Source organism: Nicotiana tabacum, chromosome 7 (genome assembly GCF_000715075.1).
Source record: "Nicotiana tabacum cultivar K326 chromosome 7, ASM71507v2, whole genome shotgun sequence".
Classification (NCBI taxonomy): domain Eukaryota; kingdom Viridiplantae; phylum Streptophyta; class Magnoliopsida; order Solanales; family Solanaceae; genus Nicotiana; species Nicotiana tabacum.
This window is the reverse complement of record NC_134086.1, coordinates 174907394-174979482: the sequence shown is the minus strand read 5'-3', so window position 1 is coordinate 174979482 and position 72089 is coordinate 174907394. Positions and strand designations below refer to the sequence as shown.

The window sequence follows — 72089 nt, the reverse complement described above, 5'->3', positions numbered from 1 at the left end:
ATTACTGTTAGGAAAGCCTACAACGAACTGACTTTGTGATCCTTTCTTTTAAAGATTTAAGTGGTTGGCTTTTAGTTGTGCATATATAAGAAGTAAGAATTTAATATAAAAATGAGAGATCAAGTTTTAGAAAGCAAATGAGATAAGAAAATAACCCAAAAATCATCAAGTGTCTACTAGCATAAACCTCCGAGACCTGGTGTCACAAGTATATGAGCTACTAGTAGAATATACAAAAGAATACTATACTACTGTCTGAAGTGAAATAGATAGAAAATACAGGCAAAAGAAAGACTTCGGCTGCTGCCGATCAGGCTCAGAAGGCACTTCACCGCAAAGTCTTGTAGTAGTCAAGGATGCGTGCCGGGCTGAGATCCAGATGCACCTACCTCAGATCCTGCACATTTAGTACAAAAGTGTAGCGTGAGTACATAAACAACATGTACCTAGTAAGTATCCAGTCTAACCTCGAAAAAGTAGTGACGAGGGGTCGATTTTGACACTTACTATGGGCGAACAATAAAATGCCAAAATTACAATTAATCATGGATTGCATAAATATAGATGAAACTCACTAACAGGAAATAATAAACAATTCGTTCACTAATAGTAAAACCTAAATTAATTTACATCATTTAACAATTAATCTCTCAAGCCAGTGAAGTAATATCAATTATAATTGGGTTCCAAGAATTTATTACGCACGAATTATGCCGAGGTCATACGGCCCGATCCAACATACAAATATATAAAATTGTATACTGCCGAGGGTCGAACGACACGAATCATATATGTATCTATCAGCTACCGAGGCGTTCAGCCCGCTCCACGAGAAGAGAAAATACTTTATAACAGTCAATTCAAGATTTATTAAGAGGCTAATATTCAAAGGAATACCAATTCTCAATAACAGCCAAGTGACCCGCCCACAACTTCAAGTAAGTGAAATTTGACCTTTTACAATTTCTTTATCAAGTTCCAATATGACTTAAGCAATTAAGGAACAAGTAGGGTGAAAACATCGTAAGTATAATGTGGTATGAGTCCTAGACTACCCGGACAATGGCATAATTAGCAGCTACATACGGACTCTCGTCACCTCGTGCGTACGTAGACCCCACAAATAGGAGCACGTATTAATCAATTCATCTATGTGGTTAATTCCATGCTTCAAGGTTAGAAAAGCGACTTACCTCGTCTAAAAACCTACTTTCCGGTTCAAAGTTGTGCTTTAAACCCTCAACTTGGTGCCAAACGACTCGAAACTAGTCAAATGTTACATAAAATAGTCAATATATGTTCAAAAGTTCACATCCTAACTATCAAAGGGATTTTCCAACCCTATTTGAAGAATCCCTAAAATTCACCCCAGGCCCACATGCCCGGATTCCTGAAATTTTTTAAGAAAGTTGTTGCCCATGACCTCATGAACTCAAATATATAATTTTCACTAAATTCCATAACAAATTTTGTGGTTAAATCTTATTTTTATCAAACCCTAAATTTTTACCTAAACCCATAATTTTCACTAATTTATAAGTTATAATCTACCCATAAACCATATATTTAACTCACATTCGGTAGAAATTACTTACCTCAATTAGTTGATGACAATCCCTCCCTAACCAGCTCCAAAATCGCCCCCAATAAGTGTAAGAAATGAGCAAAAATGCCTAAGTCATATTTTAAAAGGACCACATTGCCTCCTGTGATTCCGCACCTGCCGTCGCAGGGCCGCACCTGCAGCATCGCTTTTGCAGACCGAAGTCTGCTTCTGTGGAAGTGCCTAAGGCTGGCCGACTCCGCTTATGCGGAACGTGGGGCTCACTTTCGGTTCCTGGTCTGCTTCTGCGGGTCCTTGCTCGCTTCTGCGAACTCGCACCTGTGGTTGGCCCTACGCAGGTGCGATTACACCAAAATATGAAAGCTTCAACTGATGCTCCCAAGTCCAAACTTGGTCCGAGCCTCGTCCGATTAACACCCGGGGCCCCCGATGCCCCGCCTAAACGTACCAACAAGTTTAAAATCATAAAACGGACCAACTCGAACTCTCAGAACGCACAAAACAACATCAAAACTAAGAATCACACCCCTTAACCAATTGAATCAAAAAATATGAACATCAAGTTCTTTATTTTACTCCCAACGCACCAAACATACTTAAACTACTCGGAATGATACCAAATTTTGCGTGCAAGTCTTAACTGAAAATGCGAAACTATTCTCAATCTCGAAATCCCAATTGGACCTCGATAACACCAAAACCTACTCCAAACTAAATTTAAAGAACTTTAAAACTTTCAAAGAGTCAACTTTCACTATTAGGCGCCGAAACGCTCCCAGGTTATTCAAAACCCGATCCGAACATAGGCCCATCTCCGAAATCATCATACAAAACTATTGGGACCATCAAATCCCATTTCCTAGGTCGTTTACTCAAAACGTTGACCGAAGTCAAACTTAGCCTTTTAAGGTCAACTTAAGGAACCAAATGTTCTGATTTCAATCTGAACTCTTCCAAATCCCAAACTAATCATTCCCGCAAGTCATAAAATAATAAAAGCACGCACGGGGAGTCTTATGTAAGGGAACGAGGTTCTAGAAAGCAAAATGATTGATCAGGTCGTTACATTCTCCCCCTTTAAACAAACGTTCGTCCTCAAACGGGTCTAGAATCATACATGGGGTTGCTGAATAAGTGTGGATATCTGCTCCACATGTCCTCCTTTGACTCCCAAGCCAACTCCTCAACTAGTTGGCCCCTCCACTGAACCTTTGCCGCGGAAATCCTCTTGGATCTCAACTGGCGAACCTGCCTATCAACAATGGCAACTAACTCCTCATAACTCAGGCTCTTATATAACCGAATCGTGTTGAAGAATAACACATGTGACAAGTCGGCATGATACCTCCATAGCATAGACACGTGGAAAACCGGATGAACTCCCAATAGACAAGGAGGCAAAGCAAGCTCATAAGTAACCTCTCCAACTCGTCACTATCACACCTCATTTTTAACTACACCCCGGAAGGGTATAAGGGAGTTTTTTCCAATTTTAAATGACAATCGAAACGGGATTATTTTATTTAAAATTCAGAGTCGCCACTTGGGATGATTTATGGTGTCCCGAGTCACCGGTTTCAAATCCCAAATCGAGGAAAGATTGACTCTGTATTACAGTCCGCGAACACAAAAATCCGGGTAAGGAATTCTGTTAACCCGGGAGAAGGTGTTAGGCATTCCCGAATTCCGTGGTTCTAGCACGGTCGCTCAACTATTATATTTGGCCTATTATCTGATTTTAATACATGTTTTAGCCTATGGTGCCATTTTAACTTATTAGCCGTTTTAATTATTTCTAAGGAAAATTGCAACGTCGTTTAAAATACGTCTCGAACCATGTCACATAAATGCACCCGCAACTCTCGACATATTTTATCTAACGTTGTTGAGATTTTGATTTGGGTCACATAAATGCGCACCCGATTTTAAGAAGGTAAATTATTAAACAACGCGCTTAAAGCAACTACGCATTTCTCAACTTCGAAGGGCCATGAAAATTCACTAAATGGCGCACCTCGATTTCTAAGGATAAAAATACTAATTAAGCGAGGCCCGTACAATTTTGCAATTTTATTTGGCACGACACACCTCAATTTTATTAAAGGGAAAAACATTTAGCTAAGGATGTTCATATATAAAACTTAATTCGAAATTAAGTATCACAATTACGTCACGGGAACTGTACCCGTAGTCGTGATATTACGTGTCTAAAGCAAACCACGAATGTTCATGACTCGCTTTCCTAAAATTGGGATTTGCAAGGTCCATATATTATCAAAAAAAAAGGCCATAAAACACATCGGTGGAAGTAAATCAATTAAACATGCTAACGAAGCTAGGCCAATAGAACTCAGAAAACATATCTTTTAGCGGCAAGAATTAAAATATAAAATAATCATTAGGACACAAGGCAGAAAAGTGGGAAAGAACATAAGCACTGAACTTCAACAAAACCAAATTATCGCATATACCTCAGTGTCAAAGCCAACAATCCTTTCAAAAATGTTTCTTTTATTGTAGCCAAAATAGAAAATCATTCGGTAGAAACTAAGAAAATGCAGAACATCACATGAGCAGCAGATTCGACAAGGTAACAGTTCCTATATTCCGGCAATTGAAAAGTTCGATTCTATAGGATATGATGACAGAAAAATGGAAGGCCAAAAATATGAATTGTCCATTAAATATTACAATCTGTTATGCACTCCACGAGTCATAGAAAGAGAAAGCAGATTCACATGATTTCATACTGCTTTTGCATAGATAAAAAAAAACTCTACACTCAATCTTTATCTCTATTGTTATCCTACTAGTAGCGGATAGTTATAGTATAATTGCAGAATAAGGATAAAGTGAAGAAACGACTTAAAGGATCCATTAAAGCACCTCGATTTAAAACTAACAAAAAGGTAAAATACTAAAAATATCAAGAGATTGTGCACAAAATAATTAAGCCAAAAGGAGGAACAAAGAGATGGCACAAAAGCAGACCAACATCAAAATGGGTTACAACTCCAGCATTTGGTTATCTTTAAAATATGTTAAAAATTCCCAAACGAAATCTAATATGATGCTACTATAGCAACTACCAAGAGAATGACAGTAAACAACCAACTAAAAAAACATCTATTCTAAATCTAGAACTTAATACATGGATATCTCTATAGTGATTACAATCCAATTTCCTATACTAGAGTATAGATCCCAACCCAAACACAGCAAATACCCTTTTTCTTTCACATGATTCACTCATCTCAGATATTTAGAACCAACTTATTTTTTTAAAAAAACGTTTATAAGACTACACATCAGGTTATTATCACCCAAGAAATGCTTAAGTCGTCACACAAGCTTCATCAAATTTTAGATTGATGACAAGTTAACTAACAAATTTTAGTCGTATAGGTCACAAACAAAACAAAAAAAAAACTTGTTTTATTTCACGACAAAACAAATTTAAACAAAAATAAAAGAGATATGCACCTGAGAGTATAAAACTGCAATCGATTTTAATATTCCAGAAGTGAGGAGTGCGGATACAATAAACAAATGCTCAAAAAATAGCTATGAATTCAGCAACGGAGGCCGAGATCCCGAACCCAAATACAAAACTCCAACTCTAACTTTAATCCAACTCCATTCTTGAGAACCAAGTTAAAAAAAAATACTAGAATTTTTTTTTTCTTTTTGTAATTTTCTGATTTTTTTTTTCTCGAAATGAAGTAAAGCTCAAACAAATCAAACTCAAACTACTATTTTTTTGTCTTGTTTTCTGAAAAATGCAATCTTAAACTTAAAGAGCTTTAAGAAAAGAACTCAAAGAACCCTAAATCTCCTCAAATTTTCTCTCTAAGAATCCTCTCTAATTTCTGAAAAACAAAACAACCCCCCCAAAAAAAGACCCTCTTCAAAGAAATATCCTCACCTTATATAGATCCTCAGATATTCTCGAAGCTTCTGCCCTCCTCTCCAAGAAATCTCCAAATATTTCCTCTGAATCCGAAAAAAACCACGAAAAATCTCACAAAGAACAAAAATCGGACAAATGGAAGGCGTGGATGTGATTTCTCGCATCCAACAACTCCCATTTAACCGAGAATCGTCTCAAGACTTCAAAAGCGCGTGAAAATGGCTAAATGCTGAAAATATCCTAACAGAGACGGTTATGCCACGTTGGAGAGAGAGGCAAAGACCATGTGCAAGGCGTTCAGGGTGGAACTCGTTCTGAAACTTAACCGAGTTGGACGGATTTGGGCGAGTAGAATCGGGGATAGGGGCTGGGCGCCGCTTTGGGGTCTCTAGGTTTAGGGTCTCGTTTGGGAAAAAATGTTATAATAGAGGTTATATGTTTGGGGAATGGGGCGGGTCAGAGATGTGGGCTGGCGGGTTGTGGATTAAATTGGGCTCACAGATTTTGGGGGTTTAAGTGAAAGAGAGGAGGTGTTGGGCTAAGGGCTTTTGGGGTTAGAATTGGGCTTATAAATTGGTTTTGGCCTCATTTCAAGGCTTCTCCCTTCTTGTTATCATTTTTTTAAAACCAATAAATTTAACTAAAAATCCTAGATTAAAATCTAGCTTGTAAAATCATACTAATTAATTATTTAAAACATAAACATAACTAATTAACTTAAAGCTAATGCAAAGAAATTACTAATTTTGAAACTAAGAGCTAAAAAAATGTAATAATAACCAATATTTTGGATTTTTAAAAAAATGCAACGCATGAAATTTGACTCTTTTTAAAGTATTTACCATGATTTTTTTTATATTAAATATGCACTAAAATGTAATTAAACGCAAACACTTACTATAAATTCCTAAAATAATAAACACTCAAAAGAAAGATACATTTGTGACCTTTGTAGGAATATTATTGTTCGGGCAAAAATCACGTAAAAACAGCTGTCCCTCTTTGTTGGAAACACGAAGAGTTTTCGTGCAAAGATAAAGTGAGCGGATACGAGCGATTTTTGCCCATTTGAATACTCCATGGGAAGCATTTTTGAAAGATTAGACTGCACCCTGCTTCCGAGGTTGCCTACATATCCTTGGCTATAAAGGAATCAGGTCAGTGTAGTTCGGGAGGTTTCGGTAGCTGGGACTACCATGAAGCTGTGATTTTACTGTTGTTGTTGTTGTTGCTGCTGCTTACTGAATCCCTTATTACACTATGACAAAACAAAAGAAGCTATACTAAACTATGATCTATGAATTACAAGAAATCCTATCTAATCTTCAAACTTGATCTTGCAGCTCTTGTTGCCATGTTGATTTGTTGCCGGCTTGAATTGTAATCTGAGATGTTTTCCCTTTCTTCAGGTGGACGCCTGATTGATGAACTTGAACTGTATTCCCATGCTCTCCAGGTGGGCTCCTGACTGCTGAACTTGAATTGTATTCTCGTGCTCTCTAGGTGGGCTCCTGACTGCTGAACTTGAATTGTATTCCCGTGCTCTCCAGGTGGGCGCCTGATTACTAAACTTGAATTGTATTCCCGTGCTCTCCAGATGGGCGCCTGACTGCTGAACTGAATTGTATTCCCTTTCTCTCCAGGTGGGCGCCTGACTACTGAACTTGAATTGCATTCTCGTGCTCTCCAGGTGGGCGCCTGACTGCTGAACTCGAACTGTTTCTCCCTGTTCTCCAGGTGGGCGCCTGACTGCTGAACTTGAATTGTATTCCCGTGCTCTCTAGGTGGGCGCCTGACTGCTGAACTTGAATTGTATTCTCGTGCTCTCCAGGTGGGCGCCTGACTGCTGAACTTGAATTGTATTCCTTTGCTCTCTAGGTGGGCGCCTGATTGCTGAACTTGAATTGTATTCCCGTGCTCTCCAAGTGAGCGCCTGACTGCTCAACTTGAATTGTATTCCCGTGCTCTCCAGGTGGGCGCCTGACTGCTGAACTTGAATTGTATTCTCGTGCTCTCCAGGTGGGTGCCTGACTGCTGAGCTCGAACTGCTTCTCCCTGTTCTCCAAGTGGGTGCCTGATTTCAACAAAAATAGACAAAACAAAGAAAATTTTCTGCCCCAGTTTGGTGTTGGGCACATCTGTGAGTGTTAAACTAAATCATGTTACCAAACATTATCAAGAATTTGAAAGCTAGATCTCGTTATCCAGGAGGGTCCTGACAACTCCTATTTAAATGACAATTTTAAAGCTAAATTATGTCTTCTGAAGGTATGTCCTATGCTAAGTCTTGTTATCCAAGCAAATTTTAAAACTGCATCCCATTATCCAGGAGGGTCCTGAAACTCTTAGTTAAATGATGGTTTTAAAATCTAAATTATATCCTCTAAAAATGTGACTTCCGTTAATCTTGTTATCTAAGAAGGTCTTAAAACTACATCCCATTATCCAGGAGGGTCCTGAAAATCTAAAATCAAGTCTTATCTTAAGAGTGACAACTTTTAACGACTGAATTATACTATCCTACAGCAGAACTTACGCTAAATTTTGTTATCCAATGGAAATTTTAAAGCTAGGTCCTATTAGTCAGAAGGGTCCTAACAACTCTTAATGAAATCCTATTTTAAACATGCAAACTTTGAAACCAATTTATATTCCTTGGGGTACACTTATGCTGGATTTTGCTACTTATGATTGTTTCGATTTCTAAGCTAGGTCCCATTTTCCAGGATGGCCCTGAAAATTAAAATCAGACCTGTCTGGTGCTTGCTTTTCCCCTATGGAGGGTTTCCCCGAACAATCAGAAACTTTCTACCCTTGTTTCAATCAAAGAAAAATCTTGTCAGTTTAAAATGTGGTGGTTAGTTTGTGGCATTCTTGCTGAAAGTCTCCACGCTGTCGTGCTTAGTTTTGACTGACTTCCCCTGAACTGGCCAAGAGCCGCTTGACCTCCCGACTGACTTTCAAACCCCATGACCTTAGATGACCCGAGTGTTCTATGCCCAAACCATTGTGTTATATCTCTGACCCATCTGTTTGAACCTCTGTATTTCCCACGAAGTTACCGATCCGTTTCACCGATGGAACTTCCACTGACCTTTTATACCCCATTTCATATCATACTACCTCTAGCAATGCCTTGGCTGCCCTGCACCTTGTGCAACTTTGGAAATTGGTAGTAAGCTTTGAAATTCTTTTTTATTTGCTTAAACAGAACTGACATTGGGAACATCTTAGAAAAATAAACACAAAAGAAATGAAATGCAATGACTTTCAGAGTTAAGGATGAGAAAAATCCAAAACTGGAAGACTATCTGAAGGGGAAAAAGAAAAGGGACTTATCTGAGGGGAGCAACTGACACCAATGATCACGACATGCACTTCGGATTAGTCGGCCCAGCCTGTCCAACCAACCAACTTTCATTTTCCATACTTTGTTGCCCCGGAGTTTCCATAACCTGATTTCTTCACCAAAACCTTGACCTTGTTCGGCATGTGGTGCCCTAAAGGGTTTTCACCAACAAGCCTCTCTCATTTGTTCATCTCTCAACTCACTTTCGCATTACGGTGCCCGTGAGGGTTTTCACCAATAAGACTCTCTCATTTTTTATTTCTCTCAGCTCTCGTCGCCTTATGGTGACCGTGAGGGTTTTCACCAATAAGACTCTCTCATTTTTAACATTTTTCTGCTTGGACCAGAGTGTTGCCCCTGATATGAATTACCTCTCCTTGCTTGACTTGGCATTTCTCAAAGACTGATCGGAAGGTCTTTCTTTGGACCGTAATGTGGGCGTTTGGATAGGGTTAAAAAGAAAGGGTATCAAAGGCTCAAAACAATTCAAGTGGGTTCGAAATTACAACTTTTGAGATCAGATTTCTTGCAACAACCACAACTTCTGCCCCAGATTCTTTGCTTGGGGACTTTTTGGGATTTTATTTTGATGGGACCGAACCGTGAGGCTGCCTACGTATCCTTAAAAGGAATCAGGTCGAACGTAGTTCATGTCATAGGAATTATTTTGTTTGTTGTGATTTTTCTTTTCTTTTCTTCTTTTTGTTTTTCTTTTTGTTGTTTTTTCCTCTATTTTTTCTTTTTTAATTCCTTTCTTTTATTTCTTTCCTTTCTCTCTTCATTCTTTTCTTTCTCTTTTCATTCTTTTCTTTCTTTTTTTCTCTTTGTCCTTTACTTACATTTTGCACTTGCATTCCTGAACTTTACTACTGATTCCAAAAGAGGGGTATCAAAAAGAAATAAATAAGGCTCAAAGGGATAACAAAGGATAAAGTGTTTAGATGGCAGAACAAAATGCCTTCGTCATTCCAATCTTCAAATATGCCAAGTACAAACAACTACAATTTAAACAAAGAAATCATACATATATCTCTTGACCGCATCGGAATTGATTGTCATTTCTACACACTTGCCTTCTATATCTGTTAAATACAAAGCACCATTGGACAACACTCTTGTCACGACGAACTACCCCTGCCAGTTTGGGGAGAACTTGCCTTTTGCTTCAGCCTGATGAGGAAGAATGTGTTTCAATACTAACTGACCTACTTCAAACTTCTGTGGACGCACCTTCTTATTATATGCTTTTGCCATTCTATGTTGATACAACTGGCCATGACACACTGCTACTAAACTTTTCTCATTAATCAAACTCAATTGTTCCAGGCGGGTTTTAAGCCATTCATCATCGTCAATTTCGGCTTCTACGACAATCCTAAAGGACGGGATTTCAACTTCTGCGGGTATCACTACTTCCGTGCCATATACCAACAAATAAGGAGTTGCCCCTACTGACGTACGAACAGTAGTGCAATAACCCAGCAATGCAAATGGCAGCTTTTCATGCCATTGCCTGGACCCTTCCACCATTTTCCGAAGTATCTTCTTTATGTTCTTATTAGCTGCCTCGACTGCTCCATTCGCCTTGGGGCGGTATGGGGTAGAATTGCAATGTGTAATCTTAAACTGTTGACATACCTCTTTCATCAGATAACTATTGAGATTAGCACCGTTATCTGTGATGATCACCTTTGGGATCCCGAACCGACAAACGATATTTGAGTGCACAAAATCGACCACAGCTTTCTTGGTCACACACATGAAAGTTTTAGCTTCAACCCACTTGGTGAAATAATCAATGGCCACCAGAATAAACCTGTACCCATTGGATGTTGCTGGCTCAATTGGTCCAATGACATCCATGCCCCAAGCAACGAAGGGCCATGGTGCAGACATCGTATGTAATTCCGATGGTGGAGAATGAATCAAATCTCCATGAACTTGGCACTGATGACACTTCCGCACGAAACTAATACAATCTCGCTCCATATTGAGCCAATAATAACCTGCTTGGAGAATCTTCTTTGCCAGCACATATCCACTCATATTCGGTCCATAGACTCCAGAATGTACCTCGGTCATGATAGTCGTGGCATGTCTAGCATCTATGTATCTTAACAATCCAAGATCTGGAGTTCTTTTGTACAAAACCTCTCAACTGAAGAAAAATCCGCTCGCCAAACGCCGAATTGTTCTCTTTTGATCACTTGTGGCTTGTACCGGATACATCCCCATCCTGATATATTCCTTGATATCATGAAACCAAGGCTTACCATCAAGCTCTTCTTCTACCACATTACAGTAAGCATGCTGATCATGGACCTGAATATGCAACGGGTTAACATAAGCCTTATCTGGATGGTGTAACATTGACGCCAAGGTAGCTAAAGCATCAGCAACCTCATTATGGATCCTTGGAATATGCCTGAACTCTACTGATCGAAATTGTTAACAAAGATCATGTAAACATTGCCGGTACGGTATGAGTTTTAAATCCCGTGTTTCCTATTCCCCTTGGATCTGGTGTACCGGAAGGTCCGAGTCCCCCAAGACCAAGACCTCCTGGACACCCACGTCTGCAGCCAACCTCAAACCCAGAATGCATGCCTCGTATTCAGCCATGTTGTTAGTATAGTAGAAACGAAGCTGAGCCGTAATAGGGTAGTGATGTCCTATTCCAGAAATCAATACAGCTCTTATCCCAATGCCTTTCATGTTAGCAGTTCCATCAAAGAAAAGTTTCCAACCTGGCTCTCCAACTTGTTCCAACTCATCAAGGTGCATTACCTCTTCATCAGGGAAGTGAGTCTTCAGAGGCTCATATTTTTCATCCACTAGGTTCTCAGCCAAATGGTCGGCCAACGCCTGGGATTTCATCGCGGTCCGGTTCACATAGACGATGTCAAATTTCGTGAGCAAAATCTGCCACTTTGCGAACCTCCCTGTGGGAATAGGCTTCTGAAAGATATACTTTAACGGATCCAAACGACAGATGAGGTAAGTAGTGTAAGAGGACAAATAGTGTTTCAACTTTTGTGCTACCCAAATTAGGGCGCAACATGTCCTCTCAAGGTGAGTGTACTTAACTTCGTAAGATGTGAACTTCTTGCTGAGATAATAGATGGCTTGCTCCTTCCTACCGGTGATGTCATGCTGACCCAATACACAGCCAAAGGAATTGTCCAGGACCGTCAAATACAAAATCAAAGGTCTCCCCGGTTCTGGTGGCACCAACACAGGCGAGTTTGACAAATACCCTTTTATCTTGTCAAATGCTTCTTGACACTCGTCCGTCCACTTGACCGCAACATTTTTCTTCAACAGCTTGAAGATAGGCTCACAGGTTGTCGTAAGCTGAGCAATGAACCTGCTGATGTAGTTCAACCTCCCTAATAGACTCATCACTTCAGTCTTGTTCCTTGGAGGTGGAAATTCTTGGATAGCTTTAATCTTTGACGGGTCCAATTCAATACCTCGGTGACTGAATATGAATCCCAGCAATTTTCCAAACGGCACACCGAATGCACATTTTGCAGGATTGAGCTTAAGATTGTACCTACGAATCCTTTGGAAGAACTTTCTCAAATCTCTGACATGGTTAGACTGCTTTCTAGACTTTATGATCACATATCCACATAGACCTCGATCTCTCTATGTATAATGGCATGGAATATGGTTGTCATTGCCCTCATGTAAGTTGCCCCAGCATTTCTCAAACCAAATGGCATGACCCTATAGCAGTATGTTCCCTATGGCGTGATGAATACCGTCTTCTCTGGATCTTCCTCATCCATTAGGATTTGGTGATAGCCCTCATAGCAATCCACAAAAGATCCAATCTCGTATTTGGCACAATTATCAATCAGAATATGGATATTTGGTAGTGGAAAGTTATCCTTGGGACTCGCCTTATTGAGATCACGGTAATCAACACATACCCTGGTCTTGCCATCCTTCTTTGGCACAGGTACTACATTGGCTAACCAAGTGGGATACCGAGTGACCCAAATAACTTTTGCATCGAACTGTTTAGTAACCTCTTCTTTGATCTTCACACTCATATCAGTTTTAAATTTCCTCAGCTCTGCTTGACAGGAGGGAATGCCGGGTTAGTGGGCAATTTGTGAACCACCAAATCAGTGCTTAAACCTGGCATGTCGCCATATGACCATGCAAAAATATCTTTGTATTCAACCAATGCTTTAATTATCTCCTTCCTGAGTTGAGGTTCAAGATGGACACTTATTTTAGTTTCTCTGATATTGTCTGGGTCCCCTAAATTGATTGCTTCTGTATCACTCAGGTTAGGCTTGGGTTTTTCTTCAAAATGGCTTAGTTCTTTACTAATCTCTTCAAAGGCCTCATCCTCGTCGTATTCTGATTTATTATCACACTCTATTTCTTGAATTACTATTTTCGAATTAGATTGGCTTTTAAGACTGGGCCGAAGATTCCTCATGCATGTCATGTTATTGAAACCAGCATAAAAAGAGTAATACAATGAAGAAAAGAAAACAAAAATAAAACTGTCAGGAATGAGGAAAAGGGAAATTGCATTTCATTGAAATTAAAAGATAATAAGGTTTATACATCCAAACAGACGGAACATAAAATCTGAATTACAACCTCGGAATAATCCAGATAAACTGAAAAAAATCAAAGCAAACTACCAAAACTCCTTCCTGGTGGGGAGAGGAGTAGCTTCCCAATTGTTAATATTTGCACCGGGCCCAACAAATTGCACATCTGCCTTGCTAGAACCCTTTCCAGCTGCCACCATGTCCACCACGTCGAATAATTTCTCAAACCTTTCAAGCAACTCCTTATTAGGACCAACCATAGGACTGGGAACCGTAGTTGCTGGGCGTTTCTTGGCACCGGGCCTCACAAATGATCTGGAGAGACGTGGGATGGGCTTTGGGAGGACCCATGCCCTTTGTTTCAGCTTTCTGGCTCTTTTTATGTCCGCAACTGTGGGCTTGAACCCCAAACCAAATGTATCCAAGTTTTTGGGGAGAGACACCGGATGTACGATACCTTGCAGAGATGCACCCAAACCCTTGCCTGGTACAAAACCATTTTTCAACATTTCAACGGCTACCATGACTATTGCAGCGGCTACCCTCGGTGCTGGAACACACTTCCCTTCTGGAATTTTCTCTACCGATACCGTGTCAAAAACCTGATAAACCCATGGCCCCTTGTTGTCTTCAAACTCTATGAATAGAACAACACTGTGGGCACATAAATTATCCTCGCCGTGCACAACAATTTCATGTCTATCCCATTCAAACTTGACCATTTGATGCATAGTAGACGGGACCGCTTTTGCAGCATGAATCCAGGGCCGACCCAACAGCAGATTGTAAGAAATAGCCACATCGAGTACTTGAAACTCCATGGTAAATTCAACAGGCCCTATTGTAAGCTCGAGCACTATGTCCCCAACTGAATCTTTCCCTCCACCGTCGAATCCCCAAATGCAGATATTGTTCTTGTGAATTTTTTCATCATCTACCTTCAATTTGTTCAAAGTGGAGAGAGGGCAAATGTTCGCACTGGAACCATTGTCGACCAGTACTCGGGTAACCATGGAATTTTCGCATTTTATCATGAGATAGAGGGCTCTATTGTGCTCAGTGCCCTCCATGGGCAACTCATCATTAGAAAAAGTGACTCTGTTTACCTCAAATATCTTGTTATTTATCTTTTCCAGGTGGTTTACTGAGATTTTTTCAGGAACGTGGGTCTCATTCAGGATCTTCATCAAAGCCCGACGGTGCTCGTCTGAATGGATCAATAATGACAATAATGAGATCTGAGCCGGTGTCTTCCTCAACTGCTCCATAATGGAATAGTCCTGCACTTTCATCTTTCTCAAGAATTCCTCTTCTTCTTCTTTGGTCACAGCTTTCTTTACTAGCACTGGGTTGTCTTTAGAGCTTTTAGCTTTTTCTCAATTCTTCGGGGGCAAAGCATCTCCCCGATCGAGTCAAACCATGGGTCTCACAAACTTCTTCTTTAACTTCTTTCCCCTTGTAAGTCACTGTCACTCGTTCATAATTCCACGGGACCGCCCTACTGTTGACTATCAGTAATTGAGTTACCAGCTTGATAATGACAGGGTTTATGCGGTCACCTTCCACAATTATAACAGGCTTGTTCGCCACTCCTGGCACAACCACTTTGGCTACTTCTTGTTTTATTGCCGCATCACTTGGGGTCCCTTTTTTGACTATTACAGATGGTTCACTGTTTGCCTCGCTCAACCGGATCACTGATTTCTCACTTGTTGGCTTTTCAACCGACCTGACTTCACTGGCCCGGATCATCATAATGGTATGTGAAGGCTTCTTGGGTTCCCCTCCCCTATGCACTATCTCAATAATATTTGTCTCTGGATGGGCTGGCAACGGATTCTGGTTGACATTGGGTACCTCCGAAGCTTGGACCTCAATCCGATTAGTATCAATGAGCTCTTGAATAGCTGTTTTCAATTGCCAGCACTTCTCTATATCATGCCCCGAGCGCCAGAACAATATTCGCAACTCACAGAATGATCAAGGTTCCTCGGGGGAGGATTTGGCAGTTTTGGCTCGATCGGACTCAGCATACCCAATTGTCGCAACCTGTGGAACAAACTGGTATAGGATTCTCCCAATATAGTGAAAGTTCTCTTCTTTTGCAACTCTCATTCTTAAACACTTGGTTGGGCCGGAAACCTGATCTAGGAGGGTTCCAGTAGGCTCTTGGGTGTGTATAGGCATTTTGTGGATCTGGGTATATATTTGTGGGACTGGCGCACGCCATTGTGCGTGGGCCGGAGGTTGGCTATATGTTTGGGTATGGTGGACAGAAAAATGGGGGACTGATGGTGGGTAATAGTGTTGTGGTGGGCTATATGGGGTATGAGAGTAGGTTTGGTGGTGGGGTCGAGGTTGGTTATAGTAATGTGATGGACCCCTGGGTCCAAACCAAGCTCCTGAATCAATCGTTGCTACATCCTCTTTCTTCTTCTTTCCAATTACTCCCCAGTTCCGCTTTGAATGGCCTGAGTGGTTGCCTTGATAGCCAAGTAACTCATGATTTTGTTTGTCTTGAGCCCTTCTTCTACCATACTGCCCATCTTTACCACTTCATTGAAAGACTTGCCTACAGCTGATACCAGATGACCGTAATAAGTAGGTTCTAAGGCCTGCAGAAAATAATCCACCATTTTACTTTCTTTCATTGGAGGGTCAACCCTTGCTGCCTGCTCTCTCCACCTAAAACCATATTCCCTGAAACTTTCATTGCGTTTTTTCTCAAGTTTTGTCAAAGACAGACGGTCCGGAATAATCTCGAGATTGTATTGGAAGTGGCAAGTAAATGCCTGGGCTAGATCATCCCATGTGTACCATCTTCTGTGATCCTGCCGAGTATACCATTCTAGCGCTAATACACTCAGACTTTGACTGAAATACGCCATTAGCAGCTCGTCTTTTCCGCAAGCTCCCCTCATTTTGCTACAAAAACCTCTCAAATGCGCCACTGGATCACCGTGCCCATCATACAAATCAAACTTGGGCATCTTAAATCCTGCCGGCAGCTGCACATATGGAAACAGACATAGGTCTTTGTAAGCCACACTTACTTGACCTCCCAACCCTCGCATGTCTCTGAATAATTGTTCCAGGCTTTTAACTTTCCTGAACATTTCCTCCTGCTCGGGATTTTTAGATGGTTTTTCAATTTCCATAGAGAGGTCAAAATGAGGAGTGTAGGAATAGGGTTCGGGAACCTTGAAAGTGGGCTCCGGGGGGTAATACTGGTTATTGTGAGTCTGGAACAGAGGCTCACTGGAGGATCAGTGTAATGCAACAGGTGGAGGTGCCACAAAAATAGGAGTGACTCGTGGAGGAGGGTGCGGGACTTGTTTGGGTGGTGGAGCCTGTGATGTATGGGAAGTGGTGCCATAGCACTGTTGGTAGAGGGGAAAGGCCGAAGATGAGTTCACAGTGGGAGGTTCCTAGGTTTGAGCCAATGGCGGGATAAAAGCAGGGTTGGCGGGGTAAACTGGTGGTGGGTGCCCTTTTTCCCATGCTTGGTACATTTCAGCCATCTGCTGCTTCAGCTTATACAACTCATCTTTCAGATTAACCTCTGATTCTTCCACCTCTTTTGACGGATCGACAATACTTGCCTCAAGTTCCTGGTTGGCCATGTTCAGCTTATTTTTGGACTGGGTGTTGTAGGAGTGAGTTGCCAGAATGCCAATCAAACTAACCACCTGCCTGACTGGAATCTCATCAATAACAAACTTGTTAGCGATTAGGGCTTTAACAGATAGGCAACCACACATTTGAGGAGTGAATGCACCTAAGCAGTTAGCCGTTTCTATTATGCATTTGATCGGTTGCTTGCGTCATTCCGACTTTTCTTTATTTTTATTTGCAACTTCTCTTTTCTCTCTCCTTTTCTCTTCTCTTTTTCTTGTCTCTTTTTTTATCTTTTTCTTTCTTTTCCTTCCTTTGCTCGATTTCCTTTTTACTCTCTCATTTTCCTCTCTTGTTTTGTCATTGTTTCCTTCTCACGGTTTCTTTTTCTCTCTTCCTTTTCTTTTCGCACTTATTTTTTCTCTCCTTTTCTTTTTTTCATCTTTTTACTTATCACTCTTTTCTTTCTTTTGGGTTATGGTCGAATCCTATGTAGATTGCCTACGTATCATGACTCCGCATGAATTAGACCGAGCGTAGTTCTGGAGAAATAAATAACAAAATATTTTGAGATTTTTAATTTTCATAAAAAGCAAATGTTTTGATTACAAAGACTCAAAACTAACAGATTCCAAAAGCGACTAACAGACTCTAATGAAAAGACGCAATACAGACTCCAAAAATAAACTATCATAATCCAACAAAAGAAAATACAGACTCGAAAACAACTGACAGACTCCAACAGAAAGAAAATACAGACTCAAAACAACTGACAGACTCTAGCGAAAAAGGAAATACAAACTCAAATGAAAATCATAAATACATTAATGCTCCTGGTGCTCGCGGGACATCATTCGGTCTCGCCGCGGGCCTATATGCAAGATCCCTTTGAAGTCTATCCAAGTCACTCATTATCTGTTTATCAAATGTCATCACTGTCGCGAAGAAGGTGGTGCGAGTCATATCCTTGCAGGCTTGTCACTTCACAACAATATAATCGGCGATGGTTCTAATTCTCTCTCTTATAACACCTTTTTCTTGCAACAAACGCCCGATCTGCTGGGCCCTGGCTTCCAAAGATTGCTCGGCCACATGATTCTGCTCCTGAAGTTGTTGCAAATATATTTCTAATTGTGCCAATGCTGTATAATAATGTTCTCTTTCAGCCTTGAAATCTTTCGCATGTTTGATCATTTTGTTCTCCGCGGTAATGACCTTCTTTTGTAACCTTGCAACCTCATTGTCGTACTTTTCTTTCAATTGCTTAATCAGGCACGCTCGTTCATCCGCATTCTTAGCCAATTGCTTTCGAGCCCTGGCTAGTTCATTTTCTGCTTTGTTGAGATCAAAACTGTATTCGCCCACTTTCTGCCTCAGGTTATTTATAAGTTTTTCATCTTTGGCACTTCGGGCGGGGTTTTCTGCCGCTATTTTCATTTTCTGAATTTGGGCTCGAAGGGCCTCGTTTTTTTTGGCTAGCTTTTTCTTTTCACCTTCGTCCGCCGCAGCTTGCAAGCTATTCTTGAATAGAAGTTCTTTGACTTGTATTTCCAACTTTCCGATTGTGGCCCTGTACTCATTCTCCTTGGCCAACTAAGCCCACTGTTCTTGCGACGCCTCAACGAATTCCTGAATGTGAGGCTTTTTGGCTGGTCTTTCTGGTTCGGCCCTTGCAGTGTTCTTCTTTCTATACCAGGCAAGATAGGCGGGTGAGACTTTGCCTATAGATAGGTCACACACTCGAGTGTTCACCGTCAAATACTGGCATTCGTTCCAAATAGAACGAGCTGTTTCTTCATGAAATTGGCCGTCAAAACTAACCTCAACCGCATAAACACTAAGATCTTCATCTGGGTGCATCACTTGACACCTTCCCAACTGTCTCATAACCCGGTAAGGAGCGTATGGCTGAATACCTCGCAGACCCATTAGGAGGAAGTAAGGACCAATGGCGGGCATATATACAATTTCTTCAACAGAAAGTCAACCCAGTGTCCATTCTATTTGTCCCGCAGTGATGGAACGAAGGTGGGATACCCAACCTCCAAATCCCTCCGGCAGCTTGAACCCTAAAATCCTTGTGTCAAACTCTTCAATGCAACTTTTCTTTGTGGATCCGTAACTAATATACTGAGGGCGATGACACAAGTGCTCGATCATCCACATCTGTAATAGCAAATTGCATCCATCAAAGAAATATGCCCCAGCTTTACAAGCTGTGAGAGCTCGGTATATCTCTGACACTATCATAGGGACAAGAGTGCTCTTGGCGTTGGTAATCAGGACCTTGATGACTCCAGCCACCCGCAAATCGATATTCCCGTCTTTTCGGGGAAACACCACAAGGCCTAAAACAGCTACCATGAAGGCAAAACGCCTATGCTCATCCCATTTTGTTCGGTTCCCTTTGCTACAAACCCCACTTTCCGGATCGTTGAACCCTCCCACATGCCCGTACCTATGGTATATAAAAAGTAGTGTGGAAAAACCACCCTCCAACTCGGAGTACGGGACTCCCTTGCTTATCTTTAGCAAATCCATGAATTTGTGAGAGTTAACGGCTCTTGGAGCGATCAGATACTTATGCCTCAGCCCTTCAGTACTTTCCATGTAACCTGCTATCTCTTCCAAGGTTGGGGTTAGTTCAAAATCCGAGAAGTGAAATATGTTATGGGCCGGGTTCTAAAACGTAACCAAAGCCTTTATGATATCTCCTCTAGGTCTGATCTTTAACAACCCGGTGAGACCTCCCAAATGTAGACTAACCTTATCTTGCTCCGATTTTCCCAGATCCTCCTACCACATATGCAACTCCAAAGGGATCTTGTTCCTAACTGTTATTGGCAAACTTTGTCTCGTGCTCATTCTACACATTTATTAGGGTGATTAAGTAAAAAATCAAGACTCATTTGATTCAAAGACAAAGTTGACACACTTTTCTTCTTCTTTTTCAAATTAAAAATAAAATCCGGTTTTGCAAATACGGTCTTTCAGCACCTCGAAGATGAAGATTTTAAAGATGTGTTGGCTAACCGATGAAAACCTTGAAAAATGACCACAGGCGGTTGTTCTTGCAAAAGCAGCCTTCCGGCGCCCTTTTAGGGACATTCGACTATTTTGACAAGAATGACGTCACCCTAATTATTTTCAAATAAAGGTAAATTTTTTGTTCTTTTGGACTATTTTTGCGAAAGGGAAGTTGGGCCCGATGAGGGTTGCCTACGTATCCCACACCCTATGAGAATCAAACTGGCGTAGTTCGGGCAATTTTGACAAAAACCAACTTTTTCTTTTTCCTTGAAAACAATAAAAAAAAATCTCTTTTGTTTTTTTTTTTTCAAAATCTCGGCAGAGTTTCAGTATATTTTGGGACATTGGTTTTCAAAATAGGTAATTACCTCCCTTAGCCCTTACACCGCTATTTATTTTCTAAACTCTCTCCTTTTATTCAAAAGTCGGTCAGCATGCAAATCCGAAGCAAATAAATGCACAAGTAGCAAGTAAGATACATCAGGATGATCTTTTTCATTTTTGGTACACCTGTCCTAGACAGACCTAACCTCTGTGTTGAGTCTCCAAAGTCAAAATGCACATGATGCAAACAAACGTCCTACTAGGGATCCAGCATGAGGTATTGTCATACTAGGTTTAAGAAACCTGGGTTTATTTATTCTAGACCTGGCTTACCCAAGCGGACAACTCGAGTCGGGGAGGGCTGCGTACCGGTAACCAAAAGATCATCCGGCTTTGCAGCTTGTCCGAACCTCGTCCTATTTGGGATATGACACTAACAGAAAGAAGTCACGACCAGCATGCACTCCTCAGGAGAGAGAAGGGAGGGGTTTCGTAGCAGTTTATATATACAATTCAGATAATATCTAAGCGGTAAAAAGCAACTTTTAGCACATTAGGCCCAAACATGAAATAAAATCAGATAAAGCCAAATATAACAATTTATCTAAGCTCGAATTCTGAACCCTGAACCAGAGATTCTGGGTTCGATCCCCAGCAGAGTCGCCAGAGTTGTCACACCTCCTTTTTACCTACACCCCTGAAGGGTATAAGGGAGTTTTTTCCAATTTTAAATGACAATCGAAACGAGATTATTTTATTTAAAATTCAGAGTTGCCACTTGGGATGATTTATGGTGTCCCAAGTCACCGGTTTCAAATCCCAAATCGAGGAAATATTGACTATGTATTACAGTCTGCGAACACAGAAATCCGGGTAAGGAATTCTGTTAATCCGGGAGAAGGTGTTAGGCATTTTCGAATTTCGTGGTTCTAGCATGGTCGCTCAACTGTTATATTTGGCATATTATCTGATTTTAATATATGTTTTAGCCTATGGTGCCATTTTAACTTATTAGCCGCTTTAATTATTTCTAAGGAAAATTGCAATGTCGTTTAAAATACGTCTCAAACCACGTCACATAAATGCACCCGCGGCTCTCGACATATTTTATCTAACGTTGTTGAGATTTGGATTTGGGTCACATAAATGCGCACCCGAGTTTAAGAAGGTAAATTATTAAATAACGCGCCTAAAGCAACTACGCATTTCTCAACTTTGGAGGGCCATGGAAATTCACTAAATGGCGCACCTCGATTTCTAAGGATAAAAATACTAATTAAGCGAGGGCCATGCAATTTTGCAATTTTATTTGGAACGACACACCTTAATTTTATTAAAGGGAAAAGCATTTAGCTAAGGATGTTCATATTTAAAACTTAATTCGAAATTAAGTATCACAATTACGTCACGGGAATTGTATCCGTAATCGTGATATTACGTGTCTAAAGCAAACTACGAATGTTCATGACTCGCTTTCCTAAAATTGGAATTTGCAAGGTTCATATATTATCCAAAAAAAGGGCATAAAACACATCGGTGGAAGTAAATCATTTAAACATGCTAACGAAGCTAGGCCAATAGAACTCAGAAAACATATCTTTTAGCGGCAAGAATTAAAATATAAAATAATCATTAAGACACAAGGCAGAAAAGTGGGAAAGAACATAAGCACTGAACTTCAACAAAACCAAATTATCACATATACCTCAGTAGCAAAGCCAACGATCCTTTCAAAAATGTTTCTTTTATTGTAGCCAAAATAGAAAATCATTTGGTGGAAACTAAGAAAATGCAGAACAGCACATGAGCAGCAGATTCGACAAGGTAACAGTCCCTATATTCCGGCAATTAACATGTTCGATTCTATGGGATATGATGACAGAAAAATGGAAGGCCAAAAATATGAATTGTCCATTAAATATTACAATCTGTTATGCACTCCACAAGTCATAGAAAGAGAAAGCATATTCACATGATTTCATACTGCTTTTGCATAGATAAAAAAAAACTCTACACTCAGTCTTTATCTCTATTGTTATCCTACTAGTAGCGGATAGTTATAGTATAATTGCAGAATAAGGATAAAGTAAAGAAACGACTTCAAGGATCCATTAAAGCACATCGATTTAAAACCAACAAAAAGGTGAAATACTGAAAATATCAAGAGATTGTGCACAAAACAATTAAGCCAAAAGGAACAAAGAGATGGCACAAAAGCAGACCAGCATCAAAATGGGTTACAACTCCAGCATTTGGTTATCCTTAAAATATGTTGAAAATTCCCAAACGAAATCTAATATGATGCTACTGTAGCAACTACCAAGAAAATAACAGTAAACAACCAACTAAAAAAAGCATCTATTCTAAATCTAGAACTTAATACATGGATATATCTATAGTGATTATAAACCAATTTCCTATACTAGAGTATAGATCCCAACCCAAACACAGCAAATACCATTTTTCTTTCACATAATTCACTCATCTCGGATATTAAGAACCAACTGATTTTTTTTAAAAAAAACGTTTATAAGCCTACGCATCAGGTTATTATCACCCAAGAATCGCTTAAGACATCACACAAGCTTCATCAAATTTTAGATTGATGACAAGTTAACTAACAGATTTTAGTCGTATAGGTCATAAACAAAACAAAAAAAACTTGTTTTATTTCACGACAAAACAAATTTAAACAAAAATAAAAGAGAGATGCACCTGAGAGTATAGAACTGCAATCGATTTTAATATTCCACAAGTGAGGAGTGCGGATACAATAAAAAAATGCTCAGAAAATAGCTATGAATTCAGCAACGGAGGCCGGGATCCTGAACCCAAATACAAAACTCCAACTCAAACTTTAATCCAACTCCATTCTTGAGAACCAAAGATAAAAAAAAAATACTGGAAATTTTTTTTCCTTTTTTTGTTGTAATTTTCTGATTTTTTTCTTTTCGAAATGAAGTAAAGCTCAAACAAATCAAACTCAGACTACTATTTTTTTGTCTTGTTTTCTGAAAAATGCAATCTTAAACTTGAAGAACTTTAAGAAAAGAACTCAAAGAACCATAAATCTCCTCAAATTTTCTCTCTAAAAATCCTCTCTAATTTCTGGAAAAACAAAACAACCCCCTCCCCCCCCCCAAAAAAAAAGACCCCCCTTCAAAGAAATATCCTCACCTTATATAGATCCTCAGATATTTTCGAAGCTTCTGCCCTCCTCTCCAAGAAATCTCCAAATATTCCCTTTGAATCCGAAAAAAACCATGAAAAATCTCACAAAGAACAAAAACCGGACAAATGGAAGGCGTGGATGTGATTTCTCGCATCCAACAACTCCCATTTAACCGAGATTCGTCCCAAGACTTCAAAAGCGTGTGAAAATGGCTAAATGCTGAAAATATTTTGTCAGAGACGGTTATGCCACGTTCGAGAGAGAGGCGAAGACCATGTGCAAGGTGTTCGGGGTGGAACTCGTTCTGAAACTTAACCGAGTTGGACGGATTTGGGCGAGTAGAATCGGGGATATGGGCTGGGTGCCGCTTTGGGGTCTCTAGGTTTAGGGTTTCGTTTGGGAAAAAATGTTATAATAGAGGTTATATGTTTGGGGAATGGGGCGGGTCAGAGATGTGGGCTGGCGGGTTGTGGATTAAATTGGGCTCACAGATTTTGGGGATTTAAGTGAAAGAGAGGAGGTGTTGGGCTAAGGGCCTTTGGGGCTAGAATTGGGCTTATAAATTGGTTTTGGTCCCATTTCAAGGCTTCTCCCTTCTTGTTATCATTTTTTTTAAACCAATAAATTTAACTAAAAATCCTAGATTAAAATCTAATTTGTAAAATCACACTAATTAATTATTTAAAACATAAACATAACTAATTAACTTAAAGCTAATGCAAAGAAATTACTAATTTTGAAATAAGAGCTAAAAAAATGTAATAATAACCAATATTTTGAATTTTTTTTAAAAATGCAATGCATGAAATTTGACCCTTTTTAAAGTATTTACCATGATTTTTTTAATATTAAATATGAACTAAAATGTAATTAAATGCAAACACTTACTATAAATTCCTAAAATAATAAACACTCAAAAGAAAGATCCATTTGTGACCTTTGTAGGAATATTATTGTTCGGGCAAAAATCACGTGCTCACAGTCTCAACACCTCAAATAGGCCTATAAACCTTAGGTTCAACTTTCTCTTCTTCTCGAATCTCATGATCCCCTTCATCGGCGAGACTTTCAAGAGAACTTTCTCGCCCACCATAAATGACATGTGCGTGCCTTCTGATTCGCGTAACTCGTCTGTTTGGATTGTGCTTTGTGAAGTCGCTTCCGAATCAACTTTACCTTTTTCAAGGCATCGTTCACCAAATTAGTACCATATAACTTAGCCTTGCCGGGCTCAAACCACCCGATAGGAGAACAACATCACCGACCATATAAAGCCTCAAATGGAGCCATCTCGGTGCTGGACTAATAACTTTTGTTGTAAGAAAACTCTCCCAAAGGCAAGAATCGATCCCACTGCCCTCCAAAGTCAATCACACATACTCTGAGCATGTCCTCCAAGATCTGAACTGTCAGCTCTGACTGCCCGTCGGTCTATGGATGAAATGTTGTGTTGAGCTTTATGCGGGTCCCCAACTCACTCTGTACCGCTCTTCAGAAATGCGAAGTGAACTGAGGGACTCTATCTGATATGATGGAAACAGGCACACCATGTAACCGAACTATCTCCTGAATATAAATCTGGGCCAACCTCTCTGAAGTATACGTAGTCACAACCGAAATGAAGTGTGCCGACTTGGTCAACCTGTCGACAATGACCCAAACTGCATCAAACTTTCGCAAGGTCCGCGGCAACCCAACTACGAAGTCCATAGTAATGCACTCCTATTTCTACTCTGGTATAATCATCTGCTGGGTAGTCCACCTGGCCTCTGGTACTCATACTTAACTTGCTGGCAATTCAGGCACGTAACGACATACTCAACTATGTCTTTCTTCATTTGCCGCCACCAATAATGCTGCCTCAGGTCATGATACATCTTCAAAGCACCTGGATAAATGGAATACCGAGAACCATGTGCCTCCTCTAGAATCCTCTCCCTCAAGCCATCGACATTTGGAACACATAGACGACCCTGGAGTCGCAGAATGCGCTCTAATAGTGAAGATTGGGCAACGACGCATGCAAGAACTCGGATAGGCTCTGAAATGTCCAACCTCACTAGTCTGTTAGCCAAGGACTGAATGTCCAAAGTTAGTGGCCTCTCCTATTGAAATGAATTCTCAAGCTACCCATACTCTCTGCCTTTCTGCTCAAAGCATCCGCAACTACATTCGCCTTGCCCGGATGATAAAGAATAGTAATATAATATTTCTTTAGTAACTCAAGCCATCTACGGTGTCACAAATTGAGATCCCTTTATTTGAACAAATGTGGCAAGCTGCAATGATTAGTGTCAACCTCACAAGATACCCCATAAAGATAATACCTCCAGATTTTAAGAGCATGGACAATCGCGGGCAACTCCAAATCATGTACATGGTAATTCTTCTTATGGGGCTTCAACTGACGTGAAGCATATGCAATAATTCGTCCATCTTGCATCAATACACCACCCAAACCAACACGTGAAGCATCGTAATACACAATATACATCCCTGAACCGGAAGACAATACTAGAACTGGTGTCGTAGTCAGAGATGTCTCGAGCTTCTGGAAGCTCGCCTCACAATCATCGGACCAACAGAACGGAGCACCCTTCTGGGTCAATCTAGTCAAATATGCTGCAATAGATGAGAATCCCTTCACAAACTGACGATAATAACCTGGCAACCCCAAGAAGCTCCTGATCTCAGTCGTCGTAGTAAGACGAGGCCAACTCTGAACTACCTTAATCTTCTTGGGATATACCTTAATACCCTCGCCTGATACAACATGGCCAAGAATGCTACAGAATCTAGCCAAAACTCACACTTGGAGAACTTAGCATATAGTTTCTGTTCTCGCAATCTGAAACACCACTCTCAAATGCTGCTCGTGCTCCTCCATGCTACGCAAGTAAATCAAAATGTCATCAATGAAGACAATGACAAACGAATCAATATATGGCTTGAACACCCGATTCATCAAATCCATAAACGACGTTGGGGTGTTAGTCAAGACGAAGGACATCACTAGAAACCCATAATGGCCATATCTAGTCCGAAGAGCAGTCTTCGGAACATCCGAGTCCCGAATCTTCAATTGATGGTACCCCGATCTCAAGTGGATCTTAGATAACACCCCAGCACCCTGTAATTGGTCAAACAAATAATCAATGCACGGCAATAGGTACTTGTTCTTAATGGTAACTTTGTTCAACTGACGGTAATCACTGCACATCCACATAGTCCCATCTTTCTTCTTCACAAATAACACTGGTGCACTCCAAGGTGACTCACTTGGTCTGATGAACCCCTTTGCTAACATCTCCTCAAGATGTTCCTTCAATTCCTTTAGATCTTTTGGAGCCATACAGTATCGTGGGATAGATATAGGATGGGTACCTAGATCCAAGCCAATACAGAAATTAATATCACGATCTGGTGGCATGCCTAGAAGATCAGAACGAAACACATCAGAGAGCTTCCAGACTACGGGTACTGAATCAATCGCTGGGGTCTCTGCGGTAGTATCCCAAACATAAGCTAGATAAGCCAAACAACCCTTCTTGACCATATGTCGAGCCTTCAGAAAAGAGATAACCTGACTAGATGCATTGACATGCGAACTCTTCCACTCCAATCTAGGCAACTCTAGCATCGCCAAGGTAATAATCTTGGCATGGCATGATTTGGAGATAACCAGTCCATGCCCAGGATAACCTCAAAATCGATCATATCAAGCAACAGAAGATCCGCTTTAGTCTAGTAACCGCAGAATGTGACAACACATGACTGATAGATTCGATCCACAATAACAGAATCGCCTACAAGAATGGACACATAAACATGAGTACTCAAAACCTCTTGAGGAACATCTAGGAAATGAGAAAACAGAGATGACGCATATGAATAGGCAGACCCTGGATCAAATAATACCGAAGTATCCCTACCGTAGACATAAATAATACTTGTGATCACGACATCTGAGGTCATTGCATCTGGTCTGGCCGGGAAAGCATAGAATCTAGATGGAGCGCCACCTTCTTGGCCTTCACCTTTAGGACAACCCCTCCGCTTTTGGGCGGCCGAACAGCTGGTGCGGCTACTGGTGCTGTAATCATGGGTTGCTTACCATGCTACACTGTCTTGCCCCGAAGCATGGGACAAACCTCCATACATGACTAAGATCCGCGCACTCGAAACAACCCATTGGTACGGTAATCTACTGACCTAAAGCCTGACCCTGATGGCCTGAATACCTAGTGGAAGAACCCTGGATAGCTGGTGGGCGGTAAGAACTCTCTGGCATGGTTCTGAAATAGGGTCGAACTGGATCACCCCGAGGAGGCGATGTTGTTGGATATATGGGCCTGCTAGGATGACCTCTCTCAAACTGACCTCTACCCCCAGCCGGGGCACCTCTAAACTTTCCAAAATAATGGACCCACTTGTCCCGCTGCATCTGCTCTCTACCTCTTTGATAGTAACCCTCAATCCTCTGAGCTATCTCCACTACTAGCTGATAAGAAGTCCCGATCTCAACCTCCCGGGCCATAGTGGCCTGAATAACTGAGTGCAACCCCGCAACAAACCTCCTTACTCTTTTCGCGTTAGTAAGAAGTATCATAAGTGCATGGCGAGACAACTCAAAGATTCTCGCCTCATAACCGGTCACTGACATCTAACCCTGCTGGAGCTGTTCAAACTGAAACCGCAACTCTTCCCACTGGAGGGTGGAATATACTTATCCAAGAAAAGGCGTGTAAAATTATCCCAAGTCATGGGAGAAGAACTTACTGGTCTGGCGAGAAAATGTGACTTCCACCATCTACGAGCCCTGCCCTCTAGCTGAAAAGTAGTGAAATCCACCCCGTAGACTCCAATATCCTCATGTTGTGCAGTTTGTCCCTACACCGATCAATGAAGTCCTGGGGATCCTCATGTAGCTCACCCCCTTAGACAGAAAGGGGGTAGCCTAGTCCATCTATCCAATAGGTTCTGCGGCTCGCCAGCCGCAACTGGTCTAGGCTCAGGTACTGTTGTTGCTACTGGCTGGGCCCTACCCACGGGTAGTGCACTCGAGGTTTGATATACAACAGTTGCATGCCCAGGAGCCTGAGTAGTAGGGGTTTGTGCTTCCCCTACCGCCTGAGATGTGGCTGGGTCTGGTAGAAATAAACCAGTATGGGTCATAGAATCCATGAAACATACAACCCATAACCTCCAGAAAGCCCGATGCTGACATGAAATCTACCGGGGTTGGCTTTGCTACAGGCACCTCGCCCTGCTCCTCAATAATGAGACCCTCTACTAGATCCGCTGGTGTTATAGCTGGGGCAACTCTGGGACGTCCTCGTCCCCTACCTCGGGCGGGTGCCCTCTTTCGGCCTCTAGCAACAGGGGGAGCAGCTCATCCCTGGTCTGGAACATCCGTCGTGCGCGTTCTCACCATCTATGAGAGAATAAGATAAAGACACTTAGTATAACATCAATTGCACGATAAGAGATGAAGAAAGAGTAGTTTCCTAACATCCTATAGCCTCTCGAAGATAAGTACGAACGTCTCTGTACCGATCTGCAAGACTCTATTACACATGCTCATAACTTGTGAGACCTACGTAAACCTAGTACTTTGATACCATGTTGTCACAGTCCAGTTTCTCCTATAGGTCGTGATGGCGCCGAACGTTACCGCTAGGCAAGCCTACAGGAACTAACTCTGTGATCCTTTATTGTAAAAATTTAAATGGTTGATTTTTAGTTGTGCATAAATAAGAAGTAAGAATTTAACAAAAAAAAAATGAGAGATCAAATTTTGGAAAGCAAATGAGATAAGAAAATAACCCAAAAACCATCAAGTGTCTGCTAGCACAAACCTCCAAGACCCGGTGTCACAAATATATGAGCTACTAGTAGAATATACAAAAGAATACTACACTACTGTCTGAAGTGAAATAGATACAAAATACAGGCAAAAGAAAGACTTTGACTGTTGTATAATGGGCTCAGAAGGCAGCTCACTGCAAAGTCTCGTAGTAGTCAAGGATGTGTGCCGGACTGAGATCCAGATGCACCTGCCTCAGATCCTGCACATTTAGTGCAGAAGTGTAGCATGAGTACATAAACAACATGTACCCAGTAAGTATCCAGTCTAACCTCGAAGAAGTAGTGACGAGAAGTCGATTTTGACACTTACTATGGGCGAACAATAAAATGCCAAAATTACAATTAAGCATGGATTGCATAAATATAGCTGAAACTCATTAACAGGAAATAATAAACAATTCGTTCACTAATAGTAAAACCCAAATTAATTTCCATCATTTAACAATTAATCTCTCGGGCCAGTGAAGTAATATCAATTATATTTGGGTTCCAAGAATTTATTACGCACGAATTATGCCGAGGTTGTACGGTCCGATCCAACATACAAATATATAAACTGTGTACTGCCGAGGGTCGAACAACACGAATCATATATGCATCTATCAGCTACCGAGGCATTCAGCCCGCACCGCGAGAAGAGAAAATACTTTATAACAATCAATTCAAAATTTATTAAGAGGCTAATATTCAAAGGAATACCAATTCTCAATAACAACCAAGTGACCCGTCCACAACTTCAAGTAAGTGAAATTTGACCTTTTACAATTCCTTTATCAAGTTCCAATATGACTTAAGCAATTAAGGTAACAAGTAGGGTGCAAACATGGTAAGTATAGCGTGGTATGAGTCCTAGACTACCCAGATAATGGCATAATTAGTAGCTACGTACGGACTCTCGTCACCTCGTGCATACGTAGCCCCCACAAATAGGAGCACGCATTAATCAATTCATCTATGTGTTAATTCCATGCTTCAAGGTTAGAAAAGAGACTTACCTCGTCTAAAAGCCTACTTTCCGGTTCAAAGTTGTGCTTTAAACCCTCAACTTGGTGCCAAACGACTCGAAACTAGTCAAATGTTATATAAAATAGTCAATACATGTTCAAAAGTTCACATCCTAACTATCAAAGGGATTTTCCAACCCTATTTGAAGAATCCCTAAAATTCACCCCGGGCCCACGTGCCCGGATTCCTGAAATTTTCTAAGAAAGTTGTTACCCATAACCTCATGAACTCAAATATATGATTTTCACTAAATTCCATGACAAATTTCGTGGTTAAATCCTATTTTTATCAAACCCTAGGTTTTCACCTAAACCCATAATTTTCACTAATTTATAAGTTATAATCTACCCATAAACCATGTATTTATCTCACATTCGGTATGAATTACTTACCTCAATTAGTTGATGACAATCCCTCCTTAACCAACTCCAAAATCTCCCCCAAGAAGTGTAAGAAATAAGCAAAAATGCCTAAGTCCCATTTTAAAAGGACCACACTGCCTCCGGCGATTCCGCACATGCGGCATCGCTTTTGCAGACCGAAGTCCACTTTCGTGGAAGTTCCTAAGGCTGGCTGGCTCCGCTTCTGCGGACGGGATCCCGCTTCTGCGGAGCATGGGGCGCACCGCGGTTCCTGGGCTGCCCTTCTTGGGCTGCTCTTGCGGGTCCTTGCTCGCTTCTGCGAGCTCGCACCTGCGACTGGCCCTCCACAGGTGCGATTACACCAGAAGCTGAAAGCTTCAGCTGATGCTCCCAAGTCCAAACTTGGTCCGAGCCTCGGCCGATTAACACCCAGCACCCCCGAGGCCCGCCCGAACGTACCAACAAGTTTGAAATTATAAACGGACTCGCTTGAACTCTCGAAACACACAAAATAATATCAAAACTAAGAATCACACCCCAAACCAATTGAATCCAAAAATATGAACTTCAAGTTCTTCAATTTACTTCCAACGCACCGAAACGTACTTAAACTACTCGGAATGATACCAAATTTTGCGTGCAAGTCTTAAATGACATTACGAAACTATTCCCGATCTTGGAATCTCAATTGGACTTCGATAACACCAAAATCTACTCCAAACCAAATTTAAAAAACTTTAAAACTTTCAAAGAGCCAACTTTCACTGTTAGGCGCCGAAACGCTATCGGATTATCCAAAATTCGATCCGAACATACGCGCAAGTCCGAAATCATCATAAGAACCTATTGGAATCGTCAAATCCCGATTCCGAGGTCATTTACTTAAAACTTTAACCGAAGTCAAACTTAGCCTTTTAAGGCGAACTTAAGCAACCAAGTATTTCGATTTCAACCCAAACTCTTCCAAATCCCGAACTAATCATTCCCGCAAGTCATAAGCATGTACGAAGTGTCTTATTTAAGAGAACGAGGTTCTATAAAACAGAACAACTGGTCGAGTTGTTACACTTAAATTTAAGGGACCAATTATTTATTGCGAGTATAAATAAGTTGGGTTGACAGTTATGATTATTTATTAATATTCTTTTATACAAAGTCCATCAAATACAACATGCATGACAAACCTTGTCTAAAGCATCGTGCTTAGGTGCACGTTTGAGCAATATTTGAGTTAGAAATTTTAAAAAGTATATAACGTTAAGTACAAAAAGATGCTTTTACCGACCCTTTTATAACTTCCTTTTCAAATATTCTTTTTTTAATTTAACTCAAAATTTGTTGAAGCACAATTAAATTATGGTCTTAAATGGGTTGTGAGCCAAAAAAGGATTGCAAGAATGCAAGTGTGTGATTACAAAATGTGTCATTTTGTGCACGATTAAAGATTAATTACAAAGGTATTAACTTAATTAGTCGAGTGTGTTGACAAAGTCCTTTGCCATCTGTATGCAGTTCGAAAAGCGCAGTTAGGCCACTTTATCGCTTCAATTGCAAACCCGACCAAGTTCATTCCAATTTAGAATATTATGGGATGACAATATTATTTTTGTTTGTCCATATATATTTATCTTGCCTTTTTATTTTCAGTTGTACAATTTGAAATTCAATCACATTACAAAATGCACTAAAATTATAATCTTAACAATTTGAAATTCAATCACTAATGTATATTACAAAATGCATTAAAATTAGAATCTTAGTGATTGTTGGACGTCTAAATACCGCCAATTGAAAAAATAGAGTTAATTATGTAGTTAGGTTATAACTATACATGATAAGCGAGTTAAGAGTTGCATGATAAAAGAAATATTTTATTGCCTTTTTCATTTCACAAATCAAAATAGAACGAGAGATAAAACTTGTTTCATAAGCGGAAATACATTCATATATCCTAGAGTTATTGGATGAATATTGGAAAAAGAATCAATACTTTCATAATGTAAGACACACCGAAGCCTTGAATTAACCTAAATATTACACTTCATATCATTTATCAACAAAAGCTTTGACATAATTAAAATTAGAACTACACCAATTGAACACATTATACAAGGATAAAACATGTACAAGTAGTTCAAATACATAATTTAAAACTTTTTCTGAAAATGAAAGTAGAACCAAATTCATACCATTAGTTGAGAAAAAAATAAATAAAATTAAAGTACATAGGTTATGCCGAGTGCTATAGGGTTGAGTCAAGCGAGCAGCACGAACCAGAGGTTCATCTACTCCGAAATTAACATCATTTTTTTTTCTTTTGGCGCCCTTTCCTCGAACCCCTCCGCCAAAAGTCTGTCTGTCAAGATTCCTCCTCACTGTTCTCGCTTCCGATTCCTCACAAATACGAACCCCATTCCCCTCTTCTCCCTTTTCTATTTCAAAAGATTTATGTAGTCAACTCATTACACTGTTTTCACAAATCACTTGTATTTCTTTCTATTTTCAATGGCTTCTGAGGAACAGTTGTCTGCAATTAAAGTAAGCGTAAAATTTGAGTTATCGTTGATGTTTTGGTTATTATTTTTTTTCTATTCACTCTGTGGGTCCTGTAAGTTGAGTGCAATATTATGTGTTTTTTGTGTGTTTTAGGGTGCTAAAGTGCTAATGGTTGGTGCTGGTGGTATTGGTTGTGAGCTGCTTAAAACCCTTGCTCTTTCTGGGTTTGAAGACATTCATATTGTAAGTAAGATTTAGCCCCATCTTGGGTTTGCCTTTTTGATATTTACTGTTGTTAAGTAGTTTATGATTAGCTTTTGGGTCTAGAAATATTAGGGCTTTTTTCTAGGGTTTAGTGAGTAAGTTTTGTTGCCTTGTAACTATTAGGATTTTAACACTACGTGATTTCTTTCCTCTGCTTAAGGGTTGGTGGGCAGAGTTACTTGGTACAATAGCAGAGGTGCACGCAAAATGGCCTAGGCACCACCTTCATTAAAACATATTACGATTTTTGCCAGTTATTCAATGGTGGGTTGTGCATAAAAAGTTGATACGAGGAAAAGTGTTGTGTTCTCTCTACATAGCCTACAACTTTGGCCTCCAACCTTATATATATGTATGAGAAATTCATTAGAATTGGTATTTATTAAGAGAACTGGAGCGACTGCTTCAAGAGCCTGCTTCAAGAGAGAAGTTGCAGCATTTGGCATTTTGCTCCTTGAGCTAGTTAGAACTTCAAATCCACTGGGATCCTCCCCATGGTTCTCTAAAGCATATTTTATTGGTTATAATTGTCATGGTTCGAGAGGATGAAGAGATATGCTTTTGAAAGTTTAGTGTCGTCAAAGGCGCGCTTAAAGCACGCTTAAGTCCTGAAGCGAGGCTCAAAACATGTTGAACGTTTCGCCTCGCTTAGCGGACACTTTAGTGTCGTCATCAAGGTTCTAAGGCATACTTTTTCTTGCCCATGATCTTATCCTTAAGAGGCGACACTAAACAATTGTTATTTCACTTTATCGTTTTTCAATTTCTTTGTTCATATATTTGTTATTCATGCTTATAGATGTTAGCCTTGAACTACATGGATAATTTATTTTCCAATTCCGCCTGTCTTCATTAAAGCCCACACTTTATTTGCGTGTTACACGTAAAGCTCCAATGGACCTTAGAGTTTTTTGCCTTTGATGACACACTTTACGGTTTAGCTTTTGTCCAGATAAGCAATTCCGTTGCTACTGTAAATAGAGAGATTTATGTCTCATTTTTGGATTATTGACGAGCTCAGTGTTCATGCTTTATGAGCAAATTGATATGACAAAAGAAGCGGGCAACAATTTGAGTCAGCTCATCGAATGACATAGCTGTTCCTGAGAAGTCCGATGCTATAGAACAGCTAAAACCTTGGTTCTCTGACTCTAAACTCTAAAGGTATTCTTTCACGGTAATATTAGCAAGGAAGGTGATTGACCTTACAAATAGGCAACTGGCAGAGAGAACAGGAATCTACATATCATAGCTTGAATATCTCTGGCCACAGTTTGTGTTGGATTACCGGCTAAGTTGCGCGGACTCTTCGATTTTGGTGCCATCCCCGTGCGGATACGCGGACGGGATACGTCCTGGATGTGCTCAACTGACTTCGGACACCTTGACCGGAGTCCATCGATAAATTTGGGAGAAAAAATGAGATTTTTGATTTCTCAAATAAAAAATAAAACAGATTTAGAACAATGAAAGGATAATGTCCATCTCGGAGAATGAAAGATTGAATTGTACAATATTCATATAAGTTTTTCACAGAATATCTCTCAAAATTTTACAATATTTTTATAGCTTTATTTTTTATTAGCCGAATCCCCGCACCCGAGTCCGAGCAACTTAAATTACCGGAGCTATAATAACTGTTAGATATATGCATGCGATGTGATTTTTCTTTGTTCTGCAAATAGGAAAGAGCTAGTCTTTATGTTTTCTCTACATGTTTTCCATTGATAGATGAGCGCTGGCTCGTGTATTGGAATTTACTAGGATCAGAGCCTACTTGAGTGAGATTCCACTTTGTTGCTCTGTAGGTTGGAAGGCTGATTGCAGGATTTTTTAGCTTTTGTCCAGATAAGCAATTCCGTCGCTACTGTAAATAGGGGCGTGCTTTGTTTTTTAGGGGTGAACTCCATTGATCATCTTTATTTGTTCCATTTGCTCTCAGTCTATTCGGATGTACATATGGAGTTTGCAGAAGGGTGAGGGGGCTTCTGAAATCTGTGAGGGTGGGGTGGGGTGAGGGTTCTGCGTCATGTTATTTGGACTCACTTTTGTTTGCACTGTCTCCATTTAGTTTCTAACCTGGTTTCATGTTTCATTTTGTCTATTTCCAGATTGACATGGATACAATCGAAGTCAGTAACTTAAATAGACAATTCTTGTTTCGACAGAAACATGTTGGACAATCTAAGGCTAAAGTAAGTAAATCACATCAATTTCTTTTTTCTGGATTCCATTTTCAGACAGATTTTGGTTCCTAAGTAATGTACTCAAAATTTTCTCCAGGTTGCTAGAGAGGCTGTCCTAAAATTTAGGCCTCATATTAGAATTACACCATACCATGCAAATGTCAAAGATCCAGACTTCAATGTGGATTTTTTCAAGCAATTCAATGTTGTGCTTAATGGCCTTGACAATCTAGATGCTAGGCGACATGTGAACCGCCTTTGTTTGGCATCTGGTGTCCCATTAGTTGAAAGTGGGACTACAGGTTTCCTCGGCCAGGTAAAATCTACTCTTTTTTTCTGTTTTTTATACTAAATTTCATTTTAACTTCTGTCTCTGTCTTATATTTGCTAGTCTGTACATTTTAGATTTCTTAGCAACATTCAAACTTGGATGCAACCAGTGTAATATATTATAATGGAAGTTACGTAATTAAAAAAACAAACATAAAGGGAATAGTCTATCATATTGTCTTGCATGTGGCATTCTCGAGGCGAAAAGTGTTGTGGTTGTTTAGCTACCAATTGAAAACAGCTACTCGCTATTTTATACTTCTATTTCCCTCTTCAAGTGAAAGAAGCTATTATAATTCCACTATTTTACTTGATAACAAAACAATTCCAATATTTTGATGTCAAATGTACCATGTGAGAGTTATGAAGCAGATTGCTAAATTTGAAGGGAAAAAAATTCAGTTCATAGTAAGATATATTAAGAAAAGGTTCTTAACTATTTTACTGAAATTTATGAAGTATACATGTTCCCCACTTGTGGGATTATACTGGGCCGTTGTTGTTGTTGTTGTTGTTGTTATGAAGTATACATGTTGATCATCGTTACAGCTGTTATATCCAGTAACTTTTTATTCTGTTCAAGACTGCTTGGAAAATTGGAAATAATTGTTAGTTGGGTGGAGTTGGCCAAATTGGATCAGATTATGTCTTGTTCAAAAGAATTCCTGCAATCATTATCATCATCTTTATTGCATGTGATCAATTTCTTATTTACCTCATTCTTTTGAAGGATGGAGCAATAATGATGTTTTTCTGCTTTTCTCTGGAGTTGTTTGATTCAGACTTTCTAGCCAAAAGGTCAATCTGTTTTTTACACCCTCTAAGTCATAGAAGAACTACATAATCCTGTAGCTTTCTATGTGTTGTTGAAGGTCTGAGGTTCCTATGTGGCTGCTCTTGTTTTTGGTTCTGGTCCCAAAGTGTATTACCATGTGGTCTGCTATGTCTATTTATCAACTGACTGAATTTCCTAATCAAAGGTGCTTTCATGGAGTCTCAACTCCAATTCATGCCTTGAAGGCTAGATGTTTATTGAATCTTTTTGCTTGGTGTCACCATTGTAATGTAAATATTGCTCTTTTGTTTTTGGATTTTGTAAGCTCCTTGGGTTTTAGATAGGAGTTGAAAAGCATTATACAGGAGCTATCTGTTTTTTAAACACATTTGCATCCTCTGGATGCTTGTCGAATGAAAATCGACTTTTACCTTATAAAAAGAAAAGACTGAATTTCCTTTGACTCTTACTAGTTCTGAAATTCTTCTGGTCTACTCATTTGTTGTTGGCAGGTCACCGTGCATGTGAAGGGTAAAACAGAATGTTATGAATGTCAGCCTAAACCAGCTCCAAAAACTTACCCTGTCTGTACAATCACAAGCACTCCATCAAAGGTACTGATGAGTGCTTAATCTTTTTGTTAATATAAATTTGAGCTGAGCCATGTAAATCTGTATATCTGTATTTAGTTAAATGTCATTCCGGTACTGATACATGATGAAAGAGCTATTTTCTCAGCATATTGCACATATTACAGTGAGATTATTGTTAGGTGCTTCTGTTTCTTGCCACTAATGTGGCACTTGGTCTCTATCAGCTACTTTTTCTATGATATTAGAGGCTTATATGGGTATTCATCACAATAATACTTGCAATGACTTGCCTTAAACATTTTGTTTTGACATTGTTTTCTGATTCCAGTTTGTTCACTGCATCGTATGGGCAAAAGACCTGCTATTTACAAAGCTTTTTGGAGACAAGAATCAAGACAATGACCTTAATGTTCGTTCTACTGATGCTTCAAGCTCGTCAGAACATGCGGAAGATGTTTTCGAGCGTAGAGCTGATGAAGATATTGAGCAGTATGGGAGGAGAATATATGATCATGTTTTTGGTTACAACATCGAAGTAGCATTACGTAATGAAGAGACGTGGAAGAACCGTAACAGGCCTAGGCCTCTATACACCAAAGATGTATTGCCACCACAACCAGTTGAACAGAATGGAAACAAGGATAAAGCTTCAAAAACTTGTGACCCCACTTCAGTGTCTGCAATGGCATATCTGGGCCTTAAAAATCCTCAGGATTTGTGGAGCCTAAAGGAAAATTCTGAAGTATTTCTCGAGGCATTAAAACTCTTTTTCTTGAAAAGAGAGAAGGTTTTGATACCATCCCCACCTTCTGATTCTGTTCTCTTTTACATAGTTTAGATTTCTATTTCATTTAATCTATGTTCTAATTATTTCTGTCTTTACCACTGTCGCAGGAAATTGGCCAGTTGGGTTTTGATAAGGATGACCAGTTGGCTGTAGAGTTTGTGACTTCTGCTGCAAATATTCGTGCCGCTTCTTTTGGGATTCCATTACATAGCCTTTTTGAAGCTAAAGGTATTGCTGGCAATATCGTGCATGCCGTTGCAACGACAAATGCCATCATTGCAGGGTTGATTGTGCTTGAAGCAATGAAGGTGTTGCAAAATGATGTAAAAAGCTACAGGTAGGACTGATTCCACTATTTACTGCGCTTTTCTTCACTTGGAAGCAGATAATTATTATTTTGGAGATCAACTAGAATGGCCAAGATATCAGATACTCCTGCCGGCTGTGACTGATCTCTACAGGCTTCTTTGAAGCGATTTACACATGCTTCCAGTTCTCCTCTTTCCCACTTCCCGCTGCATTTTTTTTTTTGAAAATGAATTTTGGTCAAAATTGTTGAAGTGCGGATTTCATCATCTGATATGGATCAAGTGAAAAACAACTGTAATCAGCTAGCGATTAATCATTTGGGGAAGCAACAAATTCAGTAGTTATTATAAGTAGTAATTACGATTGTTGAAGAGAGTGACCACCTCATCTAAAAGTTTAAACTGCTAAGAGGGGATATTTTATTATCTAATTTAGGTCTGCAGCGTGGCTGCTCATGTGAGGGCCTGATGTTTCTGCTCGGTTTGGAAATATTTTTGTTGATGGGTGGAGAGACTTGAACTTAGGACTTCTGCCTGTTCTTACCACATGAAAGTGTGTTGCCTAATTCAAAAGTTTTAAGCTGTTAAAAGAGGATCATTGTAAAAGTATCTCTGAAGGTCTGAAACCATAATTTTTACTATGTCAAAAATCATTGCTAAATTTAATTCTGATTAACAAATTTATTATTCTTATCGGAATCATATGTTTTGGTCTCTTTGATGCAGAATTGATAGAAAAGTAAACAAATAAGGTAACTGATCTACGAAATAGTTGTGGAGTTTTGTTTCTAAATTTAAAGGGTTTTCCGAGAACACTGCATAAAGTACTAGAAATTATCAATTTAAGTACATGAATGCAATTTGTTGGGTGAAATGTTATTGATTATCACCAGTGCCAGTGTAGGGATGATTGTGGATGAGAGAATCTATAGTTTTAGAAAACCCCTAATTTGAATTATTGAAGACAAATTATATAGTATTGGAATGCATTAGCCAAATAGAGCAAAGTGGATATAGAGGATTCATATAGTGGAACCCTACTAATTAGGGATTGAGGATTAGTTAATTGATTGCATACTGATTATTCACTATAGAAAATAAAGAATATTTTAGCAGCTTTTAGCAAATAGTAGAAAATCAAAATAAGGCATCCTACCTCTTGAAGCATTGTGCAATGCATGTCATCCTGTTGTTCCGTGTAAAAAGTAAAAAGAATAAGAAAGCTGCCATGGCCTTGTAAAATCCAAGAAGGAAAACAATCAAAAGACTTGAGGAAAAAGTTTCAGGAGGCTTTTATCTACCCTTTCTTTTATTTTTTGTTATTAGCTAACAATATAAGGACAAACTCCTATTTGACCAAATCTATCAAGAACTCGGTGACGAGAACTTATGCTGCATAGAAGTACGACGAATAGAACAATGACCATGTCTTTTTGCTAGGTACTGTTTATAATAGCATGTGCACTCCCTTGCAGGATGACTTATTGCCTTGAGCATTCCTCAAGAAAGATGCTTCTCATGCCAGTGGAGCCCTTTGAGCCAAACAAGTCTTGTTATGTTTGTTCTGAGGTATGATCTACTGTAAAGTATAATAGATTGTCTTTCCGCCTGCCCTGCTTTACGAAATTTTGTTTCAGCTACTAATTTCTCATTTGATGCAAATATATGAGCAGACACCTTTAACACTTGAGATCAATACTCATCGTTCGAAGTTGAGGGATTTTGTTGAGAAGGTCGTTAAAGCAAAACTTGGCATGAGCCTCCCATTGATCATGCATGGGGTGGCACTTCTTTATGAGGTGGGTGATGATCTTGAGGAAGATGAGGTTGCCAATTATGCAGCAAACCTTGACAAGGTACGGTATTGTCATGTCTGTGTATGTATATGACGAAGCTCTATAGTTATCGGCTGATAAGTTACTTGTCTCGGTGATTATAACACCCTTAGGTGCTGTCTGAGCTTCCCTCTCCGGTTACTGGTGGCACAATTCTCACAGTTGAGGATCTTCAGCAAGAGCTGAAATGTAGCATCAATATTAAGCACAGGTCCTCCTTGTTCTCACTATCGTTGGATTTACCTTTACATGGAATTTTACTTTTACGTAATGTTATTTGGTATTTAGCAATAGAGAGTTAGCTGATGATATTTCAGAAGTTAAGTTGTTGGTGGAACTTGACATGATAGTTCATTCAAGTTTAATGATTCTTCATTCTTTTTCCTTTTGATTCATTCATATCTTACATCGCAACCTTAATTGCATGCTCCCTTGAATCTGTTTTAGTGCTTATTCGTTGTACTGCTTGACTTGTAATTTTCTAATTCTGCCGGATTAAGATTATGGTTTGGATTGATGCATAGAAAGAAAGAAATAAAGAAGAAGAGCAAGTTGGTGTTGTTAAATGAATCATGCTTATTAAACCTGGCCTGGACTAGCCTTTGGAATATGATACAGTTAATGGGCGAACTTGATGCAAAGTCTTTATTCGATCTTTTAATTGTTAAAGAGCTGCTCCTGGCTTGTGGGGGACTGATTACTTTTTGGTCCAAGTGCGTAGCAAGAGAACTTTCAAAATCTCAGAGTGTTCTCCTGAAAATTTTCTAATCTTATATCTGTAAGGTGTTTGTCTATTACTTTTGTTCTCTCGCTATAGCTGGGAGTCAAGGTAACCACTCCCTTCTCACAAATTAACCGCCTCGCTTCCTTTTCGAGTTGTTTCAGTTTGTACCTAAAACTGTGTTTGCACTTTTATGTTCTGGGGCCCACTTTTGTATTGACAAAGGTTCTTCGAAGAATATGATTGACCCAAATTTTCAAATAGGATGTTGATACTGTAAGTCTCTTTTAGTAGACTTGTAAATGGGCATCACCAATATTTTGTTAACGAATCCTCTTATCTAATTGAATAAAATTAAGGCAGTATGTTTAATTGTCCAATTAAACTATGAATTACAATGGGAAAGAAGTTAGATGTTCTATTGAGATACTCTCAAATGACCTCTCCAGGATCCCCAGGGTCAGGTTGACCATTCTGTAATGGACCTTGGACACTTAAAATTCATTTTCTTAAAATGAAATACGTGCACGTGCCACTAACCACTAGATTATGATCGACTCCTCCACTATGAGCTTCGCATATTAGAAAGGAAGCTGGAATCTCCATCTTGGCTTGATTAATTTGATTGATATGTTTGTAGCTGATTTAAAGAGTTGTTTGTGTTCTTGGTTTTCCCTGTCTAGGGATTTCCCGTTATTGCCATGAAGAATATAATTCTTCCTGACATAAGGAAATGAAAATTCAGACAACCGGAATCTATCGGCAATGAGTTCTTCAATTAGATATTCTCATGCTGCATAATGTGGTAGTCTCTGCTGGGCTTGGTTCGAGACATTATATGTACACGTAGACTAGATGTTTCTTCACCAACTTGTGCTATGGCTATTGTTCCAAGTCGTGTGGTTGTCTGTTGCTTTGATGTAATTGTTATATTTTCTTCTTTGATGTTTTTCCCTTCCTTTTGCTTTTGAAGCTCATCCTATCCATAGTATGAGACTTGAAGCATTAAATTTTTTTGTGTGCCTGGTGGTTTGATCCCTTTCCTTTTTGTATTCCTTTTGGAGGACTTGTCTTAGTGTATTTGGGAGTACATTGCTATTTTGAGGGCATTCTGTATATAAGTACTTGCTTATGCTGTTTATTTTGTCCATTGGCCTCAATCCTGAAGATTATTTACTTTTTCTTCTCTTCTTGCTCTGCAGTCTCAAACTAATTTGAACTGTTATATGATTTTATATTTGCAGAGAAGAGTTTGATGAGGAGAAAGAACCCGATGAAATGGTTCTTTCAGGATGGACACCAGCTCTTGCAGCAGAAAAGAAAACCAAAACATCTGACAATGGCCCCAGCTCATCCAATGCATCTCAGGCAGTTCAGCCGGAGCCGGAGGATGATGATGAGTTAGAAATTATTCTCAAAGACCCTGAAATTCTTTCTGCTGGGAATAAAAGAAAGTTGTCTGACATTTCAAACACTGCCGATTCAGAGGTATCCCGTGTCACTGGTGAAATGCAGGCTAAAAGCCATGTAGAAGCGGATGATACTCACACTGATACTGCCATGCTTGATGGAAATTCAGACATCAGCAAGAAAAAGAGGGTGCAACAATAATTTCCATGATCTTAATTCTAGCTGTGCTTCTAACTTTGTACGATATAGGGAAACAGTGATTCTTTTTGCCACATCCTAACTTATGAGTTGTTGATCTTTAGGTGCAAACTTCATGAAGTTTTGATACTGGCATGATGCCCCCAGTAACTCCATTTCTAATGTTGTCATTTGGAGCAGTCTTGATTCTGACTTTAACAGATATGACCGTCTAAGAATGTAATTCTCACTATTTTACCAGGCACTTTCAAATCGGGTCATTTACTATTGTGTCTCCTGTGTTTAGTTGTTATAACGACTGCATTTTCTTTTTCTCTTTTTGGTTCATGTATCCATCGGTTTGTACATACTATTTTTAAGTCGTCATAAAAAGGAAGGATAGTAAACCCCATTTGATGGCCTCAAGACAGTTACAGATCATCAGAGGCTTGACATGGATTAATACCAAATTTTGTTCATATTGTATGCAATCTGCAACATACCCTTAAGCCCAGAAGGTACTGGTTAGTCTGGTTTGACCTTGAATAGCAAACTGAAAATAGTATGAGAATTTTTCAAGCGACGGAAAAAATTGTATTTGAAATGATGAACTAGCAAAATGTGACTCAAATTACTCAAGAACCAGTCAGCGTATATAGTTACATTCAATGAGCATTAACCCCATCTAGAATGCAAAAAAGCACAACAGTAAAGGATGTAAGAGAAACTATGAAGTAAATAATACTATACAATAGTACATTATTATTCAATTCACAAACTTTTTTCCATCTACACCCAGCATTTCATGTTTGGAATGCAAAACAATCAAAAACATGTCCGCCAGCTATTGTGACTCATTCAGAGAAGTCGCAGTAAAAGAGCTGGCTCCAACTATATATACATATATATTTCAGCTGAGATACACCAATTGAGATTTTTCTATTATAATCTCTGTCAAAGTGATTGTGGCATTCATCGGCCATTAAGTTCAGCAAATTGAGCAAACATTGCAGTTCCTGAATGATCGTCAATTGTTTGAAGTTCAGCAGGATTTCTTGTCTGCTCGGGTGAAGAAATTGGTCGGTTATCAGGAGTGGAAGGTGCAGAGGCCGGGGCAGGAGTAGGGGCAACTATAGCAGGAGAGGCCGGAGAAGCAGATGCTTTATTTTCTTCCTCAGTTTTTCCTTGTAATGAGGCTTCTTGCAGCTGCAAAGCATATTCCAAGTTCCACAGCACATCACCCATACTTGGCCTATCAGCACCACATTCAGCCAAACACTTTTCTGCTGCTTCAGCAAATTTCTTCATTGACTCTGGATTAATTTGTCCCACAAGATTAGGATCAACAATCTTGTCCAACAATCCTTTTCTCTTCCATTGCAATGCCCATTCAGCCAAATTCACTTGCTCTCTTGGAAGTGCTGGATTAATTGCAGGACGAGCGCATAAGGCTTCTAGAAGTACTACCCCGAACGAGTATACATCTGACTTGTCCGTTAGTTGCTGCTTGCGGAAGTACTCAGGATCAAGGTACCCGAAACTTCCCTTCACAGCTGTGCTAACGTGACTCTCCGTGGAAAGGCAATCCTTCGATAGTCCAAAATCAGCCATCTTCGCGACTAAGTTCTCATCGAGAAGAATGTTAGTGGTTTTGACATCTCTGTGAATTATCGCTGTAGATGCACCCGTGTGGAGGTAATGAAGCCCACGAGCGGAGCCAATGCAAATTTCTAGCCTTTGCTTCCAGGACAAAGAAGGTAAGTTCTTTCCATATAAATGATCTCTGAATGGACCATTTTGCATGAACTCATAAACCAATATCATCTCCGTGTTTTCATCACAATAACCAATCAACGACACCAGATGGCGATGTCTGAGCTTGGACAACATCTGAATCTCGGTCTGAAACTCATTGATGCCTTGTTCAGATTGTGGATTGCCTCTCTTAACAGCAACTTTGGTACCATCGTCAATTTCTCCATAATACACATTTCCAAAACCACCAACGCCAATTATGGCATTCGAATCCCAATTATTTGTGGCGTCTGATAATTCAGCAAAAGAGAAATACCGTCCTAATCCCATTGTTGAAGAGAAAAATTGGCTCTTGCGCGACAATGAAGCCTTGCTTGCCATAAAACTTGTATCTCCGGCGTGTAGTGGAAGCAACCAAGAGGAGAAACTGTTCCTCTTTTGCCAATCTTGAGGCCTTTTTTGCCACTTGAAAACAATAGCACCTAATCCTACAAAGGCTCCAAACATCATTGCAAAACCAACATAAGCCACTGTTTTGCTTGGCCCACTACTCTTCTTACCATTAACACCATATTCTCCATCAAAACTACCCAAAGAATTATTCATCCTAAAAACCTCAAGACCATTCAAGATCGCGTTCCTGAATCCTTGGACATCGTTCACTGGAGAAACCTTTACACTGAGCGGATTGGATGATGAAGAGGAATCTACTACAAAATCTTTGTAAAAAGCTGTAGACAAATGATTATTAGTCAAAGATGACAAGTCTAGCCCGGAAATTGCCATCTTATCATTAATGTACACATTGAAATACAGCTCATTGAGCGCTTTGCTAATGATATCGCAGAAATGAAGGCGAATGAGGTATGAATACGCGGTATCAATATCCATCATCCATGATATGTTGAAATTGGGAATAGTAGTTTCTGAATCTGCCATTTTTACTGCAGTACTGTAAACTGTAGGAGGAGCAATCAAAGGCGAACCTCCCGGTGTAGGATATTGAATAGCAGATGGTTGAACAGAAACAACTTGTCCTGTGGCATTATTACGGAACGGTGAATCAGGTAACCAATTTCTCCCTAAAGTATCCTTTGTAGCATCAAGAAATGAACCACCCATATTAAGCCTATAGGTAGTTTCAAAATTACTGTTGGAGAGATCAAATTTTTGCGAAACGGGGAAAAGTAAAGGGACAGAGTAGTCAAGTACTTGGCTTGGAGCAGTAACAAACTCAATTGCATTGATAAATGCAATGGACCCTTCAGAAGGCGAAAATTTAATAGCGTAACGTTCTGTTGTGACATTTACAAGAAACTCTTTCATAATTGCTTCGTTTTTTTCCATTTGAAAGTCGCGGAGAAGGACTAATTTATCTGTTGAAACAGAGAATTTAGCAGTTTGGAGATTAAATTCGTTATTTTGTAAAGGAAAAAAATGAAGACGGATCCAATGCAATCCTGGATTTGTCACATGAAATGTGTACGTAGCTTCATTATTGAAAATCTTCGCGTTGAGATATATAGGTGAAGGTACATTATTATTGTTCTCTGGTGCAGAAGCCTGAATGTCACGTCCACTATAGGCTAAATATTTAGCTGTATTTTGATCTGGTTGAAACGCGCGATTTCCTGGAAGAGTAGTAGGAGAAGTCGATCCACAATCAACAAGGTAATTATCTGATGGTGTAAATGCTGGAAAAGATTTTGCAGATGCAGTATCTGATTGTGCTGAAACGGGCATTATACTCGAGGGGCTAAGAATAATGAGGCAAATAAACGCCACGAGGATATTGGCCATGATTGACGACGATAAGAATGAGATAAAATGTGGTGGAGGTGGTGATCCTCTAGGCATTTTTTTCATCTCCAGCCCCTCTTGATGAGGATTTGGGGATGAAATTTGAGAAAATTTGTTTAATTCTATGAATTGAAGGATATGAAAGAGAAAAAGGGAAAGAGAGGAAATGGTGGAAATGAAGAATGAGAGATTTGAATTCAGTCTATTTTTGCCAATATTATCGCCATTGTTGTAGGGTGTGGGAGATTTTTGGTTTGGTTTTTCGAATTTCTGTTAGCGTTGGCGCCCTTAGTTTCTCTAGCTTTACAATGTTTTAGTGGTTGAAATGATTAATCTACCGGTATTTTCTCCCTGCTCTTCGTTAGCGTATAAAGAAGTTACAACTCTCTGTTCACAAATTCTTATGACCATTTTCAATATCATTGGCTTAAGTTCTCTTTAGTCTTTTGTTATTACGAAATAAAGAGAAGAAAAAAAAGGGACAAGTAACGGTTATCAAAAGTATTCGAAACTTAACTACTTCTTAGAGATAAATCTGAATTAAAACAACGACAACAACAACAACAACAAACCGAATATGATCCCAATAGGTGGAGTCTGGGGAGGATAGTCTATACGCAGACCTTATCCCTGCCTAATGCAGGTAGAGAGGCTGTTCCAATAAACCCTCGGCTCAGGAAAGGTAGGAAGAAGAGAAAAGCAAGGAAGGAAGAAAGAAGGAAGAGAAAAGAAAAAAAAGAGAGATAAAGGATAAAGTTGTACCAAATAATAGGAACATGGAATATAATACCTAAGATGAACAAAACCACATAACATAATAAAAATCTAAGAATATGAAGGGACATGCATGCTACTAAGACTATCGGTGAACAACTAAAAACTACCCACTAACCTTCTACCTCCACGCCCTCCTATCAAGGGTCACGTCCTCAGTGAACTGAAGCAGCGCCATGTCATGTCTAGTCACCTCTCCCCAGTACTTCTTAGGCCTACTTCGACCTCTTCTCAAACTCTCCATGGCCAACCTCTCACACCTAGTGACAGGAGCATCAATGTTTCTCCTCTTAACATGTCCGAACCATCTTAGCCTCAACTCCCACATCTTGTCCTCTAGGGGGGTTACTCCCATTCTGTCCCGGATAACTTCATTCTTAATCTTATCTCTCATGGTACACCCACACATCCATCTCAACATACTCATCTCTGCTACTTTCATCTTCTGCACGTGGGAGTTCTTGACTGGCCAACACTCAACCCCATATAACATAGCCGGTCGAACCACCATTCCATAAAACTTACCCTTAAGTCTTGACGGCACATTCTTATCACATAAAACACCGGAAGCGAACCTCCACTTCATCCATCCCGCTGCGATGCGATGTGCGACATCTTTGTCATTCTCCCCGTTACCCTGGATACTAGACCCGAGATACTTAAAACTCGCTCTCTTGGGGATAACTTGAGCATCAAGCTTTACATCTACGTCTGCTTCATGGGTCCCGTCACTGAATCTTCACTCCAAGTATTATGTCTTAGTTCTACTTAGTTTGAAACCTTTAGACTCCAAGGTCTGTCTCCAAACCTCCAACTTCACGTTAACTCCGCATTGAGTCTCGTCAATCAATACTATATCATCGAAAAATAGCATGCACCAAGGCACATCCCCTTGGATGTGTCACAACAGTACATCCATCGCCAAGGCAAACAAAAATGGGCTAAGAGCCGATCCCTGGTGCAACCCCATCACCACAGGGAAATGCTCCGAGTTACCACCCACAATCCTCACCCGAGTCTTAGCATCATCATACATATCCTTAATCCCCCTAATGTATGCTACCGAAACGCCGCTAACCTCCAAACACCTCCACAGGACCTCCCTCGGGACTTTATCGTATGCTTTCTCAAGGTCAATAAACACCATATGCAAGTCTTTCTTCCTCTCCCTGTACCGATCCACTAATCTCCTTACCAAATGAATTGCTTCCGTAGTCGAACGCCCCGGCATGAATCCAAACGGATTCTCGGAAATAGACACGCACTTCCTCACCCTGGCCTTCACCACCCTCTCCAAACCTTCATAGTGTGACTCAACAGCTTGATACCCCTATAATTGTTGCAATTTTGGATATCACCCTTGTTCTTGTAAAGCGGAACCATCGTACTCCACCTTCATTCTTCGGGCATCTTCTTCGTCTTAAAAATAATATTAAACATCCCAGTGAGCCACTCCAAACCCGCTCGCCCCGCGCTCTTCCAGAATTCTACTGGGATTTCGTCTGGCCCCGTCGCTCTGCCCTTCACATCTTATGCATCGCCCCTTCGTCTTAAAAATAATATTCCAGCATAATATAACAGAGTTTTAATGCTTTACATGTGAACTTCCAACATAATATACTAGATATCTTGCATAATATACTGGTCCAACATAATATGCTGGAAGTTTATACACATGTGCTCCAATCTCCAATATATTATGCTGGAACTTTCCGTGTGGCGGAGTTCCAACATAATATGGTGGCAGGGGTGGCCCAAGAAGATTGGTGGCCTAAAGCCAATTTTTAATCCGGGGCCTATCAGAAGGAAAAAAAATTCATATTTTTAATGGAAGTCTATTTTTCTATCTCTTTTAAGATGTAAAGTTGTTAATAGTTTCTTTTATAAATAATTTAATCTCTCCTAAGATATTGTTGATCTTAGATAATTAAACCAGATTCAAGAAGTTTATAACTTGATATCAAAATAATTTTTGATGTTCTTATATATTTGTTGAAATGCTTGAAATCTGAGAAAAAAAGAAAGAAAAAAAGAATGCGCAATATAGTTTTATTAAACAATACTCTTCAACTTTTGTTTTTTATAGAAAAAATAAAACTCTTTTTTTTTTCTACAGAGAACAATATAACTTATAGAGAACTTAAGCTTTTTTGTAGAAATCAAGAAGAGAATATAAGAATGTAGTACCTGTTTTCTGATGAGAAAGATAAAAATAAGACTTGGACTATTGAAGATATCAAAAAAATGGATTCTGAAAGTTTATTCCATGTTTTTAGCGAGAAATATAAAAGGATAATAATAATATTGGTACCTCACTAATGATGTCAATCGTCAAATTTAAATAATGAAAAGTTTTATATTCGTGACGACGGTTTAGGGGGAGTGATTCTTTTTCTCTAATTTTTGCTTAAACGGTTACATCAATACTAAATTAAAAGTTATATTTACTTTTTATAAAATATTTTATTTTTTTTAATTTTAACATACCCAATATATTTAGACCTTACCTCTAAAGATTGTTGTGAGATGTATATGATCCAACTTACCTTATATTGGATTCGAGTCATGTGGTTGAATTAAATCTTGTTAAAATGTGTTCTCTCTTTTACTAAGCCTTATGCGATACGAATCTTGATTAGTCGGGGGCTCAATACAAATACGAGTAGAAAACAATAAGAAAATTTGGGGCCTTCAAAATTTGGGGGCCTAAAGTCTTTGCTTTAATGGCCGCCCTGTATGGTGGAAGTTCATACATATGTGCACCAATCTCCAGTATATTATGCTAGAACTTACCGTGTTGCAGCAAAATAGTGGATATTTTTCAATAACTTTGTAAACGTTGGTTATTTTTTAATTATCAATCCGAAAACTAACTAACCCGTGCTATTTTCACTATCTAAATTAACGAAAAACAAAATATGAAAGAGGCCGTCACTTGTTAATTGCAATTTGCAATCAATGACCAAAAAAAAAAAAAACGATAATTTAAACTAAGGATTTTTGGCCAAGCTGCTTTTAAAAATGTGTGCTTTGTGAGAGTAGTAGATTATGTGAAGTAAAATTATTTGAGAAATACTCTTGTTAGTAATTTTTGATCGACTAATATTTTCAAAAAATGTTTTTAAGTGTTTAACTTCATCTTTTTCTTTGTTTTAAGGGATAAAATGGAGTGATCATAGTTCAAATTTGGTGTTATGAACTCCAATCTTAACGATCTATAGGAACGTCATAACAAACATTATTCTCTTAAGCCCTCTTTACTGTTTTATTAATTATATGAAACATAATTTATTGCTATCGAAATAATTGTGTTTGAGGTCTAACTAGATTTTTGGACTTATTTTTTTTTGTTTTGAAAATAATTAACCTCATTAGCTGCACATCCAACTGCTTAAACTAATTTATTTTTTGAAAAATAACTAACCTAAATAGCTGCACATCCAACTGCTTAAACTAAAAATAGCCGTAAATATATAATATATGTATAATCGTGTATAATCAATGCATATTCTACGTATATCAGATAGAAAAGGTGGACAGTGAATTAGGCCGGCTATTTGTGCAAAGATCCCGGTTAAACTGAAGCAGTTAATGTATTTTATTGAGAATACTTGGTGGGTTCTTTTAAGGGAAAACTACATAGTATATCCGCTCTAAAAAATAATAGCCATCAAAAGTATATTTTTGTATATTAAAGTATTATAGCCAAATGTATAATTTGTCCTTCTTTTAACTTTAGTTATTGGGCTCAGATACCTAATTGGGCTTGAATAAAGATGACTTCCCTGAGCACAAGAAGTTGGCGGGTTATTTTAAGAAAAAATTACATAGTATATCCGCTCTAAAAAATAATTGCCAAAAAAGTATATGTTTGTATATTATGTGTATAATTTATATATAGTATATACTCCCTCCGTTTCAATTTATGTGAATCTATTTCCTTTTTAGTCTGTGCTAAAAAAGAATGACCTCTTTCCTTATTTGGAAACAATTTACCTTTACACAATGATTTATAGCCACACAAAATATATGTGCCTCATTTTACACCATAAGATTAAAAGTCTTTTCTCTTTTCTTAAACTCCGTGACGAGTCAAATGGGTTCACATAAATTGAAACGGAGGGAGTATAATTTATTATTGCCCTTCTTTTGATTTTAGTTATTGGGCTCAGATACTTAATTGGGCTTGAATAAAGATGACTTCCCTGAGCCCAACAAGTTGGCTCTGTACATCTTCCCCTACAATACGTCGGAATAATAATTAATTGCAGATTATATATTTTCAAGCAACGGTGTGCTCAAAGTATTGTACTTTCTGAACAAGGGATCTATAGATTGCTTGTTCCTCAAGTTGAGAGATTGTTCACTACCGATATCAGAAAGCAGTTTGCACAGATCTTAGAGCAAATTCCGATATGTCGACCGAAGAAGAAGCCGTCAGACGCCGTACGGCACTCGCCGACTATCGGAAGAAGCTCCTTCAGCACAAGGAGCTTGATGCTCGTGTTCGGACAGGTCACATTCTCAATCTTAAACCCTAGTGCTCTAATAATTGATGTTCAATATCATCAATTAATACTATTATTTACTCCTAAATGAGGTGGATTAGTTAATAATTCTTCAGTTCGATGCATATAACTTTTGTTCTTCTATGCGATTAGATACTGTATGTTCTATGCTGAAAGACGAAGCAGCAATTGTTAATGTGAGGGTTTAAATTCTTATATGTTTGAACCTGCCTGATACTTGTGTGAGATGCATGCCAATTTGCATTAAAATGTGATAGCTTTATGTTGAAATTAAGCATTACGCGGAAAGAAGAAGAAGATTAGAGAACTCATCGGGTGTCCTTGGATGATATAAGGATTTATAGGGTTCTGTGTTGCACTTCCAACAATTCAAATGTGTATATGTCAGCCAACACTTATGCTTTTCACTTGCTTAGGTGATTAGACAGATGATTAGCATAGGAGTGATTGAGTTTGTATTTTAATTTTAGGAAGAACTTTTAAAGATTAAAAGGTTGAAACATCAAATAGGAAAGTCAATGCAAGTGAACAAGTCCATTAAACTACGTGTAAAAGTCACTTTCTTTTTACAGTTTCTGACCTCTGAAATTCTAAATCATTTCTCATCATTCCTTACCTATAAGTGCTTGATGTATTATTGTATCTTGACTTAAAATTTTCAGTCCTTTTTTGCACATGTGGACACACACACATATATGATTTTGGAATGTAAAAAATTCATGTATGTAATTATAATGATTTTGGAATGTAAAACATTTGTATGAATTTTCAAGGTTTGGGGTAAAACATAGTGGCTTATAATATAATGTAACCTAGTGGAGAATGTTTCTTATAGATTCAATCTTACAGATGTTATTGCTACATATCTTGTCTAACTTATCAACAATTCTTGCTCGTTCGACAATTGCTTCCTGTTCTCATAATAAGCAGGATTTTTTTTGCGTGAAACTGTTTCCTAGATCCTGTGGGATTTTACTGGGTTGTTGTTGTTTGCTAGATCATGCCATTTCTTTTGGTCTTTTCATTTGTTAGATTTGTTCATTCACTAAAATGATTCTCTATCACCACAAAGTACAAGTGCTAGTACTTTATTGAGAAAAAAGGACAAGTTCTTACTTGCTGAATATCCAATCTTAGGTTGGAAATCTTTTGGACAGTTTCTTACTATAGAATAAAGATGAGAGGCTGATACAACATATAACATCCAGTCTTTTCCATAGGGCATATTAACAAATAATTCTTAATAGAGGTTTGCCAATTAAATCCAACTCTCTATCCCAAGCTAGTTGGTTCAACTGTATGAATCCTCTGTATCTAATCCGTTATGTTGAGACATATTGTTATAGTACGTGTTATATAATTGTATCATATTTCTGTGAGATGTTTGCATACTGATGTTCTTAAAAATCACACTTATCTCTACCCTAACATATAAGTCTAATTATGCTAAAAGAATCTTGGGAAATACTGTGTCAAATAATTGTAACATCTAAGCTTTAATCCCATCTAGTTGGTATCTCCTGTATGAATCCTTTGCTTCCATGTTATTCTTTTCTCAGTTAAGTTCGCATTGGTTTTGAGAGAGTGAGAGTGAAAAATTTAGAGCATATTTTTTTATAAGTGATCATGAGGCAATATATTTTTTTCTGTACTTTCATGATTATTCCTTGATATTTGTTCCGTCTATTAACTTGCCTTTTTTATAAGCTGATACAACAACAACAACATACCCAGTATAATCCCACAAGTGGGGCCTTGGGAGGGTAGTGTGTACGCAGACCTTACCCTACCTCATAGTATTCAGAATGTTTTGATCTTCTGTTATTGTATTACTTCTACTAATTGTAAAGTTGCTCTCTTCAGTGAGAGAAAACTTGCGGGCTACCAAAAAGGAATATGCTAAAACAGAAGATGATTTAAAGTCTCTTCAGAGTGTTGGGCAGATCATTGGAGAAGTGCTCCGACCTCTAGATAATGAGCGTTGTAAGTGCCTTTATCTTGACTAATATTACTTTACTCCTAGGAATGCACTATTGACCACAAAGTTGTGGTATCTTTCCTTTTCTTTTGACATGAAAGAAGTTGCTAAGGAACTGGAAGAAATTTATGGGGCTAACCAGTACTTTCCATTACTGTCTCAGTGATAGTTAAAGCTAGCAGTGGCCCCCGGTATGTGGTTGGCTGTCGCAGTAAAGTGGACAAGGAAAAATTGACTTCGGGCACAAGAGTGGTTCTCGATATGACGACACTTACAATTATGCGAGCACTCCCCCGTGAAGTCAGTAGTTATTGTTTGCTTGCAAGCACTAAGTGTTTGGGTTTATGTTTAAAATTATTACATTTGTCCATCCCCAATTTCCTCATGGTGAGAAATTTATGGCAGGTTGATCCTGTAGTACACAACATGCTTCATGAAGATCCTGGTAACATAAGTTACTCTGCTGTGGGTGGACTGTCAGATCAGATCAGGGAGCTGAGAGAATCCATAGAGTTACCTCTAATGAACCCCGAGCTTTTCCTTCGTGTTGGGATTAAGCCTCCAAAGGTAAATTGTTCAATGTAATCTTGTGTTACACATTCTTCTAAGTTTGTCGGCATGACAAAGATTGATCTTGCTTTTAATATGTCTCAGGGTGTTCTTCTCTATGGGCCGCCTGGAACGGGCAAGACATTGTTAGCCAGGGCAATTGCTAGCAACATAGATGCCAATTTCTTAAAGGTTGGATTACTAGAGTTTTAGATATATCCTCCTGTCTAATAGCATCTGATAGTGTGGACTTTTATAAATGGTGATTCCTGCAGGTTGTGTCAAGTGCCATTATTGATAAGTACATAGGTGAGAGTGCAAGATTGATCCGGGAAATGTTTAATTATGCTCGTGATCACCAAGTAAGTTTTCAATTGCATTCACTGCATAAAATTTCTGAAAATCATAAAATTGGTGATTCCTGGAGGTGGCATAAAATCTGAAAATCATTGTCTTTATTGTAGCCCTGCATCATTTTCATGGATGAGATTGATGCAATTGGTGGACGTCGTTTTAGCGAGGGGACAAGTGCAGACCGTGAAATTCAAAGAACGCTCATGGAATTGCTTAATCAGTTGGATGGATTCGACCAGCTTGGAAAGGTAGAGGTTGATCTTAGATGTTTGCTTCTATATATGTTGGAATTTGTTCCATAGTCCACGATCTATGATTTGCATCCTTCATACATAGTCTCTTTGAATTCTTCAAGTTTGATTAAATATGCTGATAAAGGAAGGAATGTTAAAGTTGCTTATCATAGTCTATTCTTAGAATCTGTGCATAAATTGCTTCACCGTTTAAATAACCTATCCATAGGTCTTCCTCCTTAATAGGAGGAAAAGTGACATCCAAGTTCAGATTTTGTTTACTTTGATTAGTCTAATCTCTTTGAATTTGTAATTTTAAACTTGGAATTCAATAGTTATTTTGAGCATGTTCGTAGAGGAGCAGAATGCATAAAAGGGGCTGGGATATTGTTTGTTTGCCTGAGTCGTTTTAATCTTTATTCGGTTTTCAGGTAAAAATGATTATGGCAACGAATAGACCTGATGTTTTGGACCCAGCTCTTCTTCGCCCTGGTCGGTTAGATAGAAAGATAGAAATACCCTTGCCTAATGAACAATCAAGAATGGAAGTCCTCAAGATCCATGCTGCTGGGATAGCCAAACATGGTGAAATTGATTATGAGGCTGTTGTCAAGCTTGCTGAGGTGGGCTAATGATGTTAACAAGAAACATCATTATATCGCTTCTGTCACATCAAAATTCTGACAGCATTGTTTTTATCCTCAGGGTTTTAATGGGGCTGATCTGCGGAATGTTTGCACTGAAGCCGGTATGTCTGCGATTCGTGCAGAGCGTGATTATGTCATCCATGAGGATTTCATGAAGGTATTTGTCTTCTTTTCCAAAATTTCTCTTAGTAAACTGGTAATTTTTAATTTCACTGTCTGACTATTCTGAGTTCACCATATAGAGTTCTTCATGCCACCGAAGTGTTGGTGGTTTTTTTTTCTCTTTTGGTAAGAGTGTTGCTGGTTGTTAAAAGAGTAATGTAGTGACTCATGGTAAATCTGCATGCGTCTTATCATGTGAAGCACCTCTGGTTTTAGATTTTGTACAACTACTCTAGATAGCATTGCTTAATTCTTATTGTTAATGAAGGCATGCCTAGAATCCTTTCACTCAGGGACATAGGTTTGTTTTGGAAGAGATGACCTCGTGTTTCTGCTTCGTTAGTAGTATCTGTATTCTTAAATTCTTTCTCCCTATTTTTCATCGTTGAAACTTTGTTCCAGAAGAGATGCGGCATTGCTTCTACTTTATTAGTTTTTCTCTTTTGTTGTTCCGAAATTCTTTTTTCCTATTCTATCTTCATTTTCCTGTAGGCGGTAAGGAAACTGAATGAAGCAAAGAAACTTGAATCAAGTGCTCACTACAGTGCTGATTTTGGTAAGGAATAAGCATGGTTGCAAGGGCCTCGGACCAATGACACAACCGAACGCGATCTGCGCTTTACTGTGCTTGTGCCATTTGAGATTTGTTTATTCTGTATTTTAGATTATGTGAAGCAGCCACCTCTTTCCCTAAAAGCAGCCTGCCTTTACTGATTTTATTTCTGTCACATCTGTTGAAGGATGGCAGAATAGAAGATACACGATAGATGTTTATTTGCTGTATTGCGTTTCTATGTGCTGAATTATGATTTGCCTTGGACCCAAAAAGAAAAACAAACGTTTAGTTGATCCTCAGGTGGTATAAAGGTTGTGGTACTCAATACAGCAGAGGGATCCAATCGAATTCTTTTCTCAGCTGAGTGTAGTTTTATGTTCTCTTGTAATTTCTTCAATTCAAATCGATCTCGAAATTGTCAAGATTTCTTGCCATCAAATAACGTGACAGAGAACAGTAAAAGCCAAGCAGTCAATTAGCCAGATGAACCAATTAACGGCGTGAGGTTACAACAGTGGACTACCATAATACAGTTTTAACAATTTAAATTATCCTAGAGTCTAGGTCGAAAATATTTAATAGCATTCATGTACGCCCAAGGGAGTAAAGCCTATGCAATGAGATCCCTTTGGCCTTGTTCTTAATCTCCTCCATGAACAACTTCAACTTCAACTACATATAAATTGAAATATAGCTGCGTCTACTGCCACTGCAATGCATCCACAGCTTGCTGGTGAACTTGTTTATCACCTGCTGCCACTACATTGAAACCTGCCAATTGGACACCAAATTTAATTCACATATCGACTTGGGACATATTTTCAGACATCCAAGGTTAGGTTGTGTATATGAAATGACATTTTTTAATGAGAACAGTGAAAAGAATTACTTGGGGCTGGTGAACCAGCAGAAGCTTCCCAAGTAAGTTGTTGTCCTTTCCAGTCGGTTATAATTCCTCCGGCACCTTCTATTACTGGTATAAGTGATAGGATGTCGTATGGCTGAAATTTTTTGTTTTTAAATCAGCATAGAGATTGTGAAAACCAAAAAACCAATTTAATGTCACTGGCTGAGGGAAGTAAAACAGCGAAATTTTCACCCCTGCACCAATATTATCAGGCAGGGTATATACCGAAGTTTCAATCAGTTAGTAATATTGGAGATAACCAAAGAGACGCTAGCTGTCCTCTATAAGGAGGGAAAAACCTCAATATGCACGTTTGGTGAAGTAAAAATCGTATCTTTGTTAGTCTAGGTAATAGAGCAAGGAGTGAGTAGCGGACCTTAAGACAAGACTCTATTACAAGATCCACAAATCCAGACGCCAATAGGGCATAAGCATAGCAATCACATCCGTAGAGTGGAACTTTCACCTGTAACAAATATAGAGGGAAGAGATAAGAATTCATAGTGGAGGAAAGAGAGTGAAACTTATTCATTCTCTCTTCCTCTTCAGTTTCCTCCCTACTCAGATCTTCTCATTGCACTCATTCCCTAGTTTTTGCTATCTTGATTGCACATTAGCTAGAACTCTATCCAATGATTTTTTGGCCATAGAATTACATACCTTGCTTCTAACACGAGCAAAGGCAAGCTCAGCGTCGCCTTCGAACAAATGTGGGCTAGTAGTGTACCTGAACTTGAAGAAAGAATGAAAATGAGAACTAGATGTAGCACAATTTTGATAACCCTGAGAAATTGAACAGATACACAGAATACAAGTACTTGAAGGTGAATAACAATGTTCTATCTTTTATAGAGAAAACTGAAAAGGTTCCAAGGAGCAACGTACAGGTAGGCCTTTGAAAGACTTGAACAACTGCGAGTGGAGATTTCTTGCCCATTCATGCTAGTGCGCCGCCCACTTAAACCAGTCCACCTCTCTTTCAGTACAGGCTGGTCAATAATACCAAGAATCTGGAAAGGCATGAATGAAGAGATCACATAGACAAACTTTTGAAAACATAGTTTATCTGCATATGTGTCTAACAGTCTACGGGAGCATAATATAAGGAGATTAAAGATAGTATCCTAGGCTGGAACTTTCATTACAACATGAGAAAGTTAAATGAGGTGGTTCCAGAGTCGAACACAATATTACTAACACAAGTGATCCCATATGGCACTAAGGAAAGAAAGCATAGATATAATATTATGTTCACAGCTATTAAGAAATCAAAAAGGCAAAAGCACCTACGTTATATTGCTAATTTCTTAAACAGACATCAATATTCCAACTCAGGCATCAGACCTTTCGCCCTTCAAGAAGAGGGAAAACATATACAGGTATAGAACCAAATGAGTAATGCATACAGGAACCATGCATGAACCAAGTGATCTAGGACTTCACTGTTGTGAGAGAAATGAAATAAAGAGGCGATTAAGCATGTTCTCAATATGGATATTCAATTGTATTTGGTACAGAAAATCTCTTGTAGACATTTAGGCAGAGTCTACATGAGAACCTCAAATTTCCCTTTTTGCTGTTATTTTTGGTTTATAAGTTCATGAGTATCTATCTCCGTTTCCTTTTTAATAAGTTATACCCGATGTCTTCTGCCAAGAGAAAATTTTCTTAGCTACAGTTAGAAAATCAAAAGTATGCCAACAGACACTGTTTTAGTGTAAAATAACCCTTGGATTTCCAACTAGCAAACACTGTCTCGACAAGAATGAAGTTTTGGAGAAAAATTGATAGTTGACAGGACTAATAAGCAAGCTTTCATTGATCTAATAGCAAACAAGGCTTATTAATGATAAAAATAAAATCAACTGGCTGGCGATTCATACCGGTTTACCTTTGTACAACAGAGCAATAAGAGTGCCAAACAAGGGTTTCCCTGGTGAGCAAAAAGTATACTGATTCATGAATATTTGAACTACAAGTTAAACAGAGTTGATATGGGAAAGACAAGCAGGTACCTGTAATGAAACTCTTCGTCCCATCTATTGGATCTAAAACCCAAACATACTCTGCAATTTCGTCCTTACACCTCCATCCCTTCTCCTCTCCATAACTATCACCAAGCAGTTCAAACACAGATTTTCAGCAAGCGTACACAGATTGTGTAATACATGAAACAGAGACAAAAGGTCTCCAATATAGATATCAGGAAAAGCATCATTGTAACTCTTGATCAATGTTTAAGGCTTCAATGGCATTGAAAGACAGCCTTCCATTTTTATTCCAACACACTGGTGATGACACAATACAGAATATCAAGAACAAAAAATATAATAATTGCATTGACTTGTGCCCATCGAATTAAAAGTGTGAATGGTATTCAGCTACCACGAGGACGATCCTACACAAGCAGATAGACTGGGCTACCAGTTAAAATTTGTGGAAAATTCACTTGTATTCTATTACTGTCTTATCAAAGTTCAAAGCACGGGAGCTTTTCAGCAAATAAGATCCATTTTAACTGTACTGCCTGCGGTTTTTTCTAGAAGATTTATCTTTCGGCTCTCGATAGAATGAGATATGGCATGTCACAAAATAAGTTTTCCAGCGAGTACATAACCACAACGAGATAGTGCCTTTCTTTCCCTATGGCGAGTGTGAGGTTATGTTGACAAATATCATATGCTAACCGTCATACTAAGATAAGCCATTCTGAGCTAAAAGCAACAGGAATGCCAAGCTGAAAATGGTCGGTCCATCCATAGGCCATTCAGTTTAAAATTTTAACATGCACACATATTGGAATAGGGAATACTCCTCTCGAATGCTGTCAAAAAATCACATTCTGTGAACCGAAAGGGGAAGCCTACTCATCGATCAATTAGAAGTGAAAAATGGAGAGACTAACTTCTATGCATGGACATCATAGAAAATATCTACACGATTAGGTCACTATTTACATGTAATAATTTTGATAGACATTAATTATTAATCAGATAAAAATAGTAAATGACATGATAAAAATCACTGGTAAGAATTTTTACATTGTTAGTTAGTGTATACAAGGATAGCGATATTAAAGCGAGCAATAAGTAAACTAGTGAGAGCAAAAACTAGTAACTCACATTGCATGGGAAGGGAAATTCTCTTGAATTATCTTCACCATAGATTCCTCTGCCGCTTGATCAGCAATCGTCACCGGACCTTTAACAATAAATTTCCACAAACATTTGAAAAAAATTCTCCGGATAGTTAACATTCGCAAGCAATTTATCCGCGTAAATTAAAATCAACAAAAGACTCACTCGAATCTTCTTTATCGAGAATATCGAAGCTTTTCCGGAAGTATTTGCGGATAACTTCACCAGCAGCATCGGCCATTTTGTTACCTACAGCAGCAAATTTGTCGAGCTCAGAGTCCTCAATTCCTAAATCAGCGATATGTGCGTTATTAGCGAGCACACAATTCCCATACCCAGGGCTAATGCTGCTCGGTGGGCCGGGCCTGAACCGGACCGGACCGGGCCCGCGGTCCTAACGGGCCTGGTGGGCCTGGTGGGCCGGTCCTGGGTGGGCCGGTCTTGGTGGGCCTCTGAGCCCGTCACGGGCTGGTCTCCATGGTTGAGCCCACGAGCCCGGGACCGTTTGGCCCGGGACCGGCAGGCGGGCCTGGGCCGGTCCTGGCGGGCCTGGCGGGCCCAACGGCTATTTTAAAAAAAAAAAAAAAAAAAAAAAAATCAAACGGCCATATTTAAAATCTAGCCGTTTGGGCTGAAAATATGACCGTTTTTTAAGTTAAAAAAATGGCCATTTGGCCCCCAAACTTTATTTTAACCCCAAACTTTATATAATTACACTTTTCCCCATTTCTCAACTATAAATACCCCCTCATTCTTTCATTTTTATTCACCAATTCATCAATATCTCTCAATATCTCTCAATCTCTCTCAATCTCTCTACTACAATTACTTAATTTATTGTTGAAATTTCGTGAAAAATTGTGAAGTTGTTGAATTGAAGTTTTCAAGTGTTCAACGATTTTCAATTTTCAAGAAGTTGTTCGGCAATCCGGTAAACTCGTTTCAACTCTTACGTTTTTATAATATATTTTTGTGTGGTTTAGTTTGCATAATTATAATTAATATGGCATTTACTTTGAAAAAAATGTTTGGTAAAGGAAAAGATAAAACCGGTGAAAGTAGTGGCCAACCAACTACCCTTCCCCGGCTCCCCGACCTAGAAAAGATAAGCAAGTTGAAAGTAGTCGCCAACCTAGACGTCCTCCTCCTTCCGTAATTCTTGATAGTGATCACCCTTGTTTTCAATTTACCGATAGTGAATTTTATCATAATGTTGCACCAGGTGATAGATTAGATGATGAAATTATGAATGCTCTTTATCCTAATGAAACCATCTTAGAAAATAATGAGGAAAATGAGGATGATGATGAAACTCAAGCACCGGATTTAGATGATACACCTACTAGTCCTCTTAATAACCCAAGTGATGCACCGGTCGACCCACCTGTAGAAACTCCTACTTTTAATAGAGAACCTGCTAAACGCTTAGAAACATCATTAGTTTGGAATTTTTTTACTCAAGTAAGAGAAAAAAATAAGGCTAAGTGTAAAACTTGTGGGAAATTAATGTCGCATAAATATGTAGGAGACCGTAGCGGCACAGGTAGTTTGACTAGGCACATAAAAACACACCCTAGAGATAAGGCTAGATTTTTTCAAATGAAAGCGCATCTAGAGGGGACAAGTGTAGATTCTGCGATTAACCCTAGTACAGGTTCAAATCTAGTTCAACCAGGAATTAACACTGTCACTGGAGGTATTTTATATTACGATCCAAATAGAGATCGTGAAGAATTAGCAAAGATGATTACTGTTATGTGCTTACCTTATACTTTTGCTTCTAATCCTAATTGGGTTCATTATATTAGAAGAGTGTTTAATCCTACTTATAAAGGTTGGCCTCGCGCAACAGTTAAGAGTGATATTTATAAATTCAAACATGAATATGAACAATATTTGCGTTATTTATTTACTCATATACCTAATCGGATTTCTATTACTACTGATATTGGTAGAAGTGGTAATGATTGTGATTACCTAACTGTTACAAGTCATTGGATAGATGAAGAATGGATAATGCAAAAACGCATAATTGCATATAGAATAATTAATTCGCGTCACACAGGTAAATTTATAGCTAACACTGTTGCAGATATTTGTAGATATTTTTGCTTTAGCGATAAAATAATGGCAATTTCAATGGATAATGCTTCTAGTAACACCAGTGCTATAGGCATGCTTACAACAACACTAAATCCTGCATTTACTAATATTTTCCATGTTAGATGTATTTGTCATATTTATCATTTAATTGTCGGTGATGGTATGCGAATATTAAACATAGAAATTGAAAAGGTTAGAATGGCTCTTAATTGGCTTTTTTATTCAAACCGTAGAAGTAGACTTAGAGAGTATTTTAAAAAATGTGATGAATATGGCCTTAGAGAAAGAAAGGTTCCTAAACCTTGCCCGACTAGATGGAATTGTATGTACGAAAGTTTAGTAGTAGCATATGAATATAGAAACCCAATTAATGCAACGTTTAATTCTCGGGTAGGTGGTGAAGATGATGATGAAATGCTTACCACTCAAGATTGGACTAATGTTAAAATTCTTTTAGATTTTTTAGAACATTTTCAAATTGCAACAAATGCATTTTCTGGGCAATATTATCCTACTATTTCAAACTGTTTAGTTTATATTGCAGCACTATCTGATTTGTTTGTTGAATTTAGTGAGGGTGGGGATATTTATGAACTTGCTATAAATGAAATGAAACAAAAGTTTAAAAAATATTTTTTTCCTATCCCTCCTATTTATGGTCTTGCTGCAATGCTAAATCCTACAATGAAATTGGGAGGTCCTCATTTTTGGTATTCAAATATTTATAAGGCTTTAGATCTTTCAAATGAGGAAATTGCGACACTTGCAGATGCAAAAGCTTCAATTAAGATTAACGCTCAAACAGTTTATAATGCTTATCAACTTGCCTTAGAGCATGCTAGGCCAACTATTCCAACCCCTACTTCGTCTAGCTCACAATCCTCTAAAAGAGTTGCGGGCTTAAAAGCTCTTAAATCTTGGACGGAGTTCAGGGGGTCTCAAGGTGAAAATTATGATGAAACTTCACATCTAAATGAGCTTCAAGTTTATTTGTCTCAGGGACTTGAAAAGGAGAATCCAGACGGCTCTTTTGATCTTTTGGAATGGTGGAAGGCAAGGGAAAAACATTTTCCTGTTCTTGCAAGGATGGCTCGGGATATTTTATCAATTCAAGCTTCAACTGTTGCATCAGAGAGCGCTTTCAGTCAAGCAAGACTGCAAATAGGTGATCATAGAGCGTCTATGAGGGATAGCTTGGAAAAATCAGTATTGTTTAGAGATTGGATCCGCTCGGAAAGAAGAAACTTTGGAATTGCAGAAGCACAACCGGCGATAGATGAAGCTTATGAAGAAATGATAGCGGAACTTACGGAGGATTCGGCTTCGCCCGGAAGTGGTGATGAACAAGCTTCTTTTCCACCACCACCAACGCAACCTCCTCCGAACCTTGAAGGATTTATGAGATTTGTTAGAGATAATACATAGAATAATATGTAACTTGTATTTTGGCACATCTTCCTTAGTTTTTTTCCTTCTAATGGTGGTATTAGTACCTTGTTGTGCTCATTCCATTGGGGGAAGGATGACTAAGAAAGATATGTCATTTTTTGGTAATAAAATTTATTGCTTCTACCCATGAGCTTCTTTTCGCAATATTTCTTTGTCTATACTTAGAATTATTTATATGCTACAATATATACATAATATACAATATATATACTACAAGAAAATATATTTATAAGATACAATATATACATAAGATACAATATATATACTACAAGAAAATATATAAGAGAATATATATACATAAGATACAATATAATATACTACAAGAAAATATATTATGCTACAATATATACATAATATACAATATATATACTACAAGAAAATATATAAGAGAATATATATACATAAGATACAATATAATATACTACAAGAAAATATATTATGCTACAATATATACATAATATACAATATATATACTACAAGAAAATATATTTATAAGCTACAATATATACATAAGATACAATATATATACTACAAGAAAATATATAAGAGAATATATATACATAAGATACAATATAATATACTACAAGCAAATATATAAGAGAATATATATACATAAGATACAATATAATATACTACAAGCAAATATATTATGCTACAATATATACATAATATACAATATATATACTACAAGAAAATATATTTATAAGCTACAATATATACATAATATACAATATATATACTACAAGAAAATATATAAGAGAATATATATACATAAGATACAATATATATACTACAAGAAAATATATTATGCTACAATATATACATAATATACAATATATATACTACAAGAAAATATATAAGAGAATATATATACATAAGATACAATATAATATACTACAAGAAAATATATTATGCTACAATATATACATAATATACAATATATATACTACAAGAAAATATATTTATAAGCTACAATATATACATAAGATACAATATATATACTAAAAGAAAATATATAAGAGAATATATATACATAAGATACAATATAATATCAAGAAGTGATATTTATGCATGACAATTTAGTGTTTTACTATTGTTTTGTTATTTTCTTTTTCGTCAAGCACTTTAATAATTAGATATACATATATACTACATATTAATATAGCCATGATACTACAAGAAATTGTCTTTAAAAAAAAAAAAAAAAACCCGCTAGGCCCGCGAAGCCCACGAGCCCGGCCCGTTAAGCACAGGACCATGTGGGCTTAGGCCCGTCACGGGCCGGTTCCACCCATTAGGCCCACGAAGACCGGGACCGCCAGGCCCGGGACCGCCAGAGCCCGGGACCACGAAGCCCGGGACCGCGAGGCCCGGCCCGTTAGGCCCACTAAGGCCCGGGCCCGGGACAAAATACAGCCCTATCGTAGGCAACGATAATTTGACTCCGCGTGAGATTGCGAACGAATTGGTACCGGAATGTGGAAAAGCAAGTGAATCGGAGACGATTCTCCGGCTATTAACGACGGAGATTGATGAGGAAAGAGGTATAGAGGTGCGGGGATTTAGAGAAAGGAAGTGAGATTGAGAGATCATTTGGAGTTGCATTGAGGAGTTTTAATAGGGCGGGAAAAGGAAGTGCTTCACGAGAGAAAGATCGGTGGGAGTTGGGAGTGAGAAGGAGCAACAGCACAGATGGCGTAAAGCGGCGTATTGGTAAGGGGAAGTATGGAAGCTGATGTGTTTTCCACCGTCCGATGTGGAGTCATTTATCTCCGCAATTACAAGATACAACAGTGCGGCCCAACTGTTAAAATATACCGTATTTCTTTAATAACCATTCTGCTTGAAAGTTTAGAGCTGGTTCCGTAATATACCAATCTATATACATACATACATATATATATATATATATATATATATATATATATATATATATATATAGATAGAGACATAGACAAGCTCTATGGCCTCCATTCATATTTATCTTTTATCTCTTTCTTTTTTTTGAGTTTTACTCTATTTTTTCCCTTATTTTCTAATTAAAGGATTAATTGTATTCTACCTTTATTAAGTTTGATTAAATAATGTAACAGACGTATTGATTTATTGTGCTGAAATGCCATCACTTTAGGATCACGATTACTGTTTGTGCTTAAAAATTCAAAAGCCACAAACTAAAAGGTTCACATTAATTACGACACCAAAAGCCGCATTAGTTATTCATCCGTAAGGTAAATATAAAGTAGAACTCTTTCGTCTAATTCTTAGTTTATTTTGACCCTTTTCCCTTTCTTTTTGGTTTCTAATGCCATATTATATTGAAAGAAGAGACTAGGGCCTTTTCCGCCCATTTTCCCAACTTAATGCGATGATGATTTTGATGTCGGTACTTGCTAAGTAACAACAACAACAACCCAGTGTATTCCAACTAGTAGGGTCTGAGGAGGTTAGTGTGTACGCAGACCTTACCCCTACCCCGAAGGAGTAGAGATGCTGTTTCCGAAAGACCCTCGGCTCAATAAGACAAAATGACAAAAGAACAAAAGAAAACAATATTAGTAACACCACAGAACAATATGAAAGAAATACATACATATATATATGAAAAATAAGAACAACATGAAATCAAGAGGCATGATACCAAGCAAAAGCAAAATAGTATCCTTACCAAACTAGTCCCCCAAAGTTATGACATAAGACAATACTCAGCTACCTCCTAACCTACAACCTTAATACTCGACCTCCACATATTCCTATCAAGTGTCATGTCCTCGGAAATCTGAAGCATCGCCATATCCTGCCTAATCACCCCCCCTAATACTTCTTAGGCCGCCCTCTACCTCTTCTCGAGCCCTCTACAACCAGCCGTTCACACCTCCTTACCGGAGCATCTGGGCTTCTCCTCTGAACGTGCCCGAACCACCTGAGCCTTGCTTCCCGCATCTTGTCATCAATGGGAGTCACGCACACCTTCTCTCGAATATCATCATTCCTAATCTTATCTATCCTACTATGCCCACACATCCACCTCAACATCCTCATTTCTGTTACCTTCATCCTCTGGATATGTGATTTCTTAACCGGCCAACACTCAGCCCCATACATCATGGTCGACCTAACCACCGCTTTATAGAACTTACCTTTGAGTGTTAGTGGCACTCTTTTGTCACACAATACTCCAGATGCTAACCTCTACTTCATCCATCCTACCCCGATACGGTGCGTAACATCCTCGTCGATCTCCCATCCCCCCTGGATAACCGACCCAAGGTACTTGAAGCTGTCTCTACTCTGGATGACCTGCGATTCAAGCCTCACATCCATGCCCACTTCCCTCTGTTCAGCGCTAAATTTACACTCCAGGTATTCCGTCTTTGTCCTGCAAAGCTTGAAACCCTTAGATTCAAAAACTTGTCTCCAGACCTCCAGCTTCTCGTTAACACCAGTTCGCGTCTCATCAATTAGAACTATGTCATCAGCGAATAGCATGCACCATGTCACATCCCCTTGAATGTGATGTGTTAACGCATCCATCACCAGGGCGAATAGGAACGTACTGAGCACAGAACCTTGGTGTAACCCCATAACAACCGGAAAATCCTCAGTCGCCTGCCATAATATAGGGAACCGACACGCCTTTTGCCTTCAAGCTTCTCCAGAGAACTTCTCTAGGAACCTTGTCATACGCTTTTTCTAGGTCAATAAACACCATGTGCAGATCTTTCTTCTTATCTCTGTACTGTTCAACCAACCTCCTAACAAGGTGTATAGTTTCTGTAGTAGAACAACCCGGCATGAAACCAAATTGGTTGTCGGAGACGGATACCGTCATCCTCAACCTTGCTTCAACTACCCTTTCCCATACTTTCATAGTATGACTTAGTAATTTGATACCCCTATAATTGTTACAGCTCTGGATATCACCTTTGTTCTTATACAGTGGGACCACCGTACTCCACATCCACTCATCTGGCATCCTCTTTAACTTAAAAATAACATTCAACAACCTAGTCAACCACTCCATACCTGTTTTCCCCACACACTTCTAAAATTCCACCGGAATTTCGTCAGGCCCGGTCGCTTTGCCCCTACTCATCTTACTCATAGCTCCCACGACCTCCTCAACCTTGATGCGCCTGCAGTACCCAGAGTCAGCGTGACTCTCGGAATGCTCCAATTCACCGAACACAATATCCCGATCCCCTACTTCATTAAGAAGATCCTGAAAGTAAGTCTGCCATCTCCTCTTAATCTGGGATCGTCCATCAATACTCTCCCACCATCGTCCTTGATGCATCTCACTCGGTCTAAATCTCGACCTTTCCTCTCTCTCAGCTTGGCCAGCCTAAATAACTTATTCTCCCCTCATTTTTCCCCTAGTTCCTCGTACATACGACTATAAGCCGCAGTCTTAGCCTCCGTGACCGCCATCTTCACTTCCTTCCTAGCTACCTTATACCTCTCCATGCACGCTCGCCTCTCCCCCTCGCCAATGCTCCCCCCTAACGCCCGGTACGCCTCCTTTTTGGCTTCCACTTTACCTTGTACCACTTCATTCCACCACCATTCTCCTTTGTGCCTGCCGGTGACTCCCGTTGAGACCCCTAACACCTCTCTCGCAGCCTCTCTTATATAGTTTGCTGTCGTTGATCACATAGAGTTCGCGTCACCACTGCTCCTCCAAGCTCCCATAACCGACAACCGCCCTTCCCACTCTTGAGCTTTGTCCTTAGTTAAGGCTCCCCACCTGATTCTCGGTGTTCCTCGACCTGACATTTTCCTCCTCTTCACCATAATACCAACGTCCATCACCAAGAGCCTATGTCGCGTCACAAGTATCTCACCTGGAATCACCTTGCAATCCTTGCACAAGCCTCTGTCGCGCCTCCTGAGGAGGAGATAGTCAATTTGAATCTTCGCCACTGCATTTTGAAAAGTAACCAAACGCCCCTCCCTCTTCGGAAAACAAGAGTTAGCAACCACCAACCCAAAAGCCTTAGCGAAGTCCAGTAACGAGGTTCCTCCTTCATTCCTCTCCCCAAAACCAAAGTCTCCATGCACTTCGTCATACACACCTGCGTTCGACCCAATATGGCCATTGAAATCCCCTTCTATGAATAACTTCTCATTAGGTGGTACCTGATGAATAATCTCATCCAACCCCTCCCAAAAGCGTCGTTTAACCTCCTCATCGAGGCCCATATGAGGCGCATAGGCACTAACGACGTTTACGGTGCACTGAGCAACCACCAACTTAATACTCATCAATCTATCATTCACTCGTCTAACCTCAACAACATACTCTCTAAGTTCCCTATCCATCAATATACCCACTCCATTCCTACCCTTCTGGGTTCCAGAGTTCCAAAGTTTATACCCATCTGCGTCCCTCGCTCTCGACCCTGCCCACCTTGTCTCCTGGAGTAAATGAAAAACTGATTAATACTCTTTTTGAACTATTCACATACTATTATATTTCAATCTTTTTTATCCTTGAAAAGTTTCCTTCGCTGCTTTTTGTTGTCGTTTTACGTACTAATATGTTTTCCCTCATTTTTAATGAATTTTTCATATCGGTTTAGAATTTAATATTTGTTCTTTAATTCTAATGATACAAATTTAGATAGAGTTGAATAAAAAATGATGAATCCTCTACTAAATAAGAAGATATAAAGAAATTAAAACGGTGAATTCTAATTTTAGAGTGATAGAAAACACTATCAAGGTATCTTTTTTACAACTCTTTTCTTATTTAAGTTCCGCTTAAATTTAATGTTTAACAACTGTTGCAGGGTATGATGAATAACAAAAAACAAATGAGAATTCAAAGTTTTTCATTTTTTGGATTAACCTTGGCGAAGCGTGAGAAAAAAAAACAATAGAAAGGAAAAAAAAAAGTAAAAGAGAAACTATCAACGGCAAATATATCGAAAACAATTACTCAATTCGTGTCAAATTATCTCGTGGTAACTAACTGTCTCAAATTATATATTTCTCTATTTATCCTTAGTAGAATTATGTTATTAATGACGACAACGAGTAAATATTTAATGAAAATAGATTATAACTTAAACATAAGTAAGGGTAAAATTAGTCACATACCCTTTCTAATTAATAAAAGAGGACATAGAAAATTTAATAGCTTTTACTGAATAGGAGAATTAAGAGGGAAATTAATTAAGGAATAATATAAAAGGAGAGGAGGGGGATAGTAAAAGGAAACAATGGAAAATGGAAAACAAATAGCCAAAAAAATAAATAGGCCAGCCAAATAAACAAAGGAAGTCAATGGAGAGATACAACTTGAAATGTCACTTTTCTCATATTTTACTATTTTTAGTTTCAACACTTCTCATTTTATTTTCTCCTTTTATTTTATTTTTATTTATCTTAATTGAATGTAATATTTAGAAGAAAAAAGTTTTACAGTATCATCTAAAGGATCAACAATCAACAAACAGAGAGTTTGCCTTAGGCTTTCTATGTTGTTAAGTTCCACCTTTTTATTAGTATAAATATACAGGTCATGATTTGCTTTTACTTTTTCTTCAGTCTTTCTGAAAAATTTATCTTTTCCAAAATATTTTTGGATGTATAAATCTGTTTGGATTAGATTGTAAAAGAATAATTAAAGATATATTTACTATTTAAAGTAAAACATACCCTATTGTCATAAGAATAATTAAAGATATATTTACTATTTAAAGTAAAACATACTCTATTGTCATACATGAAATTTTTTATTTTTTCAAGCTCAATAAAAAATCATAAATATTACTCTTTTGTTTGAACTTATATGTTTTACCAGATTTATTTATTTAGTACTTTTTTCTTTGTATATCACATATCTTTTTAATTTATTTTTTTTTTTCAAAAAATGGTAAACATCATATAATATTTTAGAAATATATATATATACAATTTTTAGAGACATATATAGAAGAAGTAATTCATCTTTTCTATTTGCAAATTCTTTTCTATCTAAAGATTTTTGCAAGAAGGTCATTTCGTAAATTTACTATTATTTCTCAGCGTGAAGCACGGATAAATTTACTAGTTTCTTAACTAAATTCTTCAAGTTTGTCGCATAAGTATAAATTCTTTCATTGATGTTAATAACTCGTCAGTGTTCATGTATATTTTTATTTTTTTTTGAGAGAAAAGGAAAATACTTATATTAATATTAAGTAGGATCCCGAAAATTACATTCCATGTGTCTTTTAAAACATTTAAATTACGTATGCGTTTGGACATAAAAATTGTAATTTTTGACAAAAATAATATTTGGAGTTAAGTTGAAAAATGGTATTCGGAATTTGAAATTATATTTGGACATGCATCTCACATGAAAAGTTGTTACAGTTTTGTGAGTGAGGAGAAAAAAAACGGAACATTTTGAAAAAGTGGTCAAAACTAATTTTTGATTTTTAAAAAATTCATATTCAAAAAATTCCAAAAAAACTTGCAAAATTTCATGGACAAATACATTCTTTAAAAAAATATTTATGGACAAAATAGACCTACGTATACTAGCCAACCTACTACATACCCTTTGTCAATACCAATCAGCTGTCAAAACCGGTCAGCCCAGCCCAAGCCTCACGGGCTTTTAAATTTGGAGGGCTAGGCCGGCCCGGCCCGCCACATGAATAGGCCTTAAAATGGCCAGCCCAACCCGACCCTAAGAGGGCCACGGGCTAGGGCGTGCCGACCTTTCAATTTTTTTTAAGAAAAAAGAATTTCTTTAAATCCTTAAATATTTTTTTCGTGACATAGTCGATTAATCATGTAAATAACTTCTGTTTGCTTAGAGCGTAAAAAAAGACTTGATATTTAACGAGGAATCTCGTAATTGAAATGCAAATTCTCTATATCTCTAACTCTTCTTTTTTAAAGTTACATAGAATATCTTCTTAATGCTTTTCTTCATTTTCTTCGGATTCAGGGATTGCTTCAATAAGTTTAAATGCTGAGATTTTTTAATTTAGGATTAATATCATTTGTTGATTTCATCATTATAGACAATAAATTTTTTAAAATTCCTGAAATTTGCTAGTGGTCAATTGTTTTTTTTTGGTTATTCAAAAATGATCTTTTTCTATACTAAAGAGCAATTTAAATATTAATAGTATATTAAAGTAATCCAAACTGATCATTGGCCACTTAAAGTAATATTTTCTTTTGAAAATTAATTATTATTGTCCAACTAAAACTTTTCAAGTTCGTTATTAATTAAGCAAAAGAAAAACTAATTTATCATATTACATTCATATTAAAAATGTAAATTCTAGTTGATATGGAAGGGTAAATGAGCAATCTAGGGTTGAGGGTTGGGTTGTAAATTATAAGCCTCAATTTTAAATAGGCTCAAGAAATTCTAGCCCTACCCTACCCAACTAGCAGGCTGGGTTGGGCTGGCCTCACAGGCTAAGCCCATTTTGACGGCTCTAGTCTGCACTAGAAACCCAATAAAGCGAATGTAGCAAAATTCTCGA

General features: G+C 38.5%; 4 protein-coding genes across 4 annotated transcripts; 2 read left to right on the top strand and 2 right to left on the bottom strand.

Moving 5' to 3' along the window:
• The first annotated feature begins 32996 nt into the window (after positions 1–32996).
• LOC107765192 (SUMO-activating enzyme subunit 2) lies at positions 32997–42954 on the top strand. The gene is made up of 11 exons (XM_016583810.2): positions 32997–33317; positions 33429–33518; positions 35651–35734; positions 35823–36041; positions 37343–37444; positions 37752–38210; positions 38318–38547; positions 39994–40087; positions 40192–40374; positions 40467–40564; positions 42319–42954. The coding sequence occupies exons 1-11, from the start codon at positions 33285–33287 to the stop codon at positions 42683–42685; spliced, it is 1959 nt and encodes a 652-aa protein (XP_016439296.2). The 5' UTR covers positions 32997–33284; the 3' UTR covers positions 42686–42954.
• A 574-nt stretch (positions 42955–43528) lies between these two features.
• Positions 43529–46460, bottom strand: LOC107765193 (putative receptor-like protein kinase At2g21480). The gene has a single exon (XM_075218171.1). The coding sequence runs from the start codon at positions 46280–46282 to the stop codon at positions 43634–43636; it is 2649 nt and encodes an 882-aa protein (XP_075074272.1). The 5' UTR covers positions 46283–46460; the 3' UTR covers positions 43529–43633.
• A 4693-nt stretch (positions 46461–51153) lies between these two features.
• LOC107765194 (26S proteasome regulatory subunit S10B homolog B-like) lies at positions 51154–56354 on the top strand. Its single transcript, XM_016583812.2, has 10 exons — positions 51154–51505; positions 53383–53502; positions 53661–53797; positions 53903–54064; positions 54152–54238; positions 54322–54408; positions 54511–54648; positions 55065–55256; positions 55339–55437; positions 55935–56354. Exons 1-10 carry the CDS (start codon positions 51406–51408, stop codon positions 56007–56009), a joined length of 1197 nt encoding a protein of 398 aa, XP_016439298.1. The 5' UTR covers positions 51154–51405; the 3' UTR covers positions 56010–56354.
• Positions 56355–56410: 56 nt separating this feature from the next.
• Positions 56411–65391, bottom strand: LOC107765195 (bifunctional phosphatase IMPL2, chloroplastic). The gene is made up of 10 exons (XM_075218170.1): positions 65009–65391; positions 60208–60383; positions 60028–60106; positions 58921–59015; positions 58789–58838; positions 57791–57915; positions 57566–57632; positions 57282–57371; positions 56888–56999; positions 56411–56769 (listed from the first exon to the last, which is right to left on the bottom strand). The coding sequence occupies exons 1-10, from the start codon at positions 65197–65199 to the stop codon at positions 56699–56701; spliced, it is 1056 nt and encodes a 351-aa protein (XP_075074271.1). The 5' UTR covers positions 65200–65391; the 3' UTR covers positions 56411–56698.
• Between the last annotated feature and the right edge of the window lie 6698 nt (positions 65392–72089).

What these genes read in the sequence shown, in the direction of transcription:
- LOC107765195 (XM_075218170.1), bottom strand. Translation starts at nt 65,199, where the DNA reads ATGCAACTCCAAATGATCTCTCAATCTCACTTCCTTTCTCTAAATCCC. An exon ending in TCGTTGCCTACGATAGGGCT is followed by an intron (nt 60,384 to 65,008) that starts GTATTTTGTCCC and finishes GAGCAGCATTAG; the next exon opens with CCCTGGGTATGGGAATTGTG. An exon ending in TGCTGGTTCACCAGCCCCAA is followed by an intron (nt 56,770 to 56,887) that starts GTAATTCTTTTC and finishes TCCAATTGGCAG; the next exon opens with GTTTCAATGTAGTGGCAGCA.
- LOC107765194 (XM_016583812.2), top strand. Translation starts at nt 51,406, where the DNA reads ATGTCGACCGAAGAAGAAGCCGTCAGACGCCGTACGGCACTCGCCGAC. An exon ending in CTGTTGTCAAGCTTGCTGAG is followed by an intron (nt 55,257 to 55,338) that starts GTGGGCTAATGA and finishes TTTTATCCTCAG; the next exon opens with GGTTTTAATGGGGCTGATCT. An exon ending in TCCATGAGGATTTCATGAAG is followed by an intron (nt 55,438 to 55,934) that starts GTATTTGTCTTC and finishes ATTTTCCTGTAG; the next exon opens with GCGGTAAGGAAACTGAATGA.
- LOC107765193 (XM_075218171.1), bottom strand. Translation starts at nt 46,282, where the DNA reads ATGAAAAAAATGCCTAGAGGATCACCACCTCCACCACATTTTATCTCA.
- LOC107765192 (XM_016583810.2), top strand. Translation starts at nt 33,285, where the DNA reads ATGGCTTCTGAGGAACAGTTGTCTGCAATTAAA. An exon ending in AATGATGTAAAAAGCTACAG is followed by an intron (nt 38,548 to 39,993) that starts GTAGGACTGATT and finishes ACTCCCTTGCAG; the next exon opens with GATGACTTATTGCCTTGAGC. An exon ending in ATGCAGCAAACCTTGACAAG is followed by an intron (nt 40,375 to 40,466) that starts GTACGGTATTGT and finishes TAACACCCTTAG; the next exon opens with GTGCTGTCTGAGCTTCCCTC.